The following is a 72,089-nucleotide window of genomic DNA, read 5'->3' as shown; positions in this document are numbered from 1 at the left end:
AGTGTCTGGATAACCTTGGGCTGTTTCTTCAACATGGAGAGTTGGTACTCAATAATTCATCACTCTGCATTGCTTCTCACAGTCCCTCACTTATAGAGTTTCTTTGTTGTGCCAGGAGGCATTCATGAACCCCAAAATGCCACCAAGGTGCCATCTCTGATGATGAGCATTAGGGTCTCTTTATTAAAAGTTTAGGCTAGGCTCTCCTCCAACTTAAGCCTGATACAGCAGGACAGGAAGAGAAGGTGGAGTAGCCTCAAATTCTCAGCAGGACAAACTTTTATAAGAAAATAGGAGCAAGTAAGGGGGTGAGGGAGAGGGTGTCTAGTCTGACAAGCATCTAATAGAATGACGATAGGCCCAAAAGGTGGGTGCTCTGAAGCAAGACCATACACAATCACAAATGGTCTGGAAGTACATCTGAAACAATCAGACTAATCTTTGATTGAATGTTGCTAGGAAGTAGCTAGGGAGTAGCCCTGGCCAAGGACAAGCTGTGGGGTCCTCTCTGGTATGTGGGTGCAGCTTGGATTCTGCTGTAGGTCAAGTTCTCAGGCTTTATTTCTTTTCTTTAAGATGGAGGCCTGTCCCAAGATGGAGTAGGTTTGGCCTATCATCTTCTTGCTTCACAGGATTGTTTGCCCCATAAATATCCTCAGATCTTTACCTTGGCTTCCACTGGCTTTCTGGAGATATTTGATCACAGTGAAGTGATAATGACATATCTGTGTATTTGTCCTCTTGAAAGACTGTAAATCCAGAGAGTAGGAATCATGTCAAACATTTGCTATATTGACATCAGTACTTGATATTGCATAAGCCAATGGCCCAAATCTGTGTAATAAACTTCTTCAGGAAAACATGGGGGGTCATAGAATAAAGATGTTCTTTGCAGAGTACCCTCTAAATAAGACTGTTTATTACACAGTATTAAATCTTATTCATTTATATTTAAAAATCACTTCTTGTGAATTAAATATAATGTGCTTTCAACTCCTGGAGTAAGAAAAAGAAAGTCCTGGGAATATCATTGCCGTTTTGTTATCACAACTTCTAAGAGAATTTTTTTTATTAAAAATGAGTCTGGATAATCTCGATAATATATTTAAATATCTTAGCACTTGGCTGTCTCTGAAAGGTAAAGGATAAATAAATATCAGGTAGAGAGCTCCTCAGAACCTTGGCAGGAAAGAGAGGCAGAAAGCCCATCACTTCCACAAAAGGCAGCCCAATCAAAGCCAGCCTGGGAATTAAACAAATCTTAGCCCCTTCTGTTGAATTTGCAATAAGCCACAGCATGTGAACACTCATTGAATCTTAGTCTAGTGCCATGCTTGCGTCCAGGTTTTGTGTGTTTTTCCCAAACTGAATTAGTACTGGAAAAGAAAGTCTGCAATTACAGGGAAGAGGATAATTGGAAGATTGCAATTCCAGGGTCATTTGTGGTTGAACTAAATCTTCCACCCTGGATGCTTGGTGTCTGAGGCTGGAAGACATAGTGTGAGGCTTATCTGCTGCCATTCAAGCTTGGGTGCCATTACACAGGATACACATTTTAGGGACTCACAGCTTGCTTCATGTGTTAACCATACTTTCTTTCCTTCTTCCCAAGTCTTATTTTCAAGTGTTTGTTAATGTGATTAAAGTGTTTGTTAATTTATGGGACTCAGGGGGCGGGGTGAGGTGTTTCCAGACTGATCAGCAATAAAAATATTACAAATGAAAATAAAATCACTTGGGGTTTGTGTATGAAAAACGTGCTAAATTTCAGAGTCACAAGCTTAAACATTTCAAGAATTTGACCTGTTGAGTAAAATGGAGGTCAGTGAGGCCCAGATGGAATTGAGATTAGAAGGCATTTGTGTCTCTTGGAGGTTTCACATGTACCCTTCTGGAGACAGTGTTATTATTTCTAACAGAGGCTCCTGTAGAGTTTTCTCTTTTGGTGTGTGTATGTGTTCCTGTGCGTGTGCATGTGTGCGCACGTGTGTGTGTGTATTTCTCAGTTGCTTACTACCTTGTTTTTTGAGACAAGTATCTCTCTCTGGAACTCACTGATTTGGAGATTGGCTGATCAACCAGCGTACCAGGGATCTTCCTGTCTCTGTTTCCCCATGATTGGGATTATAGAAATGCATCGCCAAATCCAGCTTTAAAAGTTTTTTAGATTTATTTATCTCATTTTATGGATATGAGTGCTTGGCTTATGTATGTGTATGTATAACACATGTGTGTCTATGGAAGGTTGTGAGCTGCCATGTGATTATTGGAAACCAAATCCAGGTCCTCTGCATGAACAGTAAGTAGTCTTAACTGCTGAGCCATCTCTTCAGCCTGAGCACCCAGGTTTGATTTTATGTGGACTTAGTCCTCAGTCCTCTGCATTCTTAGGACTGAGCTGTATACCAGCTTTACTGGAGTGCTTGTCTTTGGTTCTGTAGGCACTATTACACTGCCTGGTTGCCACTGTCCTTGGTGTGGCGGAAGCATCTTACTTCTTAAATACCCTTTATTATCTAGGAGGAATTAGTGAGCTTGTTAGCATTTTACTTTCTGTCGGTGGCTCTTGGTTTTTGAGGTGAATCGTTGAACAGCTTTGGGTAGTGGTGGGAACATTAGAGGAAATGGCAGCTTTGGACACTGTTTTAGTCAAACTTTTCCAGAGCAATAGTCAAAGAGAGTCACATGATGCTGTGGTTTCTGTCATCACTAGTGGTTGGTTTGTTAGTGGCCAGTATCTTGTTTGCGCATTTAGAAATGTGGTCAGTTCTTACCTGAGATGAAAATGATGCAGGCAGCCACTTCTTCAGACGACACTCTTTGTTTCTGTTGTTGGGTTTAGCCCTGCTACTAGTATTCACAGGCTTTTTATTTATTATTTATTTTATTTACTTATTTTTCTTCTGGTAAACTTTATTTTTAATTGTTTTATTTATTTACATTCCAAATGTTGTGCCCCCCCCTCCCCGAGTTCTCTGTCCCTCTCTCCTCCCCTTTGCCTCTAAGACGGTGCCTCCCCCCCACATCCTTCTCCCTTGGGACATCAAGTCTCTACAGGATTAGGCTCATCCTCTTCCACTGAGGCCAGATGAGATAGTTCTCTGCTACATATGTGCCAGGGGCCATGGACCAGCCCATGCATGCTATTTGGTTGGTGGCTTGGTCTCTGGGAGCTCCAAGGGATCTGTGTTAGTTGATACTATTGGTCTTTCTTTGTGGTTGTCATTCCCTTCAGTTCCTTTACTCCTTCCCCTAACTCTTCCATAGGGATCCCTGACCTTAGTTGGGACTGTAAGTATCTTCATCTGTCTCAATCAGCTACTGGTAGAGCCTCTCAGAGGACAGCCATGCTAGGTTCCTGTCTGTAAGCACAACATGGAATCAATAGTAGTGTCAGGGTGGATCCTAAGTTGGGTTGGTCACTGGATGGCCTTTCCTTCAATCTCTGCTCCATTTTTGCCTCTGCATTTCTTTCAGACAGGAACAATTCTGGTTCAAAAATTTGAAGGTAGTTTTGTGACCTCACCCTTCCACTGGAGCCCCTGTCTATCTACTAGAAGTGGTTGTCTTAGTTAGGGTTTTACTGCTGTGAACAGTCACCATGACCAAGGCAAGTCTTTTTTTTTTTTCCATTTTTTATTAGGTATTTAGCTCATTTACATTTCCAATGCTATACCAAAAGTCCCCCATACCCACCCACCCCCACTCCACTGCCCACCCACTCCCCCTTTTTGGCCCTGGTGTTCCCCTGTACTGGGGCATATAAAGTTTGCAAGTCCAATGGGCCTCTCTTTCCAGAGATGGCCGACTAGGCCATCTTTTGATATATATGCAGCTAGAGTCAAGAGCTCCGGGGTACTGGTTAGTTCATAATGTTGTTCCACCTATAGGGTTGCAGATCCCTTTAGCTCCTTGGCTACTTTCTCTAGCTCCTCCATTGGGAGCCCTATGATCCATCCATTAGCTGACTGTGAGCATCCACTTCTGTGTTTGCTAGGCCCCGGCATAGTCTCACAAGAGACAGCTACATCTGGGTCCTTTCAATAAAATCTTGCTAGTGTATGCAATGGTGTCAGCGTTTGGATGCTGATTATGGGGTGGATCCCTGGATATGGCAGTCTCTACATGGTCCATCCTTTCATCTCAGCTCCAAACTTTGTCTCTGTAACTCCTTCCATGGGTGTTTTGTTCCCAAATCTAAGGAGGGGCATAGTGTCCACACTTCAGTCTTCATTCTTCTTGAGTTTCATGTGTTTAGCAAATTATATCTTATATCTTGGGTATCCTAGGTTTGGGGCTAATATCCACTTATCAGTGAGTACATATTGTGTGAGTTTCTTTGTGAATGTGTTACCTCACTCAGGATGATGCCCTCCAGGTCCATCCATTTGGCTAGGAATTTCATAAATTCATTCTTTTTAATAGCTGAGTAGTACTCCATTGTGTAGATGTACCACATTTTCTGTATCCATTCCTCTGTTGAGGGGCATCTAGGTTCTTTCCAGCTTCTGGCTATTATAAATAAGGCTGCTATGAACATAGTGGAGCATGTGTCCTTCTTACCAGTTGGGGCATCTTCTGGATATATGCCCAGGAGAGGTATTGCTGGATCCTCCGGTAGTACTATGTCCAATTTTCTGAGGAACCGCCAGACTGATTTCCAGAGTGGTTGTACAAGCCTGCACTCCCACCAACAATGGAGGAGTGTTCCTCTTTCTCCACATCCACGCCAGCATCTGCTGTCACCTGAATTTTTTTTTTTTCCATTTTTTATTAGGTATTTAACTCATTTACATTTCCAATGCTATACCAAAAGTCCCCCATATCCACCCACCCCCACTCCCCTGCCCACCCACTCCCCCTTTTTGGCCCTGGTATTCCCCTGTACTGGGGCATATAAAGTTTGCAAGTCCAATGGGCCTCTCTTTCCAGTGATGGCCGACTAGGCCATCTTTTGATATATATGCAGCTAGAGTCAAGAGCTCCGGGGTACTGGTTAGCTCATAATGTTGTTCCACCTATAGGGTTGCAGATCCCTTTAGCTCCTTGGCTACTTTCTCTAGCTCCTCCATTGGGAGCCCTATGATCCATCCATTAGCTGACTGTGAGCATCCACTTCTGTGTTTGCTGGGCCCCGGCATAGTCTCACAAGAGACAGCTACATCTGCGTCCTTTCAATAAAATCTTGCTAGTGTATGCAATGGTGTCAGCGTTTGGATGCTGATTATGGGGTGGATCCCTGGCTATGGCAGTCTCTACATGGTCCATCCTTTCATCTCAGCTCCAAACTCCGTCTCTGTAACTCCTTCCATGGGTGTTTTGTTCCCAAATCTAAGGAGGGGCATAGTGTCCACACTTCAGTCTTCATTCTCCTTGAGTTTCATGTGTTTAGCAAATTATATCTTATATCTTGGGTATCCTAGGTTTGGGGCTAATATCCACTTATCAGTGAATACATATTGTGTGAGTTTCTTTGTGAATGTGTTACCTCACTCAGGATGATGCCCTCCAGGTCCATCCATTTGGCTAGGAATTTCATAAATTCATTCTTTTTAATAGCTGAGTAGTACTCCATTGTGTAGATGTACCACATTTTCTGTATCCATTCCTCTGTTGAGGGGCATCTAGGTTCTTTCCAGCTTCTGGCTATTATAAATAAGGCTGCTATGAACATAGTGGAGCATGTGTCCTTCTTACCTGTTGGGGCATCTTCTGGATATATGCCCAGGAGAGGTATTGCTGGATCCTCCGGTAGTACTATGTCCAGTTTTCTGAGGAACCGCCAGACTGATTTCCAGAGTGGTTGTACAAGCCTGCACTCCCACCAACAATGGAGGAGTGTTCCTCTTTCTCCACATCCTCGCCAGCATCTGCTGTCACCTGAATTTTTGATCTTAGCCATTCTGACTGGTGTGAGGTGGAATCTCAGGGTTGTTTTGATTTGCATTTCCCTGATGATTAAGGATGTTGAACATTTTTTCAAGTGCTTCTCTGCCATTCGGTATTCCTCAGGTGAGAATTCTTTGTTCAGTTCTGAGCCCCATTTTTTAATGGGGTTATTTGATTTTCTGAAGTCCACCTTCTTGAGTTCTTTATATATGTTGGATATTAGTCCCCTATCTGATTTAGGATAGGTAAAGATCCTTTCCCAATCTGTTGGTGGTCTTTTTGTCTTATTGACGGTGTCTTTTGCCTTGCAGAAACTTTGGAGTTTCATTAGGTCCCATTTGTCGATTCTTGATCTTACAGCACAAGCCATTGTTGTTCTGTTCAGGAATTTTTCCCCTGTGCCCATATCTTCAAGGCTTTTCCCCACTTTCTCCTCTATAAGTTTCAGTGTCTCTGGTTTTATGTTAAGTTCCTTGATCCACTTAGATTTGACCTTAGTACAAGGAGATAAGTATGGATCGATTCGCATTCTTCTACACGATAACAACCAGTTGTGCCAGCACCAATTGTTGAAAATGCTGTCTTTCTTCCACTGGATGGTTTTAGCTCCCTTGTCGAAGATCAAGTGACCATAGGTGTGTGGGTTCATTTCTGGATCTTCAATTCTATTCCATTGGTCTACTTGTCTGTCTCTATACCAGTACCATGCAGTTTTTATCACAATTGCTCTGTAGTAAAGCTTTAGGTCTGGCATGGTGATTCCGCCAGAAGTTCTTTTATCCTTGAGAAGACTTTTTGCTATTCTAGGTTTTTTGTTATTCCAGACAAATTTGCAAATTGCTCCTTCCAATTCGTTGAAGAATTGAGTTGGAATTTTGATGGGGATTGCATTGAATCTGTAGATTGCTTTTGGCAAGATAGCCATTTTTACAATGTTGATCCTGCCAATCCATGAGCATGGGAGATCTTTCCATCTTCTGAGATCTTCTTTAATTTCTTTCTTCAGAGATTTGAAGTTTTTATCATACAGATCTTTCACCTCCTTAGTTAGAGTCACGCCAAGATATTTTATATTATTTGTGACTATTGAGAAGGGTGTTGTTTCCCTAATTTCTTTCTCAGCCTGTTTATTCTTTGTATAGAGAAAGGCCATTGACTTGTTTGAGTTTATTTTATATCCAGCTACTTCACCGAAGCTGTTTATCAGGTTTAGGAGTTCTCTGGTAGAATTTTTAGGGTCACTTATATATACTATCATATCATCTGCAAAAAGTGATATTTTGACTTCCTCTTTTCCAATTTGTATCCCCTTGATCTCCTTTTGTTGTCGAATTGCTCTGGCTAATACTTCAAGTACTATGTTGAAAAGGTAGGGAGAAAGTGGGCAGCCTTGTCTAGTCCCTGATTTTAGTGGGATTGCTTCCAGCTTCTCTCCATTTACTTTGATGTTGGCTACTGGTTTGCTGTAGATTGCTTTTATCATGTTTAGGTATGTGCCTTGAATTCCTGATCTTTCCAAAACTTTTATCATGAATGGGTGTTGGATCTTGTCAAATGCTTTTTCTGCATCTAACGAGATGATCATGTGGTTTTTGTCTTTGAGTTTGTTTATATAATGGATTACATTGATGGATTTTCGTATATTAAACCATCCCTGCATCCCTGGAATAAAACCTACTTGGTCAGGATGGATGATTGCTTTAATGTGTTCTTGGATTCGGTTAGCGAGAATTTTATTGAGGATTTTTGCATCGATATTCATAAGAGAAATTGGTCTGAAGTTCTCTATCTTTGTTGGACCTTTCTGTGGTTTAGGTATCAGAGTAATAGTGGCTTCATAAAATGAGTTGGGTAGAGTACCTTCTACTTCTATTTTGTGAAATAGTTTGTGCAGAACTGGAATTAGATCTTCTTTGAAGGTCTGATAGAACTCTGCACTAAACCCATCTGGTCCTGAGCTTTTTTTGGTTGGGAGACTATTAATAACTGCTTCTATTTCTTTAGGTGATATGGGACTGTTTAGATGATCAACTTGATCCTGATTCAACTTTGGTACCTGGTATCTGTCCAGAAATTTGTCCATTTCGTCCAGGTTTTCCAGTTTTGTTGAGTATAGCCTTTTGTAGAAGGATCTGATGGTGTTTTGGATTTCTTCAGGATCTGTTGTTATGTCTCCCTTTTCATTTCTGATTTTGTTAATTAGGATTTTGTCCCTGTGCCCTTTAGTGAGTCTAGCTAAGGGTTTATCTATCTTGTTGATTTTCTCAAAGAACCAACTCCTCGTTTGGTTAATTCTTTGAATAGTTCTTCTTGTTTCCACTTGGATGATTTCACCCCTGAGTTTGATTATTTCCTGCCATCTACTCCTCTTGGGTGAATTTGCTTCCTTTTTTTCTAGGGCTTTTAGATGTGTTGTCAAGCTGCTAGTATGTGCTGTCTCCCGTTTCTTCTTGGAGGCACTCAGAGCTATGAGTTTCCCTCTTAGAAATGCTTTCATTGTGTCCCATAGGTTTGGGTACGTTGTGGCTTCATTTTCATTAAACTCTAAAAAGTCTTTAATTTCTTTCTTTATTCCTTCCTTGACCAAGGTATCATTGAGAAGAGTGTTATTCAGTTTCCACGTGAATGTTGGCTTTCCATTATTTATGTTGTTATTGAAGATCAGTGTTAGGCCATGGTGGTCTGATAGGATACATGGGACAATTTCAATATTTTTGTATCTATTGAGGCCTGTTTTGTGACCAATTATATGGTCAATTTTGGAGAAGGTCCCGTGAGGTGCTGAGAAGAAGGTATATCCTTTTGTTTTAGGATAAAATGTTCTGTAGATATCTGTCAGGTCCATTTGTTTCATAACTTCTGTTAGTTTCACTGTGTCCCTGTTTAGTTTTTGTTTCCACGATCTGTCCACTGATGAAAGTGGTGTGTTGAAGTCTCCCACTATTATTGTGTGAGGTGCAATGTGTGCTTTGAGCTTTACTAAAGTGTCTCTAATGAATGTGGCTGCCCTTGCATTTGGTGCGTAGATATTCAGAATTGAGAGTTCCTCTTGGAGGATTTTACCTTTGATGAGTATGAAGTGTCCCTCCTTGTCTTTTTTGATAACTTTGAGTTGGAAGTCGATTTTATCCGATATTAAAATGGCTACTCCAGCTTGTTTCTTCAGTCCATTTGCTTGGAAAATTGTTTTCCAGCCTTTCACTCTGAGGTAGTGTCTGTCTTTTTCCCTGAGATGGGTTTCCTGTAAGCAGCAGAATGTTGGGTCCTGTTTGTGTAGCCAGTCTGTTAGTCTATGTCTTTTTATTGGGGAATTGAGTCCATTGATATTAAGAGATATTAAGGAAAAGTAATTGTTGCTTCCTTTTATTTTTGTTGTTAGAGTTGGCATTCTGTTCTTGTCGCTGTCTTCTTTTTGGTTTGTTGAATGATTACTTTCTTGGTTGTTCTAGGGCGTGATTTCCGTCCTTGTATTGCTTCTTTTCTGTTATTATCCTTTGAAGGGCTGGATTCGTGGAAAGATATTGTGTGAATTTGTTTTTGTCGTGGAATACTTTGGTTTCTCCATCTATGGTAATTGAGAGTTTGGCCGGGTATAGTAGCCTGGGCTGGCATTTGTGTTCTCTTAGTGTCTGTATAACATCTGTCCAGGCTCTTCTGGCTTTCATAGTCTCTGGTGAAAAGTCTGGTGTAATTCTGATAGGCCTTCCTTTATATGTTACTTGACCTTTCTCCCTTACTGCTTTTAATATTCTATCTTTATTTAGTGCATTTGTTGTTCTGATTATTATGTGTCGGGAGGAATTTCTTTTCTGGTCCAGTCTATTTGGAGTTCTGTAGGCTTCTTGTATGATCATGGGCATCTCTTTTTTTATGTTTGGGAAGTTTTCTTCTATTATTTTGTTGAAGATATTAGCTGACCCTTTAAGTTGAAAATCTTCATTCTCATCAATTCCTATTATCCGTAGGTTTGGTCTTCTCATTGTGTCCTGGATTACCTGGATGTTTTGAGTTAGGATCCTTTTGCATTTTGTATTTTCTTTGACTGTTGTGTCGATGTTCTCTATGGAATCTTCTGCACCTGAGATTCTCTCTTCCATTTCTTGTATTCTGTTGCTGATGCTCGCATCTATGGTTCCAGATCTCTTTCCTAGGGTTTCTATCTCCAGCGCTGCCTTGCTTTGGGTTTTCTTTATTGTGTCTACTTCCCCTTTTAGTTCTAGTATGGTTTTGTTCATTTCCATCACCTGTTTGGATGTGTTTTCTTGTTTTTCTTTAATGATTTCTATCTGTTTGGCTGTGTTTTCCTGCTTTTCTTTAAGGGCCTGTAACTCTTTAGCAGTGCTCTCCTGTAATTCTTTAAGTGACTTATGAAAGTCCTTCTTGATGTCCTCTATCATCATCATGAGAAATGTTTTTAAATCTGGGTCTAGATTTTCGGTTGTGTTGGGGTGTCCAGGACTAGGTGGGGTGGGAGTGCTGCGTTCTGATGATGGTGAGTGGTCTTGATTTCTGTTAGTAGGATTCTTACGTTTGCCTTTCGCCATCTGGTAATCTCTGAAGCTAGCTGTTTTACTTGTCACTGTTAAGAGCTTGTTCTTCAGGTGACTCTGTTAGCCTCTATAAGCAGACCTGGAGGGTAGCACTCTCCTTAGTTTCAGTGGGCAGCGTATTCTCTGCAGGCAAGCTCTCTTCTTGCAGGGCAGGTACCCAGATATCTGGTGTTCGAACCAGACTCCTGGCAGAAGTTGTGTTCCACTCACCAGAGGTCTTAGGATCCCGTGGGGGGTCCCGCGTGGGTCCTTGCGGGTGTTGGGCAAGACTCTGCTGGCAAGGTAGCCCGGGGCTCGAGTCAAGTGGAAGGGACTTGTGCCCCAGATCAGGCCCGGGTAGCCTGCTTTCCTATGTACCACAGTCTCAGGTTCCGAGCGATTGGATTGGGGCAGGCGCTGTGTTCCACTCACCAGAGGTCTTAGGATCCCGTGGGGAGTCCCGTGTGGGTCCTTGCGGGTGTTGGGCAAGACTCTGCTGGCAAGGTAGCCCGGGGCTCGAGTCGAGAGGAAGGGACTTGTGCCCCAGATCAGGCCCGGGTAGCCTGCTTCCCTATGTACCACAGTCTCAGGTTCCGCGCAATTGGATTGGGGCAGGCGCTGTGTTCCACTCACCAGAGGTCTTAGGATCCCATGGGGAGTCCCGTGTGGGCCCTTGCGGGTGTTGGGCAAGACTCTGCTGGCAAGGTAGCCCGGGCCTCGACCAAGGCAAGTCTTATAAAAAGCAACACTTAATTGGGGCTGGCTTACAGGCTCAGAGGTTTAGTCCATTATCATTAAGGTGAGAGCATAGCAGTATCCAGGCAGGCATGGCACAGGCAGATCTGAGAGTTCTATGTCTTCATCCAAAGTCTGCTAGTGGAAGACTGACTTCCAGGCAACTGGGGTGAAAGTCTTAAGCCCACACCCACAGTGACACACCTATTCCAACCAGGTCACACCTATTCCAACAAGGCCACACCTCCAAATGGTGCCACTCCCTGGTCCAAGAATATACAAACCCATCACATTCCACTCCTTGGCCCTCATAGACTTGTTCAAAAACATGAGTCTATGGGGGCCATACTTAAACATAGCATAATGCAAATGCATTTAGTCCAACTTTCAAAGTCCTCATAGTCTATATCAGACTCAACAATGTTAAAAGTCCAAAGTTCAAGGGCTCTTCTGAGATTCACCCAACTAATTAACTGTAATCTCCAAAGGAAGGCAGGAAACCAGCTGGGCAAACTCCAAACTCTGCATCTCCATGGCTGATGTCAAAGAAGTCTTCAGACCTCCATTCCTTTTTCATCTTTGTTGACTGCAACAAACTGTTTTCTCCTGGGCTAGTTCCACTCCCTGTTAGCAGCTTTCCTCAGCATGCATCCCATGGCTCTGGCATCTTTAACATCTTTGAGTCTCCAAGGCAATTTCAATGTTACATCTTCTTGTTTCAGTGTCTGGGATTCCACTTGATCTTCTGGACCATCATAGTGGTCTTTTAAATTCCATCTTTCCACTGTTGGGCATTTCGGCTAAGTTCATCCCCATTGTATACTGGAAGTTTCTCACATCTCAGATCTTTGGGACATCTTAGAGGTTCCCTGCTTTCCTCCTACAACAAACTACGTATTTCTATTCATTCTTCTGCCCCCTGAGCTTCTCTCTTGTCTTCCTTTTTTTTGATACAGTATAATGAAAAGTCACTGAGACATGTTGCCAAGACAAGTAGATGAAAATCTACTTGGATATTTTGCTTTCAGAATGGTTGTCCTCTGACTTTTTTTGTCAACCCTCTGCTAACAGATGGCCTATTTACTACTGACAAGTAAAATGCTTTGTTTTCTAGGGTAGGACTCTGCCTCAGATTGGGAATGGTCTGTGCCTTATAATAATTCACCAGTACACAGACACCACAGTGCTGTTATTAAAAACATATGTGTGTAAATGTCTGTAGTGTTGAGTCTTTTTTACCCTGTATTTTGGCATACAGTTTTACTCTTTTCATTTCTTTTCATAGTAACTGCAAATATTATCATGCAGAAATTTCACTTCTTTGCTTTCCTGAGCTCATAGGTCACATTGGTTTTTTTACTGGAATCTCTACCTGGCTCAGTAACCAAGGAGACAAATCCCTAGTTAATGCCTTGCTAGAAATTCACTGTGGAGGTGGCTTATTAGTTTTTTACCCCCATGAGCTGGGATAAAAACACGTTATGATTTTTTTCATGTATTTCTCCTCAGTCTTACTTGCAATCTAGACAACTAAGGTAAATTTAATCAAAACAAAGAGACAAAATTAACCTGCATTTAAAAGTAATATTTTGGGACTCACAGAGTAGATAAATGTAAATTTGAAATATTAGTCACATTAGGAATATTTTATTTTTGAATTTTTTTTAAGTTTGTGTGCAGATGAAAAATAACAAAAAGATTTTAAAATGGTTGGTGTAGGTTTAGGCATTATTTAGGTTTTTGAGGAGTAATTTGTATTAACTATCTTTAAGAAAGTAATCCTTAAGGGAAAGGAAAGTCAAAAAGTAAGACTGAATGGGAAAATGTCAACTTCACGGACAGGAGAAAATGCAGAGGAAATGAAAACTGAACCAAACCCACTGCACCAAACCCAACCCAAGCAAAGAAAAAAATCTTAGTATTGTTTAAAATATTAAATAATATGCAAACATACTGTTTTAAATTTAAGTGAATCCAAATATATTTCTGGGAAATCCATTTATTAGCATATATAAAGGGAAGCAAATGAGGGAGAAATGATAACACCATTCGTGACACATTTCTCAAGTGTTTACCAGTGAGACAGGCAGTGATGTTGTTGAACATGACTACTCAGCTCGGAAAGTGCTAAAAGGATCAGAGCTTAAAGGTGACAAGTGACCAGAGGACATTAACATCAGACTGGTAACATGTTCCCAGTGGCATAGGAGCTGTTAGTTCCCAGGCACTGTTAGTTTGTGCCATGTCCAAAGGGTGCAAAGATGGTTAAAACCATGACTTAGGACCTTTTAGATCAGGGAACATTTTCGGTTTCCTCTTAAGAACCGAAGATAACTCATGAAAAAAATATTCTTCACAAATTGATAGAGGGTATTTGTGTAGGATATTGGATTAGTCACCATATTTAAAAAAAACGGATGAAATAAAAGGCATGATTTTGTAAAGCAGCAGTTAAAGGACAGAAGAAATGTAGTTATAGCATTAGCATGTTCTTTAGCCCAATGTGCCACAAATTTGGCAATTCTGTTCATTTGAACAGGTTGGGATCTTGTTGGGTAATCTTGTGTGGAGTATTTGTCATGAGGGAATGTCATGACATCCATGCACAAAGAGCCTAGACAACTATTCCTCCAACCAATTTCTCTGGCAGGAAAAATAGTATCAAATTTCCTCAAACACAAGGTGGCTGCAGTACTACAAAGAGCTTTGTCACTAGCTCAATGGTCTCATGGATTCTTAGCCTACACAGGAAATGACATCATGGTGGTGACAGAGGGACCTTCAACAGAGGCATCTATTGACATGAATGCAAGGCTGTTTTTTTTTTTTTTTTTTTCTAGAGGGGAAAAGGGCTACTCAGATGAACAGCCTAGTACCTTGGCTTCTTGGGTCATGGTTTTGTATGGGCTGGAGGGAAGGTTCATGTTCATGAGCACCTGTGTTGTTTTCTGAGAAATGAGGAAGGAATAATGATTTGATCAAATGCCCCCTCCCCCCAAGGGATACACATGCATGAAAATTCAGCTGTAACAAAAGACTGGTTAACTCTGGTTAACTCTCATGCTACCTCATGTCCCTTGTACTCTCTCACTGTCTTCCTGTCACCACGTCAGCAGGGGACTGGTACTGCTCCTCCATGCCCACATTCCCCTTACTGTGATTTTCACCTGGAGGTCCATCTGCTTTGTTTCTTAGCCCTCATGCTTAGAACTGCAGCTAACTGCAATCTCCAGGATGGGAGCCTTTACTTAGACAGGCTTAACTGCTACTGTTTGCCACCTAGGCCAAGTTAACTAAAGACAATCAGCCAAAGACTTCCTACTCTTCTTGGATAATTCATCTGGGTTTGCATCTGTAGTATAGCAGCACCAACCTGGAAGCTACTGATGCCCTGAAGGGAGCCCAAGAATGGAGCCAACTCCAAAGAACTGAAGAAAAGAGGCAAGAAGACCCAGGCAGACACACTTGGACTCACCTGCACAAAACCAGTAAGTCTGACTTTTCATTTGTAATAAATATTTGTTTGAGTCTATTTGAGATTTCTTCTTCCATTTGGAACAGAAAGATTTCTCACAGAGACAGAGTGTTTTAACCAGATCATAGGTGCAAAACTTTCAGAGCAGTTTCATCAGGAGATGAGCCACTCTGTAATAAAGGCAAGTAGTACTTGTGATTAATAACTTCAGTGGTTGATGATTGGATACCAGAAAACAGTGTGAGGGTTTGTACGATGTCTTCAGGGAAGCTGTATCATAGTTAAGAAAAAAGAGTGATAACACTAGGATTGATGGATAATTAATGTCTATATTCTGCCATTCTGGTATGGATCTTGCACAGAGAATACACAGGATTGGTGATCAGTTTCAGGAAGGAATATGTAAATGAATGGAATTAGAGGTTCAATGTTTACATTTTGCATAGGCCAACATTTATGGTTACTGCAGCAGGGAGTTTGAAATTTAAAAACTTATTGTAGTCCATTCCACTGAGATTGGCTCAAGTGTTTAACATTCTAGCAGAGAGGAATCAGGTCATCTGGACTGACATTGTGGACTGACATTGAAAAAAAAGTGTTTTGTGAACAAGTGTGAGACAGTGGGCTCAGGTGACAAAATACTTTAAATGCCTTTCTGCCTTTGTAGTTGATAGGAATAACATTTATTTTTGAAGCAAGGTTTTGTTATGTAACCCATGCTGGCCTCAAATGTATGATCATCCTCCCTCAATGTCCCAGTTGCTGATTTGCAGCACTGCCTCCAACAACATTTTTCATTAACAATGTGATTTTTCTAAAAAGAAAAAAGGCAACTTTTTGGGTTTGCCGTCTTCAGGTAGGTCTGTGTATTATGGTCCCCTTTCAAACTCCTCACCCTTGCCACCATGAGAACATCAGATCTTTGCTCATGTATACAAAGTATTAATTTCTATTGCCCCTGAAAGGCAACATGAAAATAGAGTTGCAGCTCAGTAAGAATTTATAAATTCTGGCTGGGGGAGGGGTGGTGGTGGCGCACACCTTTAATCCCAGCACTTGGGAGGCAGAGGCAGGCGGATTTCTGAGTTCGAGGAGAGCCTGGTCTACAAAGTGAGTTCCAGGACAGCCAAGGCTACACAGAAAAACCCTGTTTCTAAAAAACCAACCCCTACCCCCCCAAATTATAAATTCTGGTATTTCAATGCAATAGAGTTTACATATTTCTCTTTTTAAAATGGAATAAGGTAAGGGCTGGGATGTAGTGGTGCATGCCTTTGATCCTAGTATTTGAAAGGTTGAGGCAGGAGTGCTAGAAATTCAAGGCTAGTTTCAGTTAGTTACAATAGGTATTCAAGGCTAGCCTGGGCTCCATGAAACCCTGTCTCAAAAAATCCCAAACAAAACATGAAAATAAATGGAAAAGTCAATGGGTTGATGATAAGAAACCAGTGGGTGCATGCTGGGAAGCCATTGAAGACCTAGCAGAAGTATAACCAATGGATGCATGTTAGGAAGCCATTGAAGGGTAAGTAGAAGTGTAACCAATGGGTACATTATGGGAAGCCAGTGAAGACCGAGAAGAAGTATAACCAACAGTGTGTTAAGTCTGAGAGTCGAGTCAGCTCTGCATGTCAGTGAAGATTGTTTGAGCTTGAATTTAAGTGGGAGTATTATGTGTGCTAGTCTAGCATTCCAATGCTGTGACAGATATCTGAAATAACTCCCAGGGAAGAAAAACAGATTTTGGTTCATGGCTTTAGAGCTTTCAGTCCCATGGTGGCTAACTCCACTGATAACCCATTTTCTTCCTCCCTCCCTCCCTCCCTCCCTCCCTCCCTCCCTCCCTCCCTCTCTCTCTCTCTCTCTTCTTTTCTTTCTCTCTCTCTCTCTTTCTTTCTTTCTTTCTTTCTTTCTTTCTTTCTTTCTTTCTTTCTTTCTTTCTTTCTTTCTTTCTTCAACCCATTAAGTGCATTAGTTAGAGCTGCACATATATGCATGGATGTGTAGGCATCCACAGTACCATGGGAATCTTACCATTTGCCACATCCTCAAAAAAGAATAATTCTCCATTCCCCATCAACTATCCACAGCTACCAATAGCTCCTTAGTAAGGAGTATGACTATAAGTCTCTATCCCACTTAAGTCAGGGTTTAGCTGGCTTGATCTTGTGTAGGGCTTGTGTAGATAACTGTAGCTGCTGTGTGGCTATGAGTGTGCTACCCATGCCTTGTCCAGAAGAGGACACTCTACAGCACTCCTCTCCATCTGGGGCTCTGACATTCTTTCTATCTCTTTTGTAATATTCCTTGAGTCTTGTGGTGAACAATACAGATGTCCCATTAGGGCTGTGCATCAATCCAGTCTCTTTCTCAACAATTTCATTGATTCGGCCTCTTTCCATTGACTACTGTCCACTGCAGAAAGAAATTTCTCTGACCAAGGATGAGCATGCCCCAGGTCTATGGGCACAAACATAAACATCTAAAAGGTACTTTAGCAAGATCCCAACAGTAAGCTCTACCCTAGGGCTCCCAACCTTCTCAGCCATGAGCCTTAGACCTTGAATAGAATTGTAATGCTAGGCATGAGATTCCCTCATGTGGAACAGACCTCAAATTCAGATAGAGAAAGCATAGTTGGGCACACCTTGCTTGGCAGGTCAGTATGGCAACATCCAGGGACCAGCACTCAATAAGACCATTGATGCCTTTTCTTCCTCAGAAGCCTAGATAGCACCTTCCCACACTGTAAAATCTAGGCACCAGGGAAGAAGTTTCCTGATTGGTTTGAGATTCAATTCTCTGTGTCCTGTAGCTAAACTACATAGTGTCTTCAGCAATAGGGTGTTGGTTTGAGATTCAATTCTCTGTGTCCTGTAGCTAAACTACATAGTGTCTTCAGCAATAGGGTGTTGCCATGTAGTTATGGGGGGGGGTGGCAACCAAGCTCCATGGAGATAGTCTCAGTTCAACACCTAACACTGCATAAACCAGGCTCAGTGGCACAGGTCTGAAATGAAAAATAGAAAGTGAGGTGTCTCCTCCTTTTGTCACAGAATAATTGATTCCTAGAAAACAGAAAAAAATTTGTTTCCTGCTCATTGTGGTATGAAGCATTAATTGATGGTTCTTATAGATAAGGTATACCATAGACAAAGTAACTCAGTAGCTTGCCAAGTAAGTGCACTTGCACAGTGATACACATATCCAACACGTTCTTCTGAGGACATTATAAATTCTTGAGTTGGAAAATTGCAAGCCAACAAGCCCTTCTAAACAGCACAGCCACTCCCAATCTCAGGAAACAGAAAACTGGTACACACTAGAGGCCAGCCTGGTTTTTTTTTTTTTTTTTTTTTTTTTTTTTTTCTGATTAGGTACATATAACCTGTTTTCGATGGTTGAATCTCTAACACCCACTGTTTGATAAATTTGTTGTAAAAACAACAGAAGAATTTCCTAATGGAGTAGGAGTTACATGACTTTTAAAGATAACCTGAAATGGTTGACTTTGAAAGCGTTTTGACAAAGAATCCTATAGCTCATTAAAAGACATTGGTATAATCATTCAATTTTGGCATTAATTATTGTTAATCTTTTAGTGAATCCAATTAATATGTTGAATGTTGCCACAGGAATGAATGTGTAAGGGAAAACAATATCTAAAAGCACAGAACATTTCATGGGTTGTTTTCTTTGGTGGATATTTTGATTAGTGGGAGAAAGTCTGAAATGAATTTATTTTGCTCTCTGTCTATCAGTTGATATATACTGCTGTGAGAAGGCTTTAAAAGTTGTCTAACATTTATTTGTTGTCTCTATGCACATGGATGTATGTGCATCTGTGCATACCACAGTGTGAGTGTGGAGGTCAGAGGACAACTTGGGGAATTCCATTCTCTCTATGTACCATGTGGGTTTCAAGGATTGAACTCTGGTCCTCAGTCTTTGCAGTGAGTGACTGACCTTAGCTGCTGAGCTGTCATCCCGGATCCAAGATGGCTTTGATAGAAAACAGCTAGGAAAGATTCTGTACCTTCAAATTATGCTTTTAGCAGGTGTTTTGGGGTAGAATTTTTCCTAAATTCCTAGGTGGGGATAAGGAGGAGAGGGTAATTCCCTTTTACATACAATATTAACTTTAAAATTGCTCAAGGCAGCTTCTTTGTGAACCTGTTTCTTGTCTTTGGAATATGTGTTCTGTTGCTGATTTATATATCTTTCTTTTGGCTCTAGAGAATGGCCAATGAGAAACCACAGAGGTTATTATTTGTACTTGGTGAAGTTTCAGAATTTCAAAGTTCTAATCCTTTTATTAATTTTCTTTCACATAGGCATAAACATAAACATAAACTTAAATTAAAAATAAGGAGCCAATAACAAAATTAGCTTTTAAGCACACAGCATTAGCAGAGTCAGGCAAGCATTCTAGAATGAGAATTGTAGTAGGCTCAGAGCCTCCTTCATTACTGGAACATCCCTGTAGGTGATTCAGGTGATAGTGAAATGTCTCTTCTTTATACCATGGTGAAATCAGCTCAGAAAGAAGGCTCCCTGCTGTCTGCCTTATCTCTTCTTTGTTATCATTTTTATTTGGTTGTCCTCTGGCACATCTCTTTTACACACACATGCCATAGACTTTAGTTTTATTTTTATTGCTGTGCATTAACAGTTTGCATGGTTATCCTGTGGTATGAAGGCGGTAACATTCCTTGGTGATGACTGATATCATCTAAGAACCCTTCAAACATGGATAACTCAGTTTTAGTTTCCACTGTATATTTATGCTTCTGAATGAGCTAATGCTAACTATTGTATTCTTTCTCTAATTAATACATACATACATACATACATACATACATACATATTCACATTTGTGTGTGTTGGTATGTGTACATGTGAAAAACCATCATGAATTATGCTTTCTCAGGCTCCACCTTATTCCTTTGAGACCAGATCTGTCACTGAACCTGAAGCTCATGAATTTGACTAGGCCAACAGTCAGTAAGCCACAGGGATTTTTCTGTCTTTGCCTCTTAAATAGCTTTGAGATTGTAGATGTGCGTTATCTCATCCACACTTTTTTTTTTTTTAACATGAGTGTTGAAGACTCTAACTCAGGTCCTCACACTTGCACAGAAAGCACTCTTACAAACTTAGCCATCTCTCCTGCCCCACCAATTATCATTCTTTATCAGACAATTGTTATTAATCACTTGGCGGGACTGAAGGAGGACAAACATGTAGAAATGTGAAAATTCTGGGAAAGAAAGGCCTGGTTATGTGGACAGCTGCTTACCTTACAACTAATGTCTGGTCAGAGTTCTAATTAGGACTTTAGTAATTCCTTCTCATGTAATACAGTGAAGAAAAATATGTCTTGCTTGTGAGTATTGATTATAAAGAGCAAAGATCATCTGTGATGCTTATATGGAGCAGCAGCAGACCACCACAAAACAGAGTTAATGAAAGAAAATTGTTTTGCTTAAAATACTTATTGTCTTGGCAAGGAATGGGAGAAAAGAACCCTGAGAAATGACATATTAACTGCAATCTATTACTTGAAAAAAGAACCACTTCAAATGGTGGTACGTATAGATTCTTGGACCATAAGAAATCTGTATGATGTGACATAAGCATATGATAGGCATGGATATAATCAGAGAACAGTATGTAAAATTTAGTGTGAGCTTTGAAAGGGTGGGAATCTCTTGGGGGAATATTTGACTCAAATAAATGGGAACAAAGTTTGTAATTATCATTTGTTTTTCAATCCATAACAGCAAAATGAAGTTCTAACCACATTAGGGGGATTTCCACAGAATTTATCAAAAACAGGAAATAATACTTTAACCCTCCCCCCCCCAAATACAATGAGTTCTCTCTAACAAAGAACTGGGTTTTTCAAATATTTAATTAGTTTTTAAAAGCTTATAAATACAGTTTTCTAAACTTAATTCCTGCAACATGATTCTATGTTTTCTTTTTGTTTAAGAATGCTATAACATTAGACTTTGTCCTAACAACAACAACAACAAAAAAAGCTGTTCTTGGAGAAACTGTTGACCTTGATTGTGATTCACAGAACTTTATGTAATTTGCCAAACACAATAATGATTGCCATTCAAGTTGCAATGTGAAGAGTTTTCTATCAGGAGTTATTTTCAGAGAGAAAGAAGCATTCAATAGCCAAATGTTCAGTATTCTGAATGTGGCTTTCAGTGAGATGGGTTTCATTCAGCTCAGCTTTGGTGTGCACAGCCTTTCACTTGCAAGGCTTAGGTTGATTTGAAGAAAACAGTAAAAATGGGGTTTTAATTATAAAGCCATTGAAAACATTTAAAAGTACTAATGCACAATGCGTTAAAAATAATACAATGAAAAATCCAGGAAGAAATGCTCATTCCCTATTAAGTAGGTTTGTCTAAATAAAAATAAATAAATAAATAAATATTTTAAAAAATTTAATGGACTATGGACTTCCCAGAGTCTTGGTTTAATAATTACATCTATTCTTTGTGTGGTAAGTTGCACACAGCACATGTCATAAAGGTGAAAGGCTTTTGTTGTATCCTGTTCAAGCCAGCGCTCCCCAAATGCAGAGAATATATGCTTATCTCTCTTGTAGTCCTTGAAATAAAATGGAAAATATGAATAGGTAGAGACCTTCAGGATCTGGGGATATAGCAGAGTGGCAAAGCATTTTCCTGAGTGTATGCAAGGCCCAGGCTTTGATTCCCAGCAGGGGAAAAACAAAACTCGGCTAAAGGCAGAAAGGTTTCTGAAAAGGCTTGTTATTGTTTGCTAAGATGCACAAAAAGTGAGGTGTGTTCTCAAATGGGTAGTGAGAATCACTTTTTGAGTTGAATCTTGGTTACAGAGGCACCTAAGGAAGCTGATAGAGATGTAGGCTACTCACTGAGAAACTTGGAGAATGGTATGCAAATCTCAACTATTTAAGAAGTGGTCTAACCTGTCATTATCTGAGTTAGGGATAAGAATGCAGATGTATATTAGAATGAGGTCTTGGTTAAGCTGTGACAACCACAAGAGCTGCTTTGAAAGAGGCAAGTGACCTTATGGTTGTTTTCAGTTTTCTATGTGTCAGTAATCTGGCTAGGTCTGTAAACTGAAAAAATTATGAGGTAGTCTCCTTTCAGACTGCAGCAGTTAGAGTTGGCCACTTCATTCTCTGGCAGCCTTTCCTATCTTAGTACCCTAAAGTGGCCCTAACACGACTCCCTGGGATGGTGGTTATGAACTACTAGGTTTATGGTCATTGCAGGTTTATGGTGGTAATAGGGACTCCTTTCTCCTGGTGCCATTGGATGACATTTTGCTTTGCTCTAGAGGTAATCTGAAGTTTAATTGTCATTTGCTTATATTATATCAGGAAGGCTATAGAACACATTTGGGATCATCAGAGAGCTTAACATTTTTGTATATGCATACACAAACACAATGGGCTGTGATTGCATTTGCTTCATTAGCTTTGTCATCTCTAGTCCTTTATCCTGAATCCTTCTTCTTCTTTGTTCCTCAGAGGAGAGTGTGATACACTATTGAGGAAAATGAAACCCCCTCCTGTAGCAACTTCTGGCAGTCAATGGTGCCTCATGAAGGGATGGGGCCTTGTGGGCACTTCCTTTATCTTTGATGGAATGTTGTAGGGTCTCATCTTTTGCAGGTGTCCACATTGGCTGTTCATTCATGATTGCAATGGCTATGTCACATCTAGATAGCAGCATTTTATGACATTCTTCCACATCCTCCAGCTCTAAATTCTCAACCCCTCTTCTTTGATGCTCCTTGGACCTTAGTGGTTATGGTATAGATACTTCATTTTAGGACTGGCCACTCAGTAATCACTTGTTCTTAGCATGTTGATCAGATATACAGTGCTACATCAACCATCACCCACTACATAAAGGAGCTTTTCTGCCCCAAGCAGAGAGTTTTAGAAGGCAGTTTTGCAACAAGTCCAATTAGGAAAACAATGGCAGTACTCATACACATTTTATATATGATCATTAGAGCTAGTTACAAGGCAAGATGAATTATGTCATTAAAAGTTGGGCTTTTTTCCCAGCACCTGAGCAAGACAGATGCAGATACCCACAGCCCACTCTTGGACTGAGCCCAGAGACCCCAATAGAAGAAGAAGAGTTAGAAGGACCGAAGGAGTTGAAGGGGACTGCAATCCCATAGGAAGAACAATATCAACCAACCAGATGCCCCAGGGCTCCCAGAGACTAAGCTACCAACCAAAGAGCATACAAGGGCCGGTTTGTGGCTCCTGCTACATATATTATCTGGAATCAGTGGGAGGGGGGATGTATTTGCTCCTGTGGAGGCTTGATGTCCTAGAGAAGGGAGATGCTAGAGGGATGAGGTGGATGGGTGAGAACCCTGTTAGAGGCAAAAGATAAGAGGGATGGGGTAGGGAGGTTCGTGAAGGGGAGACCAGAAAGAGGGACAACAATATGTAAATAAATAAACTTATTAATAAAAATAAAAAAAATAAAATTATAAAATTATTTTTAAAAGTTGGGCTTTTAGTACTGTGAATGTATGTATGTATTTAGATAAGATAGAGGGTAGATAGATAGGCAGACAGATAGATAGATCGATAGATAGAATTTTGTCAACAATTTTGAGTTTCTAGTCTACGGTAAATGACTCTATCCAAAAGATCTCATAGAAAGTGGGCTTTAGTCTTAGTGAGTTTACCCTTTACACTAACTCTTTTTGTAGGCAGTATGTCCAAAGTTCAGCACATAGAGATCTCAGGTTGGCTGCCATGAAGGTAGAGTAGCTTAAGCCTTTACTCAGATACATCATACACACAGCCCAAATTAGTTTACATAGCAAGAATCTATCAATGAATATGAATTCTCTTGCATTTTTAGAAAAATGCAAGTTTCTCCACTCTCATGCACCACACCTCACAGACAACACTTGTTTTTCCTCTGAGGCTTGCAATAGAGAGTTGAACAATCTTGTGCTGAAGAGTAATGCTTCATGTTTTCTTAAGGATAAACCTGTTGACAATTGTCTATTTGGACTGCAACATTTCCCCCTCTCTGCATTCTGCAAGACAAGTAACCTGAACATTAAACACCAGTTCTTGGCCTTTAGTACATATAGGCCAACTTGATCAGTCAGAAATTACATTCTCTGGTTGCTAGGAAATGGCATTTCTGCACATCTGTCAATTAGGATCAAGAGTAGACTTCTGATAGGAGGATGTGTGTGAGTTAGATTAATTTGATTCTGGCTACCTTTCAATAGGTCAAATATTTACCATTCAGAGCCAGCTATGTGGTATAATTTCTATGATTACCACTTTCTGCTGTTTAAGATCATCTACTAAACTCACAAAGTCATTAATGTCTTACTGAAATTCATTTTATTATACAAAATCTTCCAAATGGTCAATTTATGGCAGAAATAAATAATTTCATCATATCATTTTGATGACTGAATATACCAAATTAACCAGCTGGTTTTTATTAACAAAAGAAAGCAAAAATGTAAAATTATATACTAGTCAATATTCTCTAAGAATGTATAGTAATGCACATATATGCCATATATATAATATTTATATTTAGTTAACATGATTTTAAATTGGGTTGCTCTGTGTTAATAAACAAACTTTTAGAAGGAGTTATTGTTGTCTTCTCCTCATGTATATTTTTCTAGTTGAGAAATATTTTTCAAAAGACTAGTGTAAATCTTATTCTTTAAAGTTTTATAGGTTGTTTATTTTTCTGTTATGTTAATTTTAAAAATTAAAATATAATCACATCATTTCCCATTTCTTCTCATTCATCCAACCCTTCTCATGCCTCCTTCAAACTCATTGTTTCTTGTTCTTTAATTATTATTGTTACATATATGTGTGGATAGGTGCAACCTACTGAGTTTATATAGTGTTGTATATGTACACAGATACATGCATAACACACACACACACACACACACACACACACACACACACACACACACACACAGAACTTTTAGGGCTGACCATTTGGGATTGGATAACCATTTAAAAAGGGGCTCATCTCTAGGAAGATGAGCTCTTCCCCTCTCCACAGTTTTAATCACTTGTAGCTTTTCATCTCAGAGTGGTGATCTCTCCCATTCATATTGGCTTGTCAACTAGTGTCATTGTTTAGGTCCTGTTTAAATATCTTCAGATATTTTTAGAAAGCACTTGACTGAGAGATGATTTCTGAACCATGCCTAGTACCTAACACACACACACACACACACACACACACACACACACACACACACACACACACACACACACATCCCTATACACAGTTATAGTAAACATACAAATCTATAGTTTAAATTAAAATTTACTGCTTAATGTCATCATCTCACTGGTTTCTCTGGTGAAGTTATTGCTGACTCAAAGTAGCTTCCAGCTGATAAAGCTTCGGATTTTCCCAGTTTTTTTCTTTTTGGTTTTGCTGGTCTTAGTTGACAGAACTCACGGATTTCTTCTTATCTTCACTAGGTCTATGGCAGCCCTTCTATCAGGGAAAGTTTTGCCAGTAGAGCTGGGTGGGGATGAGAGGGTGAGTTCAAGCAACCCTAAGCATGAAGGGGTTTGATGCTCACTGTTAATTTCTTAAATTAATTGACTACTTATTTTATTAATGTATATTAATTATGCAAAGTGGAACTTTTTATTATAGCAATTTCATGCATTAACGTCACATACTTTGACCCTATTTATTTCTTCATTACCCCTTCTTCTCTGCTCCCTCCTTCTGCAGGTTCTCTTCTATTTTCTAAATATATCCCCTTCTATATGTGCATGCGTGCTTGTGTGTGTGCGCGTGCATGTGTAATTTCATATATAATCACAGTGTAGATTTTGCACTTTCTATATATTCATATATATGTATTTATAATTCAAAGTTTAGAGTCTACATGTGAAGCAATGTGTGGCAGTTGCTTGAGTCTGGCTTATTTTACTAAATGTGGCGATCTTTAGTTCCATCCAGTTTCCTGCAAATGACAGATGTAATTTCATTCTTATTTATGGTTGGGTAAAACATTTTCTTTATCATCCATCTTTTGATGAACATCTGTGTTGATTTTAGGTCTTGGTTGATATGAATGGCATTGTAGTTAATATAGATGTATCTCTGTGGTTTGTTGATTAAGATTCCTTTGGGTATATTTACCCAGCAGTGGCATCGCTGTGTCATATCATAATCCTAATTTTATTGAGTACCTCCATATTGGTTTCCATAGTGTCTAGATAAAGCACTAATTTAAAGGGATTCCCTTTCCACACATTCTTACTAATAACTTTTGTTTGTTTTGATTATTGAAGATAATTTTATTATTCTTAACTGTTTCAATAATATTTGAGAATAAACATTTAGCAGTTATCATGATAACATTATCAGATAATCTTGACTTTCTTAAGTTCTATGTCCTGGACTTGCTAAGTGGATTCACCAGCTTCTTTATATTGCTGTGGTTATGAATCATTTCCTTCTTTTCCTTCTTTTCTTTTCTTTTTATTTAAAGAGAACCAACATGCTTTTAAATCTCCTTATTGGTTAATTAATAATTTATTTATTTACTTATTTGACACAGAAGAGCCCAGGTTTACCTGAAATTCATTATTTCTCCACTCCTGCTTCTTGAGTGCTAGGACAGTAGTGTGAATCTCCCACTAATAATTCTTTTTTTACCATTTTAAAGCAATATTAAACACCTTTATTATTGGGGACACTTATAATTTTATGACTATCTTTGGGTAGAATACACATCTAGTCTCTTAGGCTTAAACTAAAAGTGGTCAAATTAATTTACTAAATATTTCTAAAGAACCAGGAGTTAGAACACCGTATATATGATGCAGAGAAAGGCCACACGTTTTTCTCAAATATTCCACATTCCCTTTTTAGAAAAATGTCATCCAATTGTTGACCTCCCCAAAATCTTACAACTCAATGATTAAAAATAAATATTGAGGGAGGGTTTCCAGAAACAGATGAAGAAGATCAGATGCTAATTCCCTTTCCTCCTATCTCAGAAAATGCCAGATGTGGAGCAAGATGGCAAGATGGTGGCTGAGAAGCTCCATCAGTGGGCATCTACTAAGAGACATGCAGACTGGCCAGTCACACACTTAGGCTGTGGGAACAAAGTGAGAGAACTTTGTGCCTAGTTAGCACAACAAAAGAAAAGATGCATCAAAGAAGGCCAGAGGGAAGCCACTGTTCCTCCAGTCATTTCTCCTTCAAGTCTGAGTAACACACTTTAGGAAGAGAATCAGGTCCAGGTCTGACATGAAATACAGCATGCCTCTCTATAGTAAAATCAGCACTGCACAATGATCCACAGACGCCAGTCTTGGCCTGTACTGCTAGTCTGGAAGTGCATTGGCTTGGTGGTTGACTTTAATAGTTACCTTTACTCCAACTGGCATGACAGAACAAGACTTCATTCTCTAGGAAGTAGGGCATGGGACTGAGCAAAGAGCTCTGCTGTAGAGCACAGTCTCTAGAGCAGCTCCAGAATCAGGTGAATTGAGCACAGGTGGGGCAGCCATGACTTATGGCTTATATCATTTCTAGCTTTGGATCTTATCTACTTTTCTCCTGAGGGTGCAGCTGTTTGGGCCAGTGACATTTGCTATAGTAGAGAGCCTATAATGGCAGTGTATGGGAGAACAGCTTATCTCATCTCATGGAGTTTGGGAGGGAGAGAGACAGAGAGACAGACTTATCCAACAATAAGATGTACTATTGGAAGTTATTCCACCAGTGACTTAACCAGGTCTCATTCTCTATAATAGCCCATTCAACAAAAAACTAACAAGTGGACTTATCCATTGATAACATCAATGTCTTTGTTATCCATTACCTCTCAATAGCACTGCTTGCTGAAAACAAACAAACAAAAAACTAAGCTGTAACTAACTTGTGTCACCAATAGTACCATTGGGAATCATGGTGAACCTTTGAGACTCTTCAGGTCCATGTGCCTGTGAGAATCCAGTCTCTGCTTAATTGAACAAGGAATTGCTTATCCCAACATTGCCCCAATCCTGGGCAGAATAGCAAGGTAAGAGTAATAAGTGAAAACTTGATCATGACAGATCCTGATGGCTCTTGTTTTTAACCCATTACTGCAAAGGCAGAGAGAGGCAGACAAACAAGGCAGAGGCAGAGGCAGAGGCAGAGGCAGAGGCAGAGGCAGAGGCAGAGGCAGAGGCAGAGGCAGAGGCAGAGGCAGAGGCAGAGGAGGCAGAGGCAGAGGCAGAGGCGAGTCAAGGAGGCAGAGAGTCAGGGAGGCAGAGAGAAGCAGAGAGAGAGGCAGAAAGAGGGAGAGAGGCAGAGAGGCAGAGAGGCAGAGAAAGAGGCAGGGAGAGAGCAACATATCATTATTGTGATATGTTGAGCAACATATCATTTATTTTCATTTATGTGTATGTACATGTAGGTGCCCTCAGAGGCCAGATGATATTGTTAGATCCCCTGTAGAATGCTACCATTACAGGTAATTGCAAGGCCTGGGTGTTGGGAAATAAACTTGGGTCCTCTACAGCAGTAGGAAGCTCTCTTAACCACTCAGCCACCCCTTTAATCCCATATGATAATAATTATGTTTAATATTCATTTGAATGAAGTTAAATTGTTGCATATGCTGCTCCAAATTCTCATAAGAAAATATTCTTATCACTATACCTTTCCAGCTGATATTCTTGGGGAAGCTGGCAAGTGGAAACCAATTGAGACAAGCCACTACAACTAAATTTTCTTCCCAGCAGCATAACTGAGGATATTGTCATCTGCTTTTTTTTGGTCTTCTTTTTTAAATCTGATTTTGAGCATGGTTACAGGTTACAGGTAATTGACTCTACTTCCTGTGAACATCAGTAGAATTTTCTCAATTGCATTTAAGATGCCTCTCATTGCCTACACAATGCCGTTGCGAAAATAATCTCATTCCACCTCACCCAACTCAGTGAAGTTAAAACATTTGTAGATGTGAAAAAGCAGAACTGTAGAGAAACTTATTGACATCCACATGAAGGGATACTAAGAAATACTGAAATTCAAAGTTATTACATAACACAAGTTTTCATTCCTACTACACAATTCATGATTCATACATGTATTCTTTCCTCTGTCAACAAGCTAGAAGTTCTCCAAATATCAGTATAAAAGTAGCAAAAGTAAGAACAGGAGAGGTTCCTCAAATCAGATCAGTGTCACAATGGCCTGCCTATTATAGTCATGGCTATACTTTCACTTGCTTCTTTCAAGTTTTGATCTCTGTAAGAAAACCACAAAGTTCCAAGGGCATTTGTCTGATACCACGCCACCAGCCCCCTTCGGAGCATATCAACTGAACATGGTCCCCTTTGACCTCAGTGTCTGGAACACTGTTTACCACCTGCAAAGCACCTGAAGCCTGAAGTACTCCAACCTCCCCAGCACACAGCAGGTGTACTGCTTGGATATTCATTTAATGAACACACTAGATGGTGTCCAGGGAGTTTGTGGACAATAGAAGTACCTTCCCCATATAGTCTGACTAGATTTTTTTTATATAACAAATACTACTTCTTTTTTTCTCCTTACATTTTCCTATAACCTCATATAGTGTTATTAGTATATTGAGCCCTTAAAATTTCCAAAAGATACTTTTTATTCAGAAAGGCCTTTTGTGACTGTATAGTCTTATGGGTGTGTATTTTATCTCAGCTAGACTTGAAACAACCCAAATTAAATTTAGTATGATATTGATTGAACATGATAAGCCAAATCTTGGTCAAAATCTTGATGGAAGGTAACAGGAAGAAACCTTCCTCATAAGACTTCTTTGTCTACAAGCCTGTTTTTCCTATCTTCCTTCCTCTTCTTCCTGCTCTTCCTCTTCTTCCTCTCTTTCCCCACTGAAGCGCAAATGATACAACAAGATGGCAGCTGTGTCTATGCCAGGAAGAAAGACTGTAGTAGAAACCAGCTTGCACCTGGATCTTGGACTGCAAAAAACACATTTCTGTTGTTTAAGTCATTCAGTCTGTGATATGCTGTTTGGAAGTTTGAGTTGACCAATACAATTATTCACATGAGCATCTATTTCTGCATAGACAACTCAATTCCACTGACCTACTTGTTGGCTACCTATGATTGTCTTAACAATCATAACTATATTGAAAGTCTTGAGTGTAGGATTCTATGTCCTGAAACTTAAACTTGATGTTCTTTTTCCAAGTTGTTTCACTAGTCTAGATTTTTTTTTGCATTTTAATATAAATCTTATACATATGCTTAATTATGAAAGAACAGCCAAGTGAAGAAAATTGTTAGGAAGCAGGATTTAAAGTGAGAAACAAAACTAATTTTTGAAGGTGATTCATAACATAATTTTAAGATGAATTCTTTAGAAAAATTACAATTCTGTTAACTTTCTTTGTGCCCTTTAAGGTAATTCTCAGAGCCAAGTGTGGTGATGCATGCCGATGCTCTTAGCCCTTAGAGGCTGGAAGCAGGGTGACAGTGAGTTCCAGGTCAGGCTAGGCCATACAGACAGTTACTGTTTCAAAACAAAAAAGATAGTTTCCATGTTATTCTCTCAACTGAATCAATTTCTTAAAAGGTAATTATTTAGGAAAGTGATAAAACCCCCTGAACTTTGGGCAGTAGAACTTGATATGCAAGTAGGTATTATTTTTTGAGATAGCTTGATTGCCATAGATTTTATATGCAGTATTTTGACTAAAAAATACACTGTCGTGTTAACATTTTACTTACTTCTCTGTGAACATGTTAATCCAGTAACTGGTGTACTTAAAAGCATCATAATTTTTTCTTCCAGTAGCCACATATTTTTTAAAAAAAACCTATATTCTAACATGTACATGTTAATTTATATTTCTAAGTAATAGGCTAGATGGATTTATATTCTACGTAAATATGGGAGTATAGTTTAAAAGTACACAAGCAATCATTCATGGTAGTGCATGCTTATTATTCTGGTAATTGAGAGGTTTCTTAGGAGGATCATGAATCTGAGGGAGGCCAGCCTGGGCTATATAGCAAGGCAAAGAAGGAAAGCAGAATGCAAAGTAACTGAGTTTTTTTTTTCTTTTAGTAACATTTGATTGTTTCTCCTGTTAATCAAAAACCTCATGAGTCTAGACTTTCTCTCTCTCTCTCTCTCTCTCTCTCTCTCTCTCTCTCTCTCTCTCTCTCTCTTTGTGTGTGTGTGTATGTGAGATGGAGGGTGGGAGAGAACAGAGTAATGAAAACATGTGACAGAAAAAGGAGGAGGAGCCTGTTTGAGAGGAGGAAGAGAGCCAGAGAAAAGGGCATGAAGATGAACTAGCACAGTATAAAATGACACACTTGTATAAAAATGCTCTAATGAAGTCCATTACTTTGTATGCCAACTCAAAACATTAATTAAAAAAAAACAGGAAAATAAAACAAAGAAAAAAAAACTCACAAGAAATATTGTCCTATCTCCCAACGACCTTTGTTTCAGTTGTTCACAAAGATGTTATTATTTTGGAATTCAAGGGCTTTTTTTTTAGAGTGAGGAAAGGTAATAGAAGAAAATAAAAAATTATAATTTTCCTTGTGCATAGCCCATTAGGTTTCTTCTATAATTGGAATAATGTAGCATGAGTTCCTTGAGTTTCTGTGAATGGATGACAACCATGATCCACGGTCCATAATCACAGCATCTTTAAAATTATACACATGGGATTGATGTGAGCAGAAGAAGGCACTTTATATTTTGAGCCATTTTATGAACAGTGAAGGCAAAGCTGGCTCACTAAAACAGGAATCTTAGAAACCCCAACCTTCAGCAGCATTTCCTGTAATTTCCCTCTGGAATGCTTGTCCCCAAAGAGGCCCTGAGTCCCACACTTTCTTCACATCTTTGGGTCCTTAAATTTCATTTCTTAGAAGACAGATTGTAATTGACCACTTGCAGGGCATGTCTATTATCTCTGGGCCTGTGTCTACAGCTCTGGAAACAGAAGCAGCAGAGACTGTTTGCTCCCTGATGACCTGCTTTTGGATCAGGCTTTCCTCTGGAGTGGAACTCACAGTGAGCCCACTCTTGACCATAGCAACTCCTCCAGGTCACATTCCTTCTGTCCCAGACATGCAAGGTTGTCCAAAGAAGGCACAGACTTCTTTAGGGTTATTAGCTCCCTGGAAATGGCTAGAACAGTCTGCTTGTAGTTCTCAGAGTGTACCAGCCGATGAAGTTTAACTATTCAATCCTCATAAAAATGTACTGTTTGTATAGTTTTCTCAACAGCTTATTATTTTTTATGAAAAATAAATTTATTTTTATTTTATATGTATGGGTGTTTTGTCTGTATACCAGATGCATGCAGTGCCCATGAAGTCCAGAAGAGGGCATGTGGTCCCCTGGAACTGGAGTTGGAGATATTTTTAGTTGACATATAAGTACATAGAATCTTCTGCTGTTCTATTCTTCTCCTCCAGAAGCTGCTGAGATGTGCAGATTTATGGCTTACCTGCCCTGTTCTTTTCTCCCACTCTACTAAAACTATCCTTGAGTTTAAGTTCTCTAACAAGTAAGACTAAGAACGCAAAGGGGGATTCTCAAAGTCTATTATTAACATACTAGGATAGGAATTTACTTTGTGGTTGTCCTCCTAGGATAAGAGAGGGACAAGCATTCTAAACCCTGCTTTGGATTCCAACAATAACTGTAGAAGTATGCAGGGAAGAAGCAGGATGGGGAAAGAGTCACACATAGCATCTGGTGCTGGCTACGATTGAGTTACACATTGCATCCAGTGCTAGCTATGACTGGGTTTGATTGTTCACTCTCTCAGATGTGGTTTTTGGGGGTTTGTTGAAACTGGAAGCATTCATCTTTGTGTGAACAGGTAACTGTGGCTCTGATTTGAGATAATTATCATCTGGGTTTCCCCTATATGAACTTCAAATGTCAGGAAGGAAGAAGGACTCAAAGGAAGAACAAGTCTGAGAAACAAAGTACAGTTAGGACAGTGATTGGGTCCACAGTCAGATCTCTGACTTTAAAGGTTGTCCTGTTGCATGGGAACTGTGACTTGGATAGTTAAGTCTCCACTGAATTTATGTTGAGATAAATGCTTTGCTTCATATGGTACTGCTCAAAGAAACGTTACTCAACAGTAAAATGGTCTTGAAATTATAAAATATTAAAGTGTTAAGCAATAAAATCATGGTGTAAAGTATATTCATAGTTCTATGTTTGCTCTATCCAAAACAATGAAGTGAAGCTATTTAAAATGAACTAGAGCTAAAATTTGAGTGTAGGTAAAAGATAGCAAATATCTCCTTCACCCCCAATGCTTTATATACCCTCTGCTAGGTTGCTTTACATCAGGGCCTGGTTATTAATATCTTAGATGATTTTCTTTTGAGATAGTGATCTTATTACAAATGCTTGGTATTCTGATTTGGTGGAGCATAAGCTGTAATTTTTTTGTGTGTGAAAATAATGAGAACTCTCACTGTTTTGTGATAGGATTAAGACCAATGATCCCTTCTTAATAGGAAAGCACCAGAACAGAAAGAATTAAAGGCACATCCTCTTGGATGGGCTGGTTTGTGGGAAAGCCTCCCCACTTTGGTAGAGCTCCTATCTCAAAACAGAGTTGGGAGATTGAAATATAAACCTTACTATTTAAGAACTAGTCAGCTGATTTGGGTGGAGAGAAGGATGCAATAGCAGTACATAACTTTTTATAGAATGATTTTAGCTAAAAATTTGAACTTTGATACAGCTTACTAAAGAGATTTTTATATTTTCAAAACACCTGTCTGCACTTACAACCTTGTCTAACTCTTGTACCTTAAGGTGAGAGAGACAGTTGCATATACTTACAAGTATGGGTGCTATTAATCATATGCAAATGAAGATTACATTTTATTAAGCAAGAACATCTTCCAAAGCTGCCTTCCAAGTGGGACATTCTCCATTGCTGCCTGAAGTGGAGGAAATGTGTCTTCTGAGGAGACACAATGATTTGTGTTTAAATATAAAAGAGAGAAAACCCACACAGGGCTGCATAATAAAACTCGTGCGGCAGACAGTATGATCATTACAGGAAGTGGCAATTGCTTTCCATCCTCAGTTTTGGTAACTGTAAGATGAACTTGTTTTTGAGAGTGTTGCTTAATTTAGTAGCAGAGTAACGGGAAATGATAGTGTCCTGGGTGTAACAGCGGCTCCCGCAACGAAGAACCTTACATAACCTCTGATTTCACATGTGGATAATAGGAGCTACATTACCTCTTGGGTTTTAGAATGGGATGTCCTTATTAGAAGATGGTTTGGGCTTACTAAATTTGAGATTTGGGGCAGGGAAGATCATGTGTGCATTTTTAAGAGAAGGAAAAGAAACAGGGAGGAAGACAGAAATGCAGCAAGGTAATACTGAACACGAGGTCCTCTTGCAGACACTTGTTTGAGGCTGGCTTCTCTTCCAGGTACCTTGTCACACTACAAACATGTTGCTTCTGAGGTTGTCCCACCCCGGGTTCTTGATTAGCCCACAGGGAACCTGGGAAATGGTGGATTAGGGATTATTTTAGAAGGACCCTGAATCTTGGTCCTTCATGGAGCCTGGAGGTACTTATCAATGAGTTTGTTTAAATGTGTCACTGATAAGGTGGTATGGCTATAGTAGTCAAGCACTTGCCTAGCATGCAGGAGGCCTGGGTTCAATTCCCAGTGTTGAAAAAAATATCATGAAGTTTTAATTTTTAGTTCCAATTTCAGAACTAAACTAACCATTAAGCAAAATATCACCCAACACATCCTAAATTTCTTTCATTGTCTTACTATAGTAAGTCAATCAAAAAACTGGGCTTGAAAGGATAAGTCAACAATTCAATATAAAACAACAAGAACAAAAAATATTTGAAGTTTAAGATAAATTCTCAAGGCAGGCAAGCAAGCAAGCAAGCAAAACAAATTAATCTTTTGCCATAATGAACTTAGAATCCATGGGCAATGAAAATAATTATTATGAAAAGCTTTGAAGCTTAATGATGGTGACAGGACTGCATATGAGCAATGATAAAATATGAGGAAGGATTAGAGGCATTTCAGAATACTTTCCTGAGGTCTCATTAGAGCTCACAGAGCCTCTATTCTGCTTAGCTCTTGGAAATAAGTAATAGATACTGAACCAGCACAACTGAGTCTGGAATACTTTCACAGAAAAACAACAAAATATAGTTCATGCTTGCAGAGATTCCAGACAGTGCCTGTAACCTAATTGGTCTATTTGACCAAAAAGAAGGGCTTGTTTTCCTGGCTCTGAAATGACTTTACATGCCAAAATATATTCTGTGTAGCATGTATTATTACCTGCTAAAGCCTGTCCCCCACACCAACCTGTGAACGTTTTGAGAAAGATGGCTAAGAATTCATCTACAGAATGGACGTGGGAGCTGCTCAGTGCCTGCATCAGCAGAAGGTCAGAACTGGGAGATTCTGAGAGCCAATAGGTGCACATCTGAAAGTAGCTCACTTCTGTCTCTCTATACTTTCCTGTTATTCCTTCTTCCTAAATTGTGCTGTACTGTGGAATCACTTTTGAGAGAAAGTTTTCTTTTATTAAATACATAGCTTTCAGTACAAACCAAGACTATTTCCAAGTCTTCTGGAAACATATGATTTTATACTATATATTATGTCCTAATAGGGGGTCACAGGTGAGAGCTAGGCTCTATTGACAGTATGGAGAAAAGTCCTTTACCAGCAGCTCTGGGTCCTTGGCAATAATTCCTAGTGAAAGGCTTGTATAATAGGAGTACATATGTTTTCTCCCTTCATGTTTCTGCATTATCTGAAGTAACCATCAGAACCATGAAAAATTAATTTATTATGTCATGTTGAAATAGTGTAGTGGCTTTGTAAAAATATTCCTTTTTTTCCTGCCTTATAAAATCATAGAAATAAAAGTGTCATTGTATTATTTTTGAGTATGCCTATTTTACTTTTAGGTTTTGACATTGAATAAAGTTTTGAGTTTTAGTCTCTGCCATTTGGCTTCTGTTGTATCTTTTTTATTGTGGCTGAGATTTGTATACAAAAGACACAAATGTTACTTCTTTTCACCACCACCTCCTCCTACTTCTTGAAAATAGATTCTTTTCTCATCCAATACATTCAGACTACAGTTTCCCCTCCCTCTACTCCTCCCACCTCCCCTCTTCCTCTATTCTCCCCCAGATCTACTCTCCCTCTGCTCTGTCTTCCTTCTGAAATGAGCAGACCTCCAAAAACAGTCAAACACAACAAAGCACAGTTCAATAAGAAAAGGCAAAAGCGACCTTGGGCTCCAACTTGGTGGACAGTCCCACGGTCGCCAGAGGACTCTCCACTCACCAGGTGCCCTAGCATGCCTAGGATCTTAGAATCACTGGTAAGTGGAGCACAACATCTGTTCCAACACAACCTGGAATGCCTGGGGCCAGCAGGAGAAAGGACACAGGAGCCCTGCCTGACCAGTGGCTTGGTTTCCTTCCGGTCTGCGCTGGTCTACCTTTGTTTTGAACTCAGCAGATAACCCCAAAGTCCCCAGAGGAGGTACACTTCCAGGCACTTTATCATGCCCAGGATCATAGGATTCCAAGATCCCAGGAGCTTGGTCACACCAGGATATCAGGGTCTCAGAGGAAGCTTGAACTGCCATGAATGCTGACACACCCAGAACATCAGGATCACAGGACCCAGGAATCACAGGATCACCGAGAAAGCTGGACTCTGAGGAGTTCTGACACAACCAGGATTGCAGGAAGGACAGGGTCTAATCATATATATTGAGGGCAGGGAGCACTTGAGATAATTAGATGGCAGGAGGCAAGCATAAGAACAGAAGCAACAGAAACCAAGGTTACTTAGCATCATCAGAACCCAACTCTCCCACCATAGCAAGTCCTGGATACACCATCATACCGGAAAGGCAAGGTATGGATCTAAAGTCACTTCTCATGATGATGAAAGAGGACTATAAGAAGGACATAAATAACTCCCTTAAAGAAATACAGGAGAACACATCCAAACAGGGGAAAGAATTGAACAAAACTACCCAGGATCTAAAAATGGAAGTAGGAACAATAAAGAAATCATAAAGGGCAACAACTCTGGAGATAGAAAACCTAGGAAAGAAGTCAGGAGCCATAGATGCAAGCATCACCAACAGAATACAAGAGATAGAAGAGAGAATCTTGCCTTCCGGTCCACACCAGCACTGGGGTTCCTTGCCCGCGGAGTCTCCGGACACCTGCAAGGACCCCCCCCCCCCCAGGATCCCCCATGGGATCTTAAGACCTCTGGTGAGTGGAACACAGCGACTGCTCCAATCCAATCGCTCGTGGGACATGAGACTGCATTAATTAGGGAAGCAGAAAACCCGGCCTGATCAGGGTCACAAGTCCCTTCCGGTCCACGCCAGCACCAGGGTTCCTTGCATGCTGAGTCTCCGGACACTCGCAAGGTCCCCCACAGGACCCTCCACGGGATATAAAGACCAATGGTAACTCCTTCCATGGGTGTTTTGTTCCCAATTCTAAGAAGGGGCAAAGTGTCCACACTTTGGTCTTCGTTCTTCTTGAGATTCATGTGTTTTGCAAATTGTAACTTATATCTTGGGTATTCTAAGTTAAAAGGATGGACCATCTAGAAACTGCCATATCCAGGGATCCATCCCATAATCAGCCTCCAAACGCTGACACCATTGCATACACTAGCAAGATTGTGCTGATAGGACCCTAGTATAGCTGTCTCCTGTGAGACTAGGCTGGGGCCTAGCAAACACATAAGTGGATGCTCACAATCAGCTATTGGATGGATCACAGGGCCCCCAATGGAGGAGCTAGGGAAAGTAGCCAAGGAGCTAAAGAGATCTCCAACCCTGTAGGTGCAACAACATTATGAACTAACCAGTACTTCGGAGCTCTTGACTCTAGCTGCATATGTATCAAAAGATGACCTAGTCGGCCATCACTGGAAAGAGAGGCCCATTGGACATGCAAACTTTATATGACCCAGTACAGGGGAATGCCAGGGCCAAAAAGTGGGAGTGGGTGGGTAGGGGAGTGGGGGGGGAGGGTATGGGGGACCTTTTGGAAATGTAATCGAGGAAAATGCGTAATAAAAAATATTTAAATAAAAAAAGAAAGCCTTTGGTACATAAAAAAAAATAATAATAAGAGAGAATCTCAGGTGCAGAAGATACCATAGAAAACATTGACACAACAATCAAAGAAAATGCAAAATGCAAAAATATCCTAACCCAAAACATCCAGGAAATCCAGGACACAATGATAAGACCAAACCTAAGGATAATAAGTATAGACAAGAAGGAAGATTTCCAACTTAAAGGCCCAGTAAATATCTTCAATAAAATTTCAGAAGAAAACTTCCCCCAACCTAAAGTAAGAGATGCCCATGAACATATAAGAAGCCTCTAGAGTTCCAAATAGTTTGGACCAGAAAAGAAATTCCTCCTGTCACATAATCAAAATACCAAATGCAAAAAAATGAAAGAAAGAATATTAAAAGCATTAAGGGAAAATGGTCAAGTAACATATAAAGGTAGACCTATCAGAATTACATCAGACTTCTCCCCAGAGACTATGAAAGCCAGAAGATCCTGGACAGATGACATATGACCCTAAGATAACACAAATGGCAATACCCTCAAAACTCTCAATTACAATAGATGGAGGAACCAAGGTATTCCATGACAAAACCAAATTTACACAATATCTTTCCACAAATCCAGCCTTTCAAAGGGTAATAAAGGAAAAACTCCAGCACAAGGAGGGAAACTATGCTCTAGAAAAAGCAAGAAAGTAATCTTTTAATAAATCTAAAGGAAGATAGTCACACAAACAGAATTCCAACTCTAACAACAAAAATAACAGGAAACAACAATGACTTTTCCTTAATATCTCTTAATATCAATGGATTTAATTCTACAGAAAAAGACAGAGACTAACAGATTGGTTATGTAAACAGGACCCAGCATTTTGCTGCATACAGAAAACCCACTTCGGTGACAAAGATAGACACCACCTCATAGTAAAATGCTCTCAAACAATTTTCCAAGCAAATGGTCTGAGGAAAGAAGCTGGAGTATCCATTCTAATATCAAATAAAATCGACTTTCAACCTAAAGTTATAAAAAAAGATAAGAAGGGTCACTTCATATACATCAAAGGTAAAGTTTACCAAGATGAACTCTCAATTCTGAACATCTATGTCCCAAATGCCAGGGCATCCACATTCATTAAAGAAACTTTACTAAAGCTCAAAACACACATAGCACCGCATACAACAATAGTGGGAGACTTCACTGTCATCAATGGACAGATCATGGAAACAGAAATTGAACAGAGACACAGTGAAACTAACAGAAGTTATGAAACAAATGAATTTAACAGATGTCTGTAGAACATTTTATTCTAAAACAAAAGGATATACCTTCTTCTCACCACCACATGGTACCTCCTCCAAAACTGACCATAAAATTGGTCACAAAACAGGCCTCAACAGATACAAGAAGACTGAAATAATTCCATGCATCCTATCAAATCACCATGGACTAAGGCTGACCTTCAAAAAAAAAACCCATAAATAATAGAAAGCCCACATACACTTGGAAGCTGAACAACACTCTACTCAATGATACCTTGGTCAAGGAAGAATTAAAGAAAGAAATTAAAAACTTTCTTGAGTTTAATGAAGATGAAGTCACAGCATACCCAAACTTATGGGACACAATGAAAACAGCCCTGAGGTAAACTCATAGCTCTGAGTGTCTCCAAAAAGAAACTGGAGAGAGCATACACTAGCAGCCCGACAGCACACCTAAAAGCTCTAGAACGAAAGGAAGCAAATTCACCCAAGAAGAGTAGATGGCAGGAAATAATCAAACTTAGGGCTGAAATCAACCAAGTGGAAACAAAAAGAACCATACAAAGAATCAACCAAACCAGGAGCTGGTTCTTTGAGAAAATCAAGAAGATAGATAAACCCTTAGCCAGACTAACTAGAGGGCACAGGGACAGTATCCTAATTAACAAAATCAGAAATGAAAAAGGAGACATAACAACAGAAACTGAGGAAATCCAAAAAATCATCAGATCCTACTACAAAAGCCTTTACTAGACAAAACTGGAAAACCTGGATGAAGTCGACAATTTTCTAGACATATACCAGTTACCAAAATTAAATCAGGATCAGATTAACCATCTAAACAGTCCCATATCTCTTAAAGAAATAAAAACTGTCATTAATAGTCTCCCAACCAAAAAAAATCTCAGGACCTGATCGGTTTAGTGCAGAGTTCTATCAGACCTCCAAAGAAGACCTAATACAATACCCCTCAACTATTCCACAAAATAGAAACAGAAGGTACTCTACCCAGTTTGTTCTATGAAGCCTCAATTACTCTGATACCTAAACCACACAAAGATCCCTGTCAGAATGGTTAAGATAAAAAATAAAAGTAACAGCTCATGGTGGCAAGGATGTGGAACAAGGGCTGCAGTCCTCTGTTGCTTGTGGGAGTACAAACTAGTTCCGCCACTGTGTAAATCAATATGGCACTTTCTCAGAAATTTAGGAATTGATCTACCACAAGATCCAGCTCTATCACTCTTGGGCATATACCCATAGGACACTCCATCCTTCAACAAGGACACTTGCTCAACTATGTTCATAGTAGCTTTATTCATAATATCCAGAATGTGAAAACATCATAGATGTCCCTCAACAAAAGAATAGATTAAAGAAAAATGTAGTACATTCACATGCTGGAACATTACTCAGCTGTCAAGAAAATGACATTATGAAATCTGCAGGCAAATCAATGGAACTGGGAAATATCCTGAGTGAGGTAACCCAGGCAGAGAAAAGACAATATAGTATGTGTTCACTTTTAAGTATTTATCAGACTGTCTCTGACCTGCCATCTCCTGAATAATGAATGACACAGAGACTTAATATTTATTAAGGCTTAGGCCTTATAGCTTAGGCTTGTTCCTAACTAGCTTGCATAGCTTAAGTAACTCCATCTATACTAGTCCATGTTTGCCATGTGGCCCATTACCCCCAACTCACTTCTGGTGAGTCCTGCCTCCTTTGTGTCTGACTGGCTAATTCCCTGTGCCTAATTCTTTCCCAGAGTTTTTAATCTCTGCCTGTATATTCTTCCTTTCCTCTCTTGCCTCAGTATAGGCCAACAGCTGGTTATTAAACCAATCTGAAGGTGATGGAAAAGAATGTTTACAAAACATTGAATCACATGATGTGTCATAAAAATAACAATACCAAAGTCGGGACAGTATTCAGCTCTCTGTTGTACAAAAATCAACATTTGAATAATACAAAGACAACCTTACAGAATGTATAAGAAGATCATACCAACATAACTGTATATTAGCCATTAAGAAAATGATAACCAAACTATACTATGTATACCTAGAGAAGTTAGGTAAAGAGGAGGGCTCTGGGGGTCGGGGGCTACATGGATCTTCCAGGGAAGGAGGAATAGAATAGATTTTGTGAATGGACTAAGGGTGGGTGGGAATCGGAGCAGGAGGGATCAGGTAGGGGTGGGTGGGATAGAGGGAGAGAGAGGCAGGGAGAGAGACTCTGGAACTGGGGGACATTTTCCGGAGAGTGTGGGAATGGAGTGCAGTGGAAACTTCCTGGTATCTATGAGGATGATCCTAGTGAGGGCTCCTAGTAATGGAGGTGGTTCAAGACTCTGAACTTGCAATCACTTGTTGCCAAGTAAGGCTCTCAGTGGTGAGCCTGGGTTGCATTTTGCTCAGTTGTTGGTTGAGAGGATCCAATGGGGATACCCAAACAATCTAGGCTGATGCTAGCACAGAGGGTTTCTTTCCACAACATTCACACAGCTCCTTGAGCATAGAGATAGAGAGATGGAACTGGTGCTTGCACAGAGCCTTTACCCCTATGTTCTAGTATCTTTGGTATAGGAAGGTACCCTGTAGGCTACTGAAAGTGAAACTTGGATACCAACCTAGGCGCAAAACCTTTGACCTACAATCTGTCTTGTGTACAAAATATATTAGCGTAATGGTGGTACAGAGCCTGTTGGAGTAACCAATCAATATGTGACCTAACTTAAGATTTACTCTGTAGGAGGAACAGCAATGGCCACCTCTACATAAACGCTGGAGGCTACACAGCCACTCACAAAGGCTCCTCCTGCCCGAGGACCTAATTGAAGACTGCCTGAGAGACCAAGGATTGCTGGTGTAGACAATGCCAGACAATTGGTAACTGCTGTTTAGAAGAGGTGCTTTCTTGAGACCAATGGGGTACCACGAGTGGAAGGTATTAAAAGAGCTTGCAGCAGCATTCAGATGAGCTTGCGGTGGTGTTTTTCACTGGCTCCCGGAGGGAATCTGTGTCCTTGACTCCTGTACACCTCACCTCCAACCCCCAAGGGCAGGTAGAGCTGGGCATCGAGTAGTCCAGGGTATGGGCAGCACGATTCCACAAGAGGATCACATGCCCAGCATTGTTTGGATGACCACAAACTGGAGTCTGCGTATCCCAGAGACCTAGGGTAGAACCAAGCATAACTGGTCTTTAAAAAATGTAATAGAGTGATATTCTGGTATACTCACAATCAGTGCCTTGTCCAGTTGTTGCTTTCTTGGTTTCTCTTTCGAAGCAGAAACATTCAATATGTAATGACATTGTAATGACATATCAATAATACTTAATCTTTTTTCCAATATGGTTATAAACTGCTATGATTTAATGATTGAATGATTTTAATAATCTATTCAGCTAAGAAAAAGATAATGCAGGCTTGCCCAGTCTTTTTTTTTTTTTTTTTTGTCAATTTATTTCTTGAACTCATTGTTACTTTTCCTCTGGTTCTGAGTTAATTTCTATTTGATTTTTCAAGATAGGGCTTCTCTGTATAGTCCCGGATGTCTGGAACTCACTCTGTAGATAGAGGTGTTCTTGAACTGAAAGATCTACCCGCCTCCATCTCACAAGGTTTGGGACTAAAGGTGTGTGCCAGCATGCCCCACTTACAGCCAATTTTATGTAGTGCTTTATAGTTGGTCATGGGAAGTTGCTGCATGCACTTTAATGTAGGGACAAAATATCTTTAAAATACTTATATTCCAGTGTAAAAGTAATTTAGTCACATAACATGGATCTCTGTCTCTCTCTCTGTCTTTCTCATCTCTCTCTCGGTATATGTGTGTGATTATTTCCATAACTGGAAAAATGAGAAAACTTTAAAATAATTGAAAACATGCCTTTCTCACTACTTACATATAGTCTTTGTTAGTATCTTAGCTTCAAGTCTGTTAATTCATACACAGACTCCAAATTGGGTCGCCATGTCTTTGGGTCCATATTTGCTGGTTCAACCAATGATAGATTAAGAATATTGGAAAAAATTATGCTGTATTGAACATGTACAATAATTTCCCTGTCATTAGTCCCTAAACAACACAGTATAATATTTATTTACTTGATACTATATTATATACTTCTTTTTTTTTCTTTTTTTTTCTTTCCATTTTTTATTAGGTATTTAGCTCATTTACATTTCCAATGCTATACCAAAAGTCCCCCATACCCACCCACCCCCACTCCCCTACCCGCCCACTCCCCCTTTTTGGCCCTGGCGTTCCCCTGTTCTGGGGCATATAAAGTTTGTGTGTCCAATGGGCCTCTCTTTCCAGTGATGGCCGACTAGGCCATCCTTTGATAGATATGCAGCTAGAGTCAAGAGCTCCGGGGTACTGGTTAGTTCATAATGTTGATCCACCTATAGGGTTGCAGATCCCTTTAGCTCCTTGGGTACTTTCTCTAGCTCCTCCATTGGGAGCCCTGTGATCCATCCATTAGCTGACTGTGGGCATCCACTTCTGTGTTTGCTAGGCCCCGGCATAGTCTCACAAGAGACAGCTACATCTGGGTCCTTTCAATAAAATCTTGCTAGTGTATGCAATGGTGTCAGCGTTTGGATGCTGATTATGGGGTGGATCCCTGGATAAGGCAGTCTCTACATGGTCCATCCTTTCATCTCAGCTCCAAACTTTGTCTCTGTAACTCCTTCCAAGGGTGTTTTGTTCCCACTTCTAAGGAGGGGTATAGTGTCCACACTTCAGTCTTCATTTTTCTTGAGTTTCATGTGTTTAGGAAATTGTATCTTATATCTTGGGTGTCCTAAGTTTTGGGCTAATATCCACTTATCAGTGAGTACATATTGTGTGAGTTCCTTTGTGAATGTGTTACCTCACTCAGGATGATGCCCTCCAGGTCCATCCATTTGGCTAGGAATTTCATAAATTCATTCTTTTTAATAGCGGAGTAGTACTCCATTGTGTAGATGTACCACATTTTCTGTATCCATTCCTCTGTTGAGGGGCATCTGGGTTCTTTCCAGCTTCTGGCTATTATAAATAAGGCTGCTATGAACATAGTGGAGCATGTGTCCTTCTTACCAGTTGGGACATCTTCTGGATATATGCCCAGGAGAGGTATTGCTGGATCCTCCGGTAGTACTATGTCCAATTTTCTGAGGAACCGCCAGACTGATTTCCAGAGTGGTTGTACAAGCCTGCAATCCCACCAACAATGGAGGAGTGTTCCTCTTTCTCCACATCCTCGCCAGCATCTGCTGTCACCTGAATTTTTGATCTTAGACATTCTGACTGGTGTGAGGTGGAATCTCAGGGTTGTTTTGATTTGCATTTCCCTGATGATTAAGGATGTTGAACATTTTTTCAGGTGCTTCTCTGCCATTCGGTATTCCTCAGGTGAGAATTCTTTGTTCAGTTCTGAGCCCCATTTTTTAATGGGGTTATTTGATTTTCTGAAGTCCACCTTCTTGAGTTCTTTATATATGTTGGATATTAGTCCCCTATCTGATTTAGGATAGGTAAAGATCCTTTCCCAATCTGTTGGTGGTCTCTTTGTCTTATTGACGGTGTCTTTTGCCTTGCAGAAACTTTGGAGTTTCATTAGGTCCCATTTGTCAATTCTAGATCTTACAGCACAAGCCATTGCTGTTCTGTTCAGGAATTTTTCCCCTGTGCCCATATCTTCAAGGCTTTTCCCCACTTTCTCCTCTATAAGTTTCAGTGTCTCTGGTTTTATGTGAAGTTCTTTGATTCATTTAGATTTGACCTTAGTACAAGGAGATAAGTATGGATCGATTCGCATTCTTCTACATGATAACAACCAGTTGTGCCAGCACCAATTGTTGAAAATGCTGTCTTTCTTCCACTGGATGGTTTTAGCTCCCTTGTCGAAGATCAAGTGACCATAGGTGTGTGGGCTCATTTCTGGGTCTTCAATTCTATTCCATTGGTCTACTGGTCTGTCTCTACACCAGTACCATGCAGTTTTTACCACAATTGCTCTGTAGTAAAGCTTTAGGTCAGGCATGGTGATTCCACCAGAGGTTCTTTTATCCTTGAGAAGAGTTTTTGCTATCCTAGGTTTTTTGTTATTCCAGATGAATTTGAAAATTGCTCCTTCTAATTCGTTGAAGAATTGAGTTGGAATTTTGATGGGGATTGCATTGAATCTGTAGATTGCTTTTGGCAAGATAGCCCTTTTACAATGTTGATCCTGCCAATCCATGAGCATGGGAGATCTTTCCATCTTCTGAGATCTTCTTTAATTTCTTTCTTCAGAGACTTGAAGTTTTTATCATACAGATCTTTCACTTCCTTAGTTAGAGTCACTCCGAGATATTTTATATTATTTGTGACTATTGAGAAGGGTGTTGTTTCCCTAATTTCTTTCTCAGCCTGTTTATTCTTTGTGTAGAGAAAGGCCATTGACTTGTTTGAGTTAATTTTATATCCAGCTACTTCACCGAAGCTGTTTATCAGGTTTAGGAGTTCTCTGGTGGAATTTTTAGGTTCACTTATATATACTATCATATCCTCTGCAAAAAGTGATATTTTGACTTCCTCCTTTCCAATTTGTATCCCCTTGATCTCCTTTTGTTGTCGAATTGCTCTGGCTAATACTTCAAGTACTATGTTGAAAAGGTAGGGAGAAAGTGGGCAGCCTTGTCTAGTCCCTGATTTTAGTGGGATTGCTTCCAGCTTCTCTCCATTTACTTTGATGTTGGCTCCTGGTTTGCTGTAGATTGCTTTTATCATGTTTAGGTATGGGCCTTGAATTCCTGATCTTTCCAGAACTTTTATCATGAATGGGTGTTGGATCTTGTCAAATGCTTTTTCTGCATCTAAGGAGATGATCATGTGGTTTTTGTCTTTGAGTTTGTTTATATAGTGGATTACATTGATGGATTTTCGTATATTAAACCATCCCTGCATCCCTGGAATAAAACCTACTTGGTCAGGATGGATGATTGCTTTAATGTGTTCTTGGATTCGGTTAGCAAGAATTTTATTGAGGATTTTTGCATCAATATTCATAAGAGAAATTGGTCTGAAGTTCTCTATCTTTGTTGGATCTTTCTGTGGTTTAGGTATCAGAGTAATAGTGGCTTCATAAAATGAGTTGGGTAGAGTACTTTCTACTTCTATCTTGTGAAAAAGTTTGTGCAGAACTGGAATTAGATCTTCTTTGAAGGTCTGATAGAACTCTGCACAAAACCTGTCTGGTTCTGGGCTTTTTTTGGCTGGGAGACTATTTATAACTGCTTCTATTTCTTTAGGGGATATGGGACTGTTTAGAAGGTCAACTTGATCCTGATTCAACTTTGGTACCTGGTATCTGTCCATTTCGTCCAGGTTTTCCAGTTTTGTTGAGTATAGCCTTTTGTAGAAGGATCTGATGGTGTTTTGGATTTCTTCAGGATCTGTTGTTATGTCTCCCTTTTCAGTTCTGATTTTGTTAATTAGGATTTTGTCTCTGTGCCCTCTAGTGAGTCTAGCTAAGGGTTTATCTATCTTGTTGATTTTCTCAAAGAACCAACTCCTCGTTTGGTTAATTCTTTGAATAGTTCTTCTTGTTTCCACTTGGTTGATTTCACCCCTGAGTTTGATTATTTCCTGCCGTCTACTCCTCTTGGGTGAATTTGCTTCCTTTTTTTCTAGAGCTTTTAGATGTGTTGTCAAGCTGCTAGTATGTGCTCTCTCCTGTTTCTTCATGGAGGCACTCAGAGCTATGAGTTTCCCTCTTAGAAATGCTTTCATTGTGTCCCAAAGGTTTGGGTACGTTGTGGCTTCATTTTCATTAAACTCTAAAAAGTCTTTAATTTCTTTCTTTATTCCTTCCTTGACCAAGGTATCATTGAGAAGAGTGTTGTTCTTTTCCACGTGAGTGTTGGCTTTCTGTTATTTTTTTTGTTATTGAAGATCAGCCTTAGTGCATGGTGATCTGATAGGATACATGGGACAATTTCAATATTTTTGAATCTGTTGAGGCCTGTTTTGTGACTTATTATGTGGTCAATTTTGGAGAAGGTACCATGAGGTGCTGAGAAGAAGGTATATCCTTTTGTTTTAGGATAAAATGTTCTGTAGATATCTGTCAGATCCATTTGTTTCATCACTTCTGTTAGTTTCAGTGTGTCCCTGTTTAGTTTCTGTTTCCATGATCTGTCCATTGGTGAAAGTGGTGTGTTGAAGTCTCCCACTATTATTGTGTGAGGTGCAATATGTGCTTTGAGCTTTACTAAAGTTTCTTTAATGAATGTGGCTGCCCTTGTATTTGGAGCATAGATATTCAGAATTGTGAGTTCCTCTTGGAGGATTTTACCTTTGATGAGAACGAAGTGCCCCTCCTTGTCTTTTTTGATGACTTTGGGTTGGAAATCAATCTTATCAGATATTAGGATGGCTACTCCAGCTTGTTTCTTCATACCATTTGCTTGGAAAATTGTTTTCCAGCCTTTTATTCTGAGGTAATGTCTATCTTTTTCTCTGAGATGTGTCTCCTGTAAACAGTAAAATGTTGGGTCTTGTTTGTGTAGCCAGTTTGTTAGTCTATGTCTTTTTATTGAGGAGTTGAGACCATTGATGTTAAGAGATATTAAGGAAAAGTAATTGTTGCTTCCTGTTATTTTTGTTGTTAAAGTTGGCATTCTGCTCTTGTGGCTGTCTTCTTTTAGGTTTGTTGAGGGATTACCTTCTTGTTTTTTCTAGGGCATTGTTCCTGTTCTTGTATTTGTTTTTTTCTGTTATTAACCTTTGAAGGGCTGGATTCGTGGAGAGATAATGTGTGAATTTGGTTTTGTCGTGGAATACTTTGGTTTCTCCATCTATGGTAATTGAGAGTTTGGCTGGGTATAGTAGCCTGGGCTGGAATTTGTGTTCTCTTAGTGTCTGTATAACATCTGTCCAGGCTCTTCTGACTTTCATAGTCTCTGGTGAAAAATCTGGTGTAATTCTGATAGGCTTGCCTTTGTATGTTACTTAACCTTTTTCCCTTACTGCTTTTAGTATTCTATCTTTATTTAGTGCATTTGTTGTTCTGATTATTATGTGTCGGGAGGAATTTCTTTTCTGGTCCAGTCTATTTGGAGTTCTGTAGGCTTCTTGTATGTTCATGGGCATCTCTTTTTTTATGTTTGGGAAGTTTTCTTCTATTATTTTGTTGAAGATATTAGCTGACCCTTTAAGTTGAAAATCTTCATTCTCATCAATTCCTATTATCCGTAGGTTTGGTCTTCTCATTGTGTCCTGGATTACCTGAATGTTTTGAGTTAGGATCCTTTTGCATTTTGTATTTTCTTTGACTGTTGTGTCGATGTTCTCTATGGAATCTTCTGCACCTGAGATTCTCTCTTCCATTTCTTGTATTCTGTTGCTGATGCTTGCATCTATGGTTCCAGATCTCTTCCCTAGGGTTTCTATCTCCAGCGTTGCCTCGCTTTGGGTTTTCTTTATTGTGTCTACTTCCACTTTTAGTTCTAGTATGGTTTTGTTCATTTCCATCACCTGTTTGGACGTGTTTTCCTGTTTTTCTTTAATGATTTCTACCTGTTTGATTGTGTTTTCCTGTTTTTCTTTAAGGACTTGTAACTCTTTAGCAGTGTTCTCCTGTATTTATTTAAGTGATTTATTAAAGTCCTTCTTGATGTCCTCTACCATCATCATGAGATATGCTTTTAAATCTAGGTCTAGGTTTTCGGGTGTGTTGGGGTGCCCTGGACTGGCCGAAGTGGGAGTGCTGGGTTCTGATGATGGTGAGTGGTCTTGGTTCCTGTTAGTAGGATTCCTACGTTTACCTTTCGCCATCTGGTAATCTCTGGAGTTAGTAGTTATAGTTGACTCTGTTTAGAGATTGTTCTTCTGGTGATTCTGTTACCCTCTCAGCAGACCTGGGAGACAGATTCTCTCCTCTGAGTTTCAGTGCTCAGAGCACTCTCTGCTGGAAAGCTCTCTTACAGGGAAGGTGCGCAGATATCTTGTTTTTGGACCTCCTCCTGGTCGAAGAAGAAGGCCCAAAACAGGGCCTCTCTCAGAAGCTGTGTTGTTTTGGCAGTTCCCAGAAGCTGTCAGCTTCTGTGGTGCAGACTCTCACCTGTGCAGACTAAATTCCTAAGTTCCAGGGAGTCCTGGAACCCAGATGGCGACCGCTGCTGCTGAGGCTGAGGCCGCCTCCCAAGCCAGGCGGACACCTGTCCTCTGGTCTGGATGGTGGCCGGCTGTCAGCAGCCTGCAAAGGGTACTGCCTCAGCGGCTCTGTGCTTCCGCCTGTCCCCGAAGCTGTCCGGTTCTCTGGCGCACCCTCTAACCTGTTCAGACTAATTTCCTAGGTCCCGCGGAGTCCCGGAACCCAGGTGGTGACCGCTGCTGCTGAGGCTGAGGCCGCCTCCCAAGCCAGGCGGACACCTGTCCTCTGGTCCGGACGGTGGCCGGCTGTCTGCGGCCCGCCAAGGGTGCTGCCTCAGCGGCTCTGTGCTTCTGCCCGTCCCAGAAGCTGTCCGGTTCTCTGGCGCACCCTCTAACCTGTTCAGACTAATTTCCTAAGTTCTGCTGAGTCCCGGAACCAAGATGGCGACCGACGCTGCTGAGGCTGAGGTCGCCTCCCAAACCAGGCGGACACCTGTCCTCTGGTCCGGACGGTGGCCGGCTGTCTGCGGACCGCCAAGGGTGCTGCCTCTATACTTATAATGTTATGTTATCATACAAGTAATATAATATAGTATAGAGATGGTCAAAGGCAAGAAAAAGTGTGCACGTATGACATGTACATCTGATGACATTCTGAAAGAGAATTGAGCATCCACAAATTTTGGCATGGGAAGGGTTACTGAAACAAGTCCCCATAGTTTTTGAATGAGAACTATAGTTTTTTTTTATTCATAGAAATATAAAAATGCATATGATTTTATATAGAGGTAGTTGGAACATTTCACTTGTTCCAAAAATCTTTGTCAAAAAGCACAAGAAGCTCTGGATAATCACAGTGGACCGGCAGAAATATGGAGAGTGAACCATGGTTGCCTTAAGATGTTGCATTTTGTGGGTAGTGCTACCTAATAACTGGACATAATATTAGTTACAAGTTCTCTCAGGCTCTCAAAATCTTTATAAATGTAAATTCAGTGGCTTTAGAATATTTCATTAGGTAGTGTGGTGGTTTGAATATGTTCGGCCCATGGGAGATGGCACTATTAGGAGATGTGTTCTTGTTGGAGGAAGTGTGTCACAATGAGGGTGGGTTTTGAGGTCCTATGCTCAAGCTTTGTCCAGTGAGGAAGGGACTCTCCTCTTGGTTACCTGCAGAAGCCAATCTCTCCTGATTGCTTTTGGATCAAGCTGTTGATCTTTTGGCTCCTCCAGCACCAAGTTAACCACACTGCCATGATTCCTGCCATGATGATAATGGACTAACCCTCTGAAACTGTAAGCTAGACCCAATTAAATATTGTCCCTTATAAGAGTTGCCTTGGTTATGGTGTCTCTTCACAGAACTTAGTTCTTCTCTAACTAAGACAGGTAGATATACTAAAGTTTGTCATTTTATTGTTAGACATTAAAGAGGTTATTATTTCCTATCATGAATGCCATGAAATAATATTTTATGCAGCTGCATATGTATCAGAAGATGGCCTTGCCAGCCATCAGTGGAAAGAGAGGCCCATTGGTCGTGCAAACTTTATATGCCTTAGTACAGGGGAACGCCAGGGCCAAGAAATGGGAGTGGGTGGGTAGGGGAGTGGGGGGAGGGTATGGGGGAACTTTTGGGATAGCACTGGAAATGTAAATGAGGAATATACCTAATTAAAAAAAATTAAAAAAAAATGTTGTCCCTTATAAGAGTTGCCTTGGTTATGATGTCTCTTCACATAACTTAGTTCTTCTCTAAGACAGGTAGATATACTAAAGTTTGTCATTTTATTGTTAGACATTAAAGAGGTTATTATTTCCTATCATGAATGCCATGAAATAATATTTTCTGCTAACTGTGAGGCTAGGATTAGAATTCCCCCACTCCAGACTTATAGCCCAGACTTGCCTTGGTCTTAAACTCCAGATCTTTTTTTTTGCCTCCCAAGTGCTAGGATTACAGCATAGTACAGTAGTAATGTGGTATTCTGGGTAAAAAAATTCCAACCTTTGTAAGTTCACTCATGAAGGTTTCTAAATTGTTTTCATTTTTTATTTCTTTTTTTATTTGTTTCAAAATAAAAAAAACACTTATTTTTATTTATGCACATGTATGTGTCTGCACATGTGTTTCTGAGGAGTCCAGCAGAGAGCATCAGATTCTCTGGAGCTGGATTTATAGGCAGTGATGATCTGTTAGAGGAGAGTGCTGGGAACCAAACATAGGTTCTCAGAAAGGAGCAAATGCTCTGCGCCACTTCTTCAATCACTCTAAATTGTTTTCTATAATATTTATCTAATTAGCTTTGCTTTATACTGCTAGAGTAGAGTTTTACTGTAACCTCATTAGCTCTGAAAACAAGCATTGCAGAAACAAAGGAGTAAATATAAGTCAACAATAAAACTAAAGTACACATATATACACATATATATTAATTATAATATATATGTATATCCTAAAATGTATACTAATTAATATATACCAATACATTACATATATACATATGTATATATGTATATATCTTTACATATATATGTAAAATATACATTTGGAAAAATTCACCTTAGTTGATTTAGCATATTTACAAGTTTGTACAACTATTGCCACTACCCAATCCCAGAAAGTTTTTATTGCCATCCTAAAGAAACCACCAATCACTACATTTCACACCTGCCTCTTGCTTCCTATTACTAGTAAGTTACATGTGTGGCTATTCTATGGATTACACATAGGTGGGACCATATACTATGTAGCCTCCTGTGTTTTGTTGTTTTTACCTAGCAAAATGTGGTGCTTTGAATAGGTATGTCTCCCCCCGCACCCCCATCCCCAATAGACTCATGTGCTTGCATGCTTGGCTCATGGAGAGTGGCACTATTAGGAGGTGTGACATTGTTGGAGGAAGTGTGTCACTGTGGAGGTGGGCTTTGAGGTCTCCTATGTCCAAGCTATGCCTAGTGTGGGACCCAGTCCTCTTCTGCTTGTCTGTGGATCAAGAGGTAGAGTAGGTCCTTTAGCACCATGTCTACCTAGAAGCTGCCATGCTTCCTACCATGATGGTAATGGACTGAACCCTCTGAAACTGTAGGCCAGTCCGATTTAAAGCTTTTTTCTTTTTAAGAGTTGACTTACAGCAGTGGCAAGCACTGCACTTTTTAATTCCAGCACTTGGGAGGCAGAGGCAGGCAGATCTCTGAGTTTGAGGCCAGCCTGGTCTACAGAGTGAATTCCAGGACAGACAGGGCTAAACAGAGAAACCCTGTCTCCCAAAAAAAAAAAAAAAAAAAAAAAAAGATTTTGCCGTGGTTATTGTGTCTCTTAACTAAGACACATCATGTGCCAATATTCATCTATTGTGTAGTCCAGCCAAATATGTAGCAGAGGATGGCCTTATGGGACATCAGTGAGAGGAGAGGCCCTTGGTCCTATGAAGGCTCAATGCCCCAGTGTAGGGAAATGCCAGGACAGGAAAGCAGGAGTGGGTGGGTTATTGAGCAGGGGGAGGGGACATAGGATAGGGGGGTTTTTGGAGGGTAAACAAGGAAAGGGGATAACATTTGAAATGTAAATAAAGTATCTAATAAAAAAATACCGGCACTTTGTGCCTTTGGGCTGAAAACCAAGAACTTTTAATTTAGTAGATAAAATTGTATTCTAGTTTACACTGCAATTTTTTTTAGTGAGGTTAAAAATTTAAATATTTAATAACCCCTTTCTAGTTTGTCATTATTTATCATTAAAATTGGAATATTAGGAGCCAGCAATATGGTTTAGTGGGTAAAGGTGCTTGCTGCCAAGTCTGACAGTTCAACCCCTAGTACTGGCATGGTAGAGAGATCAAATTCCTGCAGTTACCCTCTTTGTTCATGTGTGTGTCATGGCATATTTGACCACCCCCAACCCTACTAAAATGAATAAATCTAATAAAAATGTACTATTAACATCTTTTTTCAGAAGTCTCTGTGAGTGCTTTGCTTTTAAGGATGAACATTTTTTTTTTTTTTTGCGTTTTTGAAAAGCATTTTTATTAAGTTATTGTTTACCTTTTAATTTTGTTTTGATTTATATAGCCTGAAATTTTATGAATTCTTTGAGAATCCTGTACTAACTTGAAAATTTGTGTTCATTCGTATGTATGTCGGTTTGCTTTTGTTATTTTTTATACCGCTGCACTGACCTGTTCTTGTGATGCAGCATTTAAAATTACATAGGAGACAATAGAATTTAGTTCCTAAAATGTCCTGACTGCTTTCAAAGTTTTGCCCCTTTTGCTTCTCCTTTTTGCTTGTGGGTTTCTTTCAGGAACTCATTCTGTGTAAATTGTGTTTCGAGCTGTTTGCTGAAGTCTTCTTCGTAGTCCAGTCATGATCTGTGTTTGTGAACATTTGATTTATAGAAGCATTTTCCATTGCTGGGTTACAGAGTTCATATATATTAACGTAATTTTGTTATACGGTTCAATTCTTCTATGCCCTCCTTTTTTCTTTATTGAATTGGGCTGTCATAGATTGATAGTGGTGTGTTAAAATATCTCATGATTGAATAACTGTCGTTTCTACTTCTACTTTTAAAGATTTTTACTTTATGAAGTTTGATGTCATACCATTTCAGTGCCAAAGATTCTTGCCATTGTTTCATTCATTCTTTTGGTCATTCATTTACATTTATAAGTTTCAGTAGAAATAAAAAGTGCAGTCAGGTCATTCTTGTCAAACTCAGAGAGTTGTGGCTAAATATACCAGGAGATCAGGGAAGTGGATGCTCACAGTCGGCTATTGGATGGATCACATGGCCCCCAATGAAGGAGCTAGAGAAAGTACCAAAGAAGCTAAAGGGATCTGCAACCCTATAGGTGGAACAACATTATGAACTAACCAGTACCCCGGAGCTCTTGACTCTAGCTGCATATGCATCAAAAGATGGCCTAGTCGGCCATCACTGGAAAGAGAGGCCCATTGGACACGCAAACTTTATATGCCCCAGTACAGGGGAACGCCAGGGCCATAAAAGGGGAGTGGGTGGGTAGGGGAGAGGGGGTGGGTGGCTATGGGGGACTTTTGGTATAGCATTGCAAATGTAAATGAGCGAAATACCTAATAAAAAATGGAAAAAAAATATACCAGGAGATGCTGACTATGCACTAACAGGGGCAGGGGGTCAAGAGAAGCCTAACCTAGGATGATGGAAGTAGGGGTACCTTCTGTGGTGGTTCAAATAGGAGTGGCCACTGTAGTAGACTTATATTTGAATGCTTGGCCCATGGGAGGTGGAACCATTAGGAGGAGCATGTCTACAGCTGTTATTATTCAGCTATGTTTAGGTGTTTAGGTAGTCATATTGGTAAGATTTTATGGGTGTAGCTTTTGACATTCCTTGGAGTTGCCATCTTATTGCAACCCCACCCCCACCCCCAATCCTACAATCTTTTGGTTCTCTCTTCCACAATGATACAATGGTCTTAGGTATGGGAGTTAAATTGTAGGTGTAACCCTTGGGAACCAGCTTCACCTTTGTTGGCATTCCTTCTATGTTCTGCTCAACAGTTACCTAGCAACAGCCAGGTAGGCCTGGCTTGCTATAAAAGGGACTGTTTGGCCCCTCCTCACTCCCTGCCCCTTTTCTCTCTGTTCCCTTTCTCCTTTTCTTCCCTCCCTCTCCCCCTCTCTCCTCTCATCTTCTCCTTTTCACGTGCTCTCTCTGTCCTCCTCTGTCCCCTCTCTTTTTCTGCCTCTTACACCCTTCTCAACTTTCCTTCCCATGGCCCCAAATAAACCCTATTCTATACTAGGCTGGGTACTTTGGGGGAGGGATGCTTCTCTACAAAACATACTCCCGTCTTCCTTATAAAACACAACAATAGTTATGCTTTAGTTTAGTTAGATTAGTTGTGCTTTTTTTGTAATGGTCGTTCCTTTATGAGGTATAAATATTAAATATATATTGCTGGTTTAGTAAATAAACTAAACAGTTGTAGGTTCTACTCCAAGTTACATGACTTTGCAACTTTGCTAACCCTGCTTGGCTAGATTTTGAGTACTGTGTACAATTCTTCTCTGGTTGCACAGGCCTTAAGCCCAATTAGAGAGTGTCACTACTGCACCCTGAGGGTTATTGTGCCACGTTGGTCATTGTGGTTCATAGGCATCACACTGGGTAGGACTGTTGGTTGCTTTTTTCCTTTGGAAGATTTCCTGGCGCCTTCTGGTGCCAGTTTTCATGGAGGAGGCCTTCTGGTCAGTTTTAGCTCAGGGGTCTCTGTACACTGTTTCTGAAGGTCATGGTGTCTTTAGCAACAGGAAATTAGCTTCTATCTCTGGGAGCAGGGTGGAAATCAAGGATAATAGCAAAAGTCTATAATGTTTTGGGAATCTCTTAAAACAAAAACAAAAACAAAAACATGACCAAAAGCTCAAAAGAGGGCTCTCCTGTGGGGAGCCGCCCTCACATTCACCGTTGCAAGATGGCGCTGACATCCTGTGTTCTAAGTGGTAAACAAATAATCTGCGCATGTGCCAAGGGTAGTTCTCCACTCCATGTGCTCTGCCTTCCCCGTGACGACAACTCGGCCGATGGGCTGCAGCCAATCAGGGAGTGACACGTCCTAGGCGGAGGATAATTCTCCTTAAAAGGGACGGGGTTTCATCATTCTCTCTCTTGCTCTCTTGCTCTTGCTCTCTTGCTCTCTTGCGCTCTGGCTCCTAAAGATGTAAGCAATAGAGCTCTTGCTCTCTTGCTCTCTGGCTCCTGAAGATGTAAGCAATAAAGCTTTTGCCGCAGAAGATTCTGGTTTGTTGCGTTCTTCCTGGCCGGTCGCGAGAACGCGCGTAAGACTCTCCTGCTTTGGGTTGGGGTTTTTGTTAGTCTTTAGCTCTTGGAGAGGACATTGTTAGTCCATGTTAGAAATTTTCATTTAAACTATATATTTGTATGTATACACAGTTATGTATATATGTATGCTAAGATAGATAGTTAATAGTATGATTCCTTATGACTTTTCAGATGCCTTTACTGTCATTTTACCATCCTCTCTCCTGTACCTCTGTCTCTTACACCTCCTTAATTAAAGTGTTCCAGTTTTCCCCATTTGCCCCATCAGATCACTGGTACCTGACTATTCCTCTCTATACCTCTTCAACCTTCACCCTAACAATGGTCTCTTTGTACTTCATTTTTGCAGTTATTCCAACCCTTTACTCACATCGGAAGATTTGGAGCTATGGGCCTCTATTAAGAGAGAAGAACATGTGACATCTGTCTTTCTTTGTCTGAGCTACCTCACTCCATCTGTTCTAGTTCTATCATTTACTTGCAAAGTTCAAGATTTAGTTTTTCTTTACAACCAAATAGTATTCCATACCACATTTTCATTATCCATTCACTGAGTGAAAGAAGTTTAGGTTGTTTCTATTTCTTAGCAGAAATGAATGAGAATGAGCCTGTTTCTGCTGAGTAGGATGTGGAATCCTTTGGGCATATGCTCAGAGCAGCTGAACTCTTTTTGCAATCCCACTAACAGTGAATGAGGGCTTTTCCCACATCCATCTGGCACTTGTCAGATGTTTTGTTGATCTTTGTCACTTTTACTGGTGTAAGATGAAATCTCAGAATAGTTTTGCGTTTCCACAGTCGCTAGGAATGATGGACATTTTTTGACATTTTTTAAGTCTTCTTTTTTTTTTGTCTTTGGAGAATTCTTTTTTTTTTAATGTGCCATTTTCATCATTATTATTTTTTTAGTTCTTTTATATTTTGCATATTAATACTTCATTAGATGGTGGCAAAGATTCTGCTCCATTCTAGGGCTTCTTCTTCACTCTAACTAAAATGCTTCTTTAGTTTTATGAAGTCTCACTTGTCAATTGTTGGCCTTAATTCTCTGGTAAATGGGGTCCTATTCAGGAAGTCCTTTCTTAACCCTGTAGCATGTACAACACTGCTTGAGTTTTCTTCTAGCAGTTTCAGGTTTCACATTTAAAATTTTGATACATCTGGAGTTAGTTTTTATGCAAGGTGATAGATACAGGTTTAATTTCGTTCTTCTGCATGTAGACATTCAGTTTTCCCATGATTTTTTTTTTTTTGAAGATAGTTTCTTTTCCCCAGGGTATATTATAATCTTCATCAAATATTCAATGGCTGAAGTTACATATATTTATGGTTGGGATATTATTCCATTAGTTTAAATTTTGTGCTAGTACTATCAGTAGTATATTATTTTTAGTATTGTGGCTCCATAATATATCTTGGGATCTGAAATAATAATCACTCCAGCATGTTTTCTTCCCCCTTTCAGGATTTTTTTTCTATCTGGGGCTTTTGGGTTTTTATATGACCTTTATTATCTATCCTCTATCTATCTATCTATCTATCTATCTATCTATCTATCTATCTATCTATCTATCTATCTATCTATCTAATCTATCTATCTGAATAATGAGATTGGAATTTGTTTGAGGGTGCACTGATATCTTTTGAATGGTCATATTCCTAATTTTAATTCTACCACTCCATGAGCACTGGATGTCTTTCCATTTTCTGGTGTTTTTATCTCTTTCTTTGGAGGTTTAAAGTTTCCATTGTACAGGTCCCTCAGTTCCTTGGTTAGGTTTATTCCTAGACATTGTGTTTTCTTTGAGGCTATTGTCAATGGAAATGTGTTCATGGTTGTTTTCTCTGTATGTTTGTTGTTGGTGTATAGAAAAGGGATTTATTTGTGCAATTTGATTCTGTATCTTGCCACATTGTTGGATTCGTTCATTGTTTCTAGAAGTTTTATAATAGAATTTCTGGGGTCTCAAGTGTCTAATTTTGTGTCATCTGCAAATATTTGTAATCCATTTAATTTTCTTTTCTTGACTTACTGCTCCTGCTAGTGCTTCAAGCACAATATTGAGAAGGGGTGGAGATATTGGACATCCCTGCCTCATTCCTGACTTCAATGTGTTTGCCTTATGTTTTTCTTCATTTAGGAAGATGTTTTCTGTGTGTTTATCATACAAAATTTCATCCCATAGAGATATGCTCTTCCAGTATCTATATTCTGTAGGATGTTTATCATGAAGGCCCATTGTATTTTATCAAAGTCTTTTCTCCTTCTATTAAAATAACTATGCAATTTTTTTTTTTACTTTAAGTCAATCTAGGTTGTTTGTTACATTTATTAACTTGCATATGTTAATTTATCCCTGCAATTCATGGGTGAAGACAACTTGATCATGGTGGATTTTTTTTTTAATTAAACAAATTGAGACTATTCTATAATTACATTTCTCACTTTCTTTTCCTCCCTCCAAACTGTTCCCTATATTTATCCCTTCTTTCAAATTTATTACCTCTTTTTCACTATGTTTCTAAATATAACCTGCTCAGCCTATATGATATTACTTGCATATGTGTTTTCATGGCTGACATTTGGTATTGGTAACCAATTGGTGTGCTTTTCCCCAGGGGAAGACTATTTCTTCCTCTGTCAGCTTTCCTTAGTTGCCTGTTGATTTTTGTGTGGGATTGAAGCCTCATGGACTTTTTCTTGTCTAATTATAGGTATGCAGTCCTTTGTGACATCTTGTCCAGCTCATGTTTGGCAGTCATATTGGAGGGACTTTATTGATATATGTCTGTATTATGTTTGAAAGTATCTTATTGAGAAATTTAAAATCTTTGTTTATCAGGGATTTTGGTCTGGTTGTTTCCTCCTCCCCCCCCACTCCCCCTCCCTGTGGAGAGCCGAAAGTAATCACCATTACAAGATGGCGCTGGCTCCCGCTGTGCCTAACTAGTAAACAAGCATTGTGAGCAGGTGCCAGAGTGAATTCATGCCAACTCACTGCCCATCTCGGGGTGTAGTAATGAGGTGATGGGCAAGCAACAAATCAGGTGCTGAAACGCCACGCTGAGGGCTATATAAGCAGCACCATTTTCAGGGTTCTGGGTCTTCCCTCCTGAAGAAGCAATAAAGTTTTTGCTGCAGAAGAATCCGGTTGTCCGAGTGTGTTCTTGCTGGCGAGAACACTCGGGACACCTCCCCCTCCTCCTCCCCCTCCCCCCTCCCCCTCCCTCTTCTTCTTCCTCCTCCTCCTCCTCCTCCTCCTCCTCCTTCTTCTTCTTCTTCTTCTTCTTCTGTTGTATCTTTACCTTACTTTGGTATTAGAATCAATGGATTTGTAGAGGGAAGTTAGAAGTGCTCCTTATTGTTAAAAAAAAAATATTTTAGGAAAGAGTGTCTGTAGATCTTTGAAAATCTGGTAGAATTCTGCTGTTCATCCATCTGTCCATGGACTTTTGAGTTGGAAGGCTTTTCATTTCTTTAATCTCCTCATTTTTATGAGTGTTTAAGTTGATGACCTCTTCCTTGTTTAATTTTGATGGTTTATGTTAATCTAGAAATCCATTCATTTCTTTTAGTTTTTCCAGTGTATCAGAGTACAGGTTTTGAAAGTATTCTCTATGGTAGTCTGAATTTCCTTTGGTTCTGTTGTAAAGTTTCATTGTTGAATTCTGATTCTGTTTTTGGTCCCTTTTCAGGGCCAAGGGTTGTTAATCTTATCTTCTCAAAGAACCAGCTTGTAGATCTGGTGATAATTTGTATTGTTTTCTTTGTTTCTATTTCATTGATTTTATTTCTCTGATTTTTATTTCTTGTAGTCAACTGTGTTAGGGTTTTTTTTTTCTCACATATTTAAGTTGCATTATTAAGTCATCCCTTCTCCCTTTTAGCGTAGGCACTTAAAGCTATAAATATCCCTTGTGGGGCCACTTCCAACATGGACTAGGGGTATTTCTTGTGTTGTGTTTTTTGTCTTCATCTACTTCCAGGAAAGTTTTTATTTCTTTCCTGATTTCTTCTTTGATCTACTCATCATTCAGTAATGAGGTATTTAATCTCTATGAGTCTGTCTGTTTACTAGAGATTTGTTTGCTGTCAATTTAAATTTTTATTGCATTGTGGTCAGATAGGATACAAGGAGTTATTCCAATCTTTTTGAATTTGTAAAAATTTGTTCTGTGTTTGAGGGTGTGGTGTGTTTTAGATGTATTACTGAGTAGAGTGTATATTCTTTGTTGGTTGGGTGGAGTCTTCTCTAGATATCTGTTAAGCCCATTTGATGTATAAAGCCAATTAATTCTGATATTTCTCTGTTTATTTTTGTCCAGATGACTTGTCTATTGGAGCAAGTGGGGTATTGAGGTTACCTATGATTACTAGATTGATATTAATCTATGTCTTTTAACTCTACTTTAAAAAAAATGAAATTGGGTAGGCCAGAGTTTGGTGGATACATGTTTAGGATAGTAATGTCTTCTTGGTTATCTGGTCCATTGTTTAGAATGGAGTTTTCCTTTTTATGTCTTCTGATTAATTTTCAGTTTCCATTGAGAAATCAGATGTTGTCCTGATAAGTTTCCCCTTATATATGAGTTGTGTTTCTTCTCAGCTCACAATATCTCTTATTTTTTCTGTAAACTTAGTGGTTTAGTTATGACAATCCATGGGGATTTACTTTTCTTATTTGTCTAGTGCTTCTTATATATACATATATATATTTATGTATATAAATATAGATATTTATGTATTATACACACATATACAATTATATATGCATGTATACACACATATGTGCAGTTTTATACTTGCATTTTTTGGGTATCTCTCAGATGTTTTTTCTTTTTAATTAATTTCACTGAGTTGTTTTTTTGTGTCTTTAAACTCCTTGAATTCTTTGATGAAATTTATGAATGTTCTTTTACTCATAAAATTGTGTGCCCTGGGGTTCATCTAGATAATTCTCATTGACAGACATTCCAATAGAACTGGCTGGTTTCTAAGGGGAGATACTGGCTGTATCTTTCATATTATTTATATTTCTGTGATTAGATCTCAGTGTGTGAGCTTATTTTGTTAGTTTTGAGTCAGATACAGACAGAGCAGGTTGGAGCAGAAGAGAGAGAGGATTTGTGAGCAGGTTTGGTTTGGAAGTTGGAAATGACTTAGATGGACAGGGTTGGACAAGGTTCTTGACTGGTGTGCAGACTATATCTTCTGGTACAAGGCTGGAGTGTGGGTATAGATCTGACTGGGTGGAAGTTGTTGACAGGAGCCTATGGGTTGGTGGCAGACAGGATGGACAATGGCAAAAACCTAAGAGCTTTATTTTCAAGGCATGTGTGGCTAGGCCTGGACAGGGCATTGGAAATGGGACCTGTGTTAGAGCTGGAGGGTTGAGGAAGGTGGGTTGAGTGTAGGCTCAGGAAGACTCATGGAACTAGACCTTGGAGAAGGATGATCAGGATCTGGCTAGGTGGAGAGGTTGGAATAGTGTACACACATGCCCACATTTTAAATGACACCAATTTTAAAGAGATAATTGCCTTATATTTCTTTCAATAATTTTCTTGAGCAAGAAAAGCCCTAACAACAATAAAATCAGATTCTAATTGCTTTCTTAGCATAGATAGTATCTGAGGTCACTATTTGGTTTTCATTCTGCCCTTAGGAGGGCTCCCTGGTGCTTTCTTAGTCCCTAATTTTCTCCTGAACAACACTGGTCTCAGTCTTGGTTACATCACTGTTAAAACTATAAACTTGACCCTTTTGCCGTGACCTTTGCTTCTCCTCATGGAGAAACTTATTCACTGACAATGAAGTCAGCTTCTTCAGGGATACAGTGTATCTGTTTAATAGTTTGATGCTTCTTCCAGACAGAGTCAGAATCAGGGCTTTGGAACTAAAGGTGTAAAGTATGGTGAGTTTCTCTGTCAGTAACTGCCTGCTTAAAGGTGCTGAGGGACAGGTTCCAATGGATGGAACTTTTTTCAGTTCTCCATGGAAACCATGTATAAGACAAGTGTTATAAGTTACCTAGTATTTTCAGTGTGTTGTACCCAAGTATTGAAGACTCAACTCCATGAGTAGGTTGTTTTTCAACATATTTTAGAAAATTTCAGACACTATCATCAAGGAATGTTTCTGTTCATTTGTCTTTCCCTCTTTTCTACTGATAACAAATCACAATGAAGGGGTTTTAAAACAATTTTCATACACACATAACTTGACATAGTAATAAGATGGATAATACTTGTTTATTTTTACATAAAGAAATTTACTCTTGGCTGATTATTTGATGTTACAAGACTTAGACTATCTTCAACATTTCCCTGAGTAGAGCAATATTTCAATTTTATAATTCTCATTGCTGAGAACATAGATATGGAGAACAAAATGTCAGAAATATCTTTAGGGCGATTTCATTCCCCTCCATGCTTGTGTGCTTACTTGCATACCACAGTAGAAAGAAGGGAGCCATCACTTCTCATCCACACTGCCTTAGTCTTAGTGGGAACCTGGTGGCAAGTTGAGAAACACTGACTTTCTCTTATTGTTGAGAATAAAGCCCTCCAAGTAGGTGCTGGGGGAAGGGAGAGATGAAGTTCATAAGAATTTTAAATATGGAAAAACACAGGGAGATTTAACTTTTTTTTGCTATATTGGCTTCAGAATTATTTTTTCATAGAGAAATAAAATGTCACACAGAGATTTAGAGACATCTTTGCATTTATAGAGGATACATTTACAATATGTGTGAAAGCATGTGAGGAAGAATATAATACCAGAGATATTCTGGCTTCCAAGATTCCTGTAGAACAGTCCAAATCAGTCCAATTAAAATATTTAATCATCAGAAACATAAATAGTTAAGCTCTAGCTAACCTGACAATCCAGACTCTTTATTACATTTACCTTATGAATACATTTAGCTCTATGTGTTGGCCATCCATACTCTCACTCTGTTCCTTAGGCACTTTATGTATGCATTGGGGACTACCTTACAGAACGGTGCTCCTGCATTTTTTGTTTCTCTGGAGACATAATATTTGAAGGATTCTGGCAGTTGAAATGGACTCCCCAATTTTAACTGGTTAGTGAACCTTAGGATATCAAAGGTCAGTTATATAATAGTAGTTAAATAAGGTAGCACAGTTATCTGTCGTTCTCTTTCCATTACTAAAAACAGTACCTTGGGTAATCAGGTTACAAAGGAAAAAGACTTACTTTTGTTTAAATGACCTTGTGGTTTCTACCCATGGTCAGTGGACCCTGCTGCTTTACTCCTGTGCTGAGACAGGATATATTGCTGGGAATGCATGACAGACAATTGCCTATCTCATGTCCTGGTAAGAGAAAGGCAATATGTGGAAGGAACCAGAGTCCTGTGACCATCTTTGGTCACATTTCCAATGACTTAAAGAGCTCTCATTAGGCACCACTTCTTAAAGCTTCTACTTTTTCCCAGCAGTGCTTCTGTTGGAGAACAGGATATCTACATCTGGGCATGTGAGGAACATGTAAGTTCTCAGTTATTTCTAAGAAATGCAGCAGATGTAGCCAGAATGTTCTGATCTGTATCTTTCTCTGTGGTTAGCTGATCCTGTGGACATGTACCTTCCCCTTAGGTTCTATGAAATATTTACTTTAAAAGCTGATGAGTTTTGTGTAGAAACTATACTTTGATAGAAACTTTACCAAAGAAAATTTCAGAGTAAGGCTTTCACCTGCATAATGTCCTTACAGGAGAGGTTAGTTCTGAACCTTGATGAAATACCTCATGTTCACATCAGAACTTCTGTCTTAACCTTTCCCCAAAGAGATCCAGGAGAATTTATTAGAAATATAGTTTTCTGTGAAAAAATGAAAATAACTCAGAGACTGTAGAACCAAGCAGATACTCTAGGCAATGGGAAATTCATCAGGCTAATGTTCTGATTGTATCTGATGCAAACAGGAAAAAATAATTTTCCTCCAGATGCCCAGTGTAAACTCAAATTCACCTTGTTATGTTTTCTGCTTGTGTAAATTTGTGTGGAACAACACTAGAAAACTCTTTGTGCTTCTCCTCATGACTAGTGAACTTGGCCTAGGTGGAAAGTGGAAGTCTCTGGAGATTCCTTGTTCTGTCCACAGTAAACTACTGGTAAGACTGTCATGTTGGAGGGAACTTCATACATAGAGATAGTAATGAGACAATTGGATAATGACACTTGAATCTGATTTTAGCTTGTTCAGAATATAGAGTCTACGAGGAAAATGATGGTTCAGCACAGCGTCATTAAAGTGTACTCCAGTGGCATTTACACCCTTCAGGTGTTTAACATCTATCAATCTGATTCTTGGTACTAGATATAAAGCTGTTGATCTCACAGATGACATTCTATATCACAGAGAACAAACAAAAATTGTCTCTCTCTTTTTTTTTCTTTTGGAACAGAAAGTATATCTCTGCTAACATGTTGCATACCATTAATGGTATGACTCTGTGCCACAGTTTAGATTTTGGGGACATTGATAATAATACTCTTCCAATAAAATTCTTTAAAAGCTAACTGCATTGGCACCATCATTTTTTAATAGTACTTGATGATCAGGAAGTGATCACCGATCTAACTACTTTATATCAAAACACTAAGAGATAATTCCTACTAACCTCATCAACATGCCTCATTGCAACCATTTCTGGAGCTACATTGTTTTGTTGAAATTTCCTTTCCAATATAAACATTAAATAGTCATACCAATATCTCTCATACTAAGCAAACATTAAAGAAAAATCAACACTCTTTTTCTCCTATCTATCTATCTATCTATCTATCTATCTATCTATCTATCTACCTACCTATCATCTATCTGTCACTTTTCTGATTACCTACCCATCAATGAATGAATTAATAATCCATCTGTGTATATGGCTATCTGTCTTTTATGTACCACCTCTCTATGTATCTGTGTATTTAATTATCTTTCATCTATCTGTTGCTGATTACCACACTGCACTTTCTCTACTACTCTAATACATCTTTGATGATCTAACACATTGCCAATTTTGAATCAGTAGAGTTGGAACTAGAAATATACTGCATAGCATCTAGGCTTCATTCCAAATATCTTTGCCACTTCACTTTTATGAGTTATCAGATTCAGTGGTGCTGAAAATATCCTTGTAAGAGTTGTAAAGTGAGCAGAGCCAGTTGCCAGATCTAATACACAGATTGCAGAGAAGGTCACTAGGATTTTAATATAAAGCTATGTCATTTTTGGTATCTGTTCTCTATTTGAAAAGATGTTCTTGCTTGCTATGCTTGTTTGGGGTAAGACCTCATATTTGAAATATCAATTGATACCAGGGCATATCCAGTACATATCTATCTTTAAAGTGGGCTATAGTTATTTATTTAAAATCCAACTGCTCTAAAGAAACCTCACATAAAGGGCTCTGTTTGGGTGAAAGTGCAACATACTTCTGTTTAGTGTGAAATAACTGTGCATGAGATAAAGTTAGGTGTGTGCTAACTCTTGCTTTTATCTTATGATTTTATGACATAGCTTGCTTTCTGAAAATTTCAGTAATACTGTATTGTTTCTAAAAATTTTATGGCATTTGCTTTTCTTTGACATGTTATAGAATCTCTTTCTATATTTTCTCCCAAAAGTTTTAGGTTTCCTTTTTTTGTCTTTAAGTTTTTATATGTAATTAAGTTTTGTGCATTGTATCTAAGTTATACTTGCCTGTATATTGAGAATTTCCTTAGAATCCATGCAAACAGTCTATAGGTCTCTGATTTTCTCTCTTCTGCACACCTACTCTCATCTCCCTGCCATTGCTATCAATGACACCTCGTTCCTACCAGTCTTTTTTTTTTCCAGAATCAAGAATTTAGTTTTGTTTTGTGACTCATTTAATTTAACTAAGGCCATCTGTGTGATTATTGGATTTTAACTATCTGTTGGGGCTTGGTATGGTTGCTGTGAGTACAATCTGGAGGCAATGATTCCCCCTTACCTGGAGTCTATCAGTAGCAAAGAGTTCAGTAGGGAGGGGGAGGGTTACCTTAGCCTTTCCTGCACCCATGTTTTTGACTGCTGATGGGCCCTGTTCTTATGCAGATTAAGTGTAAGTATCTACTGCTACATGCAGCTCAGATTGCAATGGTCTTTCTTCCTTCTCTCTATCTTGGCTCTAACATTCTTTCTGCTCTTCTTCTGCAATGCAGACTAAGATGGTTTCATTATCTATCTATCTATCTATCTATCTATCTATCTATCTATCTATCTATCTATCATCTATCTATTTATCTGTGTGTTTTGAGACTAAGTTTCACTCCATGTATGTATGTATGTATGTATGTATGTATGTATGTATGTATGTATGTATATATCTTCTTTAGGAATGGTCCCTCTACCATCACTTTCCCCAGTAGTTTGTACAGACATGAATCTTTCACCACTGTTTACTAGAAAGGCTTCTCTGATTAAGGCTCAGATTAGCATTTTTCTCTGTGTATAAACATACATGTTTGGAAGGCAGTTTAATACTGTGGTGATTTAATGAAACAACAGTACACAATCCCCATTTTTCAGCCTATTGTCTCCCCTACAGAGTTTTAGAGCAGGTTAACAGTACCAGGCATGGCTTCCCTCATGTGGCAGGGCAAATCCAACCAGAAAGCCATTGGTTAGTCCTGTAACAGCAGTGCTGACTTTGCATAAAGAGCCTATTCCTTAAAGTAGATTTTAGAGTAGGTTTTTGTTCATAGCAAGATTAAAAAGAAGGCACAATAATTTCCCCAACACATGTACAGCCTGCACCTTTATCAACATTCCTCAATGGTGAGGTGCATGTGTTATAATTAGTCAGCCCATTTGCACATCATTATCATCAGGAGTCCACAGTGTGGGTTTTGTGTAGCCTATGAATGTGGACAAATAGACAGATTCGGTTCCTCTGTGTGCTCACCTGCGTTGGTAGTGATGCTGCTCTGGACTTGGGTGATTTTTGATGGCTGAGTGGTGGCATTTCATAGTAGTTTGTATTCCTCAGACTGTACATAATATTGAGCATCTTTGCATATATTTTTTGCCACATATAGTTTTCTAGGTAGGGCATCTTTTCACATTTTTTTCTTATTTTAAATTATTTTAAATTATTCGTTAATGTTTAGTCTTAGGAGAGCTTGGGAGGAGGTTATGTTTCAGATAATATATCATTCCAGATGCAGCTTGTACAAATATTTTTCTCCTCACATATGGCTCATCTTCTAAGTCTCCTAACATTGTCTTTCTAAGAGCAGGAATAGTCTATTTTAACAAGTTGAGTTATTGTTCAAGGCTATAGCAAAAAAGAGCAAATATTCTGTATATTTCATCTGCCAAAGACCAATTCACAGTGTAAGAACAGTACCTGGAGGTCTCCAGTGAGGAAGAGCTAAGGAAGGAAGAAGAGTTAGCAAGGCAGACTTCTGCTTATCTCACACAGGAGTGCATCTTATCTTATTTAGTGTATGGTGGATCGTTGGTAGAGCAAAAGGCCCCTTCGAAATCAGCCAGTGGGGATGCAGAACCCAGTTTTAATAAAGAAGGTTCCATATGACTAGAAAGTGAAGATGAGGCCAAGAGTTGCAAAGGTCATGATAAATAAATTAGGAAAGCAATCAAAATGGCTTAGCAAAGCAATGCTGTCATCCTTCATCTTAATGAATTTCCTAAAGAGTAAATAAAAGGAGAAAAATGAAAGTAATTATTGACTGTGTACCTAGCTATCAGAGCTGCTGGTGTCTCTAAGGAATACAGTTCATAAAGCTGAGCTGTTGGTGAATTACATATATTCCACATAGCTCTCTGAGAGCAGGCACACCTTATATCATGTTTACATTGGCGGTGTACAAATACTGAGTTTAATGAACATGCTATGTAGAACATGCTAGCCCCTGTCATACTATGCTGAATTTAGACATTGAATTTTCTAGAAGTTAGAAGTGCTACAGAGAACATGGCTCAAAGTACCAGAGGCTTGAATAGGCATTCATTTCTGTCATTACTTATTGAATATGGAGGATGTTAAATTTTTTTTTTGTTTGCTTACCACTGGACTGCAAAAATGACAGAGACACATGAGTGAAAATATTTTTAAAAAGGATTGCAAAGAGGAGAAAGAATGATTTGAAATGTCACAGTGGCAAGAAACACAATGAGTGATATTTCCATAATTCTTGTATTAGAGGGTTGGCTTGCTGGGGCAGATTTTATTACAGACAATCCAAAAGAACAGAATTTATTTTACAGTTCTGTGAATGAAGCCTAGGACCTCCCATATCCTAGGCAAGTGCTCTCTCAGTACATTATTTCTCCAGCCAGCCACTGTAGAGAATTCTTAGACCTGGGGATTTCTGTTCATCTGATTGAGGAGAAAGATTATGTGGATTATCTTTGTCATTTCAATTGACAGAGCAATTAAGGCCTCTTGCTCAGTAAGTTGTACCTTTGGTTATATGATAATCATGCTGCTTTAATCATGATGGCTAAAGAGCAGAGCAGTCAAAGTGTCTGCAAAGCTGAGGGGAACATTACAGTAGAAGTTTGGATGTAAGATACCATGTTACAGTGGAAAACTGAAGAACTGGAGAACAAAAAGGCCTGTAAGAGGCATTTTGCTAGGGCCTCAACCAGATACTGTTCAAGGTTTGTTCAAGTTTATAGACACTGGGCCCAGATACTACAGATGTTAGAAATGAGTGGAGCGAACAATTTTTGTTTTCAAGACAGAATTTCATATAGTATAGCCTGGCCTTTAACTCAGTTTGTAGCTGAAAAGACTTTGAACTTTCTGACTCATTTCTCCTTCACCTTTGCTCCCTAAGTGTTGGGATTACCCTGGTGTGATTTACCATGCTTAGTTTTATGCAGACCTCAGGATCAATCCAAATCTTTGTGAATGCATTTTACTAAGCTACATCCCCAGCACTGTGTTGGATGCTGGAGGGCTGTTGTTGAAAGCTTCTCAGAAAGCCCAAACTATGGACACTTGACTAATTTTTCAACTTGCTTTTTAAAGAAAGTGGGGTGTTAAATTTCCTTACAGACTTGGTTAGTACTGACATGGATACTGAATCTGAATGTAGTGTGTGTGTGTGTGTGTGTGTGTGTGTGTGTGTGTGTGCAGGTACAGAGTCCAGAAAAGTATATTTAATGTTTTCCTCTATTCTACCTTATTTACTTAAGTAAGGGTCTGGCAGTAAGTTGTAAGGAGGTTGTAAGTAGTTGTAAATAGGTTGCCAGTCAGATTGAGGTTTTAGCTAGGCTGGTGGTCAGTGAGCTTCAGAGATCTCTTATTTCTGCCCTTCACTATATGTATGCCTGGCTTTTTTTTTTTAACCTGGGTAGTAACAGTTATTTTTCTAGACCAAGTGGATTGTTATATTATTATTATTATTATTATTATTATTATTATTATTATTATTATTAATTGTTATTATTAAGGTTTGATGCTGAGCTGGTCCAGAGAAGATGACATTGACAAATCTCTCTGTTAGTGTGGTAGAAATTACAGATGTGTAAGCTTCAGACCTTCAAGTTTTCAGATACAACTGATACAAAGCTTTTTGCTGTCTGCCATTTAGGCTCTGTTCAGACAGAAGACTCTGCCTGAAGAACATTCAACCCCATACTTAAGACATTTTGATTACAGAATTAAATCATCCTGCAGTCAAACAGGAGCACCATGTCTAAATCAATCCTAAAATGACCTTCTACTACAAAAAAGAATCATTCCAAAAAGGTCAATTTAGTTGTACATTATGATGAAGATCTGAAATATTTGTGTTCTAAAGTCTTTGCTGGAAAAAAAAAGTTTTGCAGGAATAATCACTAGAAAACCATGCCCCTTCCATTGGCTTCCTCAGGAGTTAGAACCATTAAACCATGATGACATGGAGCCTAAGATTCCTCAAAACAATCTTCAGATTAGGTTTCCTTTGGCCCCCAAAGCCAATGTGAAGCTATGTCTAGTTAGTGCCCAATCTCCAGGAAGTATAATTTAAGGTAAAATTATTTCTTTTCTTTGTTTTTTGTTTTGTTTTTTTTTCCCATCAGACATCTCTCTAGTCTCTCAAGCTTAACTTGCTCTGAGAGCTGATGTGAGCTAAATGAACCACTAGATGAAGTTGCTTAGGATGGTTTCTTAGCATTAAGCATTTATGAGATTTGCTCATTTTGTCTGACTGTCCGCTGGGTTGGAGTTTATCCCACCGGATCTGTCTTCTTTTGTCTACACTCTCTTTGAACAAGATGTTCCATGCGTGTCTGTGAAGAAGATCAAATGCATCAGAACAGGGATATGAAACTTGGTATTTAGATAAAAAAAAGCAGCATTGAAAGTGACCTTTGCTAGACAAGAAACAGAGGAACTGCATACAGCAGGCATGGAGCATACACAAATTCCTGATTCATAAAATAGTGTCGAGTTTATCATTGGTTATATTTATTTGGCCATGATTTTCATAATTTTAAAAGTGTTGACACCAGCTTGTACACACACATATAACATATCAGAAACTGGAAGAAACCCTGCCAAGAGAGAGAGAAAGACACACACTCACACACACACACACACACACACACACACACACACACAGAGAGAGAGAGAGAGAGAGAGAGAGAGAGAGAGAGAATGAATTCGTGCACAATCACATTTTCCTCCTTGTTCTTCAAACAACTCAGTTTACTTCTAACAAGAACATCAGAGAAAATATCTCACCAAGGAAGAGTGACCTTTAAAAGGAAATACCTGACAGCCAGATATACAGCACATCATTTACAGAGGGATTCAGTGGAATTTACTCCATCTATTCTCCTGGCCTCTAGAGGAAATTATTCATCCTGGAAGGGCACAGTTAACTGAAGGAGGATGCTCAGATCAAAAGAGATAATGCTTTGAACTGTGTTTATGGGGAAGTGTCTAGACCTCTGGATTCTGATCTATACCTGGAGACAGGTTAGATTGCTTTTAAGGAAACTTTTGGATCAAACACTGTGGACTTTCCTGTGCTAAGATGTAGTCCATCTAAGCATTTATTAGAAATCCTGACTTTTAGACTGGGTTGGTATATCCAGGAAATTGGGCCCACTGCTTCTTGGATCCTCTATATATACCAATACCTGTCTTCATTTTTCTTCTTATTATGTTATATCTCCGTACTATATAGATTGTACACACTGATTCTCCAGACTTTATAGTCATTTCATCTGGCAGAGATGTGATGGGAGGCAAGTAAGGTTATGTGTTGAAGGTACTGAGAGATCTTCAAAGATCTTCAAAAATATAAAGTTGTACAAATGAAGGAGCTAAGAGTAGATGGAGAATAATCTGATGTTGAGATTTTTAGAAATAAGTGTAGACTTTGCTAAGCAATTTACTCATCTGTGATGAAGAGATCAGGCTTCACAGAAAGGTAGCTTGTGGCTACAATTTCAGGCAACAGATAGTAGAAGGTAGAAAGCTAGAATTCTAAATTCATGAGCTTTTATTTGGCTAATATTAAAATGTAGAAACAAAGAAGAAAGAACATGAAAGAAAGGTGGCAACTTACCTGTGCCAATAACCTGCACAGAGGCTGATGTTATTTGCCTTTATAAATTTCAACCGGATAATGGTCATTTTACACCAGGAACCCACAGTCTAAACCAGGCTTACTTTATCCTTTTTTTAAAAAAAATCCGGTATTTATTTCATTTACATTTCATGCTATCCCAAAAGTCCCCAACCGCTCCCCCCCACTCCCCCACCCACTCACTACTCCACCTACCCACTCCCACATCTTGGCCCTGGTGTTCCCCTGTACTGAGGCAGATAAAGTTTGCTCGACCAATGGGCCTCTCTTTCCACTGATGGCCGACCAGGCCATCTTCTGATACATATGCAGCTAGAGAAACAAGCCCTGGGGGGTACTGGGTAGTTCATATTGTTGTTCCACCTATAGGGTTGCAGATCCCTTTAGCTCCTTGGTTACTTTCTCTAGCTCCTCCATTGGGGACC

The sequence above is a fragment of the Mus musculus genome, chromosome 17 (genome assembly GCF_000001635.26).
Source record: "Mus musculus strain C57BL/6J chromosome 17, GRCm38.p6 C57BL/6J".
Lineage (NCBI taxonomy): Eukaryota > Metazoa > Chordata > Mammalia > Rodentia > Muridae > Mus > Mus musculus.
Note: the sequence above shows the minus strand (reverse complement) of the source record.